Source organism: Solanum stenotomum, chromosome 10 (assembly GCF_019186545.1).
Source record: "Solanum stenotomum isolate F172 chromosome 10, ASM1918654v1, whole genome shotgun sequence".
In the NCBI taxonomy this organism is placed as follows: domain Eukaryota; kingdom Viridiplantae; phylum Streptophyta; class Magnoliopsida; order Solanales; family Solanaceae; genus Solanum; species Solanum stenotomum.
The window spans coordinates 1,167,114-1,234,702 of NC_064291.1; the positions used below are offsets into that span (position 1 = coordinate 1,167,114).

Here is a 67,589-nt window from a genome sequence, read left to right on the forward strand (position 1 = left end):
AATGTGCACTTTCAAAGCTCAAACTGATGAACAGGGTAAAACCATTCTCAAAAGGAGCAGATTCAGCAAATAAAAATGATATTTTCGGGAATGCAGTCAAGGGTGAATTAAGGATCAGAGCCAAAAAAAAAATCAAACTCTAATGAAGAATCTTTATGAGTAGTGACCCCCAAGTAGAAGTTAGAGAATAAATAAGGAATTGATCCTTTATTGAAGGAGATAGAACTTTATTCTCCGTCTAGGTAGAGTTTATCTGCATATAGGTAGTCTAACTAATTCCACTTGGCTATTATGTGGGCTTGCTTTCCAGTCTATCTTCAAAAGTAGAGAAGATTTAGCGGTCAGTAAGAAATTCCTCAATCAAAATAAATGAAACCTTTTTATGGAAGTCTTTGTTGGACTCTTAACACTCGAAGGTTTACTTGTCAGCTGAGGTCAAATTTACATGTATGCTTATGTATTATGCTTTTAAAATTTGATGAGACTTTCTTGGTATTTATGGTTAAATCTTTTTTTCACTATTTCGATCAAATCAATAAATATATATTGTTAACTATTTTATGGAGGCTAAAAGTGTTGGCTTTTGATAAATTTAAGGGATCAAAATTGTTTAATACATACTTAAGGGACTATTTTTAATCTACCCTCAAGGATTATTTTTGTCATTATCATCTAAATTGAGAATTTTTTGTAATTCTTTTGAAGGTTCAAAAATAGTAAATACTTAAAAATAGTAGTATTTAGAGATTTAAGATTTCCTAAAAGAACTCTATCCCTCTCATTTCATTTTTGACCTATGAATATATAACAAGAGAGGTTTAATCATTTAACAAATCAAAAAGAAGAAAAGAAATCATCTTTGTTAATCCTTCCTTGAAAAAATCCATTTTCAAGTTTCTTTCTAAAACCCTTACATAGAAAAACATTGTTAAAACTTTGGTTTTAATCATCAAGAAAATCGGCTTTGAAGGTACATTTTCTCTTTCAACGATATATACTTTCTTAATTTGTTATTTCTTTTCCTTTTTTTACCAAAAAGATAATCTGATAAACAAATTATTTGATTGATATATCTGAATAAGATTGACCGATATTATATTTGAATCTTTAGTAGAAAAAGATCTTAATTACCTTCTTCCAATATGACGAATTGATTACCAAAAGCAAAAATAAACCCCTCCATAAACCCCATTTATGAATAAACATTTGCAATTATATATTATTAATGTTGTCCATTGGGAATCAAAGATTTTAAAAAAAATTTCGTAGGCAATATTCATTTTATATAACAAAACCAATGCATAGCAAATTTTACATTACCAGAAAAATTCAATAGTTTTTATGCCAATATAAAATTTGAATGTTCATTCATGATTGTTTAATTTCTTCTAAATCTTTTTCAACATTTTGAAATTTCAGGAGGAAAACAGAAAAAGAAAAGGAAATATATAAATAATGGAAGAAGCTAAAATTGTTGCAACTTTCACCTCAACAACAATATTGTTCATGTTGATGATCAATATAATTCTCTTAAACGTTGCGGTAGGATTACCAGACGAAAAAATTGTTGTTATAACCAATAATCATACAAATTATCTTAGCATCCGTTGCTTCTCCTTCGTAGAAGATGGCAATGTTAAGCACCTAAGTACCAAGGGCAGTTTCAACATCACTGTCAAAATCAAAAATTTCTTCTCCTCTTCAACAATGTACAATTGCTCCACAAACATGGGTACATTTGTTGCATTTAAATACGACTATGGGTGTGTTAGCCGTTCAACGCCTTGTGAATGGAGATTTGATGAGAACTATACCTATCGATATAGTCCCAAGGAGCGACAGTGGATTGCTCATGAATACAATCCGAATTATGAGTCTCTTACTAGAGGAGGTGTCATCAAAGGGTATTATGTTAACTAACAAGGACATGTAAAATATTCAATGTGACATTTTAGACAAATAGATGAATTTGTGGAGATCCCTTTTTTTGGGGTGGGGTGGGGTGGGGAGGTGGGGGGTGGGGGGAGGGACACTCAAAAGCTTTATAGATAGCTTCATCCCTCATTTCTTTCTTGTCGACTACATGCATATCATGCATATTATTCGATTCGGGGGAAAAACTTAAATATGCTATTGATCAATTCTGAGGAAAGATATTTATTTATGTCATTTGTTAAAGTTTGGCTCATCTATAAATGTCATTTTCGTTTGAGGAAAAACTCATCCATGCTATTATTTGTTAACTGAAAATCTTTTCAATTTAGCAAACCATTTTTGCACGTGTTCAATTATGATTCGGCCATGTTATTAATTGAATTATATTTTTAATAGAGAAATGGCTCAAATATGACATCGAACTTTGAGAAAGGCTTATCTATATCATTAGTTAAAAGTTTAGCTCATCTATTCCTACTATGAATCTTTACTGATACGTAGCGAGAAAACATTTATTTTTAATAGTGTCACCTTCACCTTCCACATTTTCGACGCATTCATGATACACTTTTCCCCTTGTTTTCTTCGGCTTTCTCCCCGTAAAAAAAAACATAATACTTAAATATGTATGTTAACTTGGTTTCAGTTCACATTTATGTCCTTCAACTTTGGGTGTGCACAAGTAGATACTTAAATATGTATAAAATTAAACAAATAGACACACATGTCATGCGTGACATCCTACAAGACAATTTGTGTCATACGTGGTATCCTACATGTACAATGTCACTTATGACATGTGTGTCTATTTGTTCAACTTTATACAAGTTTAAGTGTCTACTTGTGCATGCCCAAAGTAGGAGAGCATAATTGTGAAATGAGATCAAGTTAAAAGACATATTTATGTATTATGCCAAAAAAAGTAGAGAAGTCTAAAAATAGAGAATGAACATCATTCCCTCTATCCCAATTTATATGACTTATTTTCTTTTTTAGTCAGTCTCACGAAAAGGAACATTTGTGGCGTTTAAATCCGACTAGGAGTGTGTTAGCCATTCGGTGCCTTGTGAATGGAAGTTTGATGAGAACTTCACGTATAGCTATAATCCCATGGACAGAGTGGGTTCTTCATGAATATAATCCAAATTATGAGTCTCTTACTAGAGGATGAATTATCAAAGGGTATTATGTCAACTAAACATAACAATATATACATATATACGTATATGACAGTACTGAAGATTCAGATAGTTGATTCTAACTTGATTGATATCATAATTCTCCGTTAGAAAAAGCTAACTAATGTTTAGTATGACATGTAATTTAGATAATTAGTAGAATACTCAGTGTTGAGATTTTAGGTAAATAGGTGAAAGCTTAGGAAGGCCCTTCTAGGGACATTCAAAAGCTTCGTGGACAACTTCGTTTCCTCCTCATTTTTTTCCTGGCAACTACTCAAATGGGTGACTTGGTAGGCGAGCTATGATCTGTATGATAATAGTTATATTGTATCTAAAAGTGTACTCATCAAATGAGCGACTTGGTAAGCGAGCTATGTTCTGTGATTCAGCATTTACTAGAACTAAAACAAGGTGCCCAATACCTGAAAATTGTTGGTATATAATGTTCCCAGCAATCTTTGGTCCAATGCTTCGAGAAGGTGCTTCATCCTCTTCATACAACATCCCGATTATTCGAAGAGTTGCAAGCTGATTCCACCTTCAAACTTGCAGCAAACTCTATGGGGAAACTCACCTATTTACCAGCTTCAGTGTTAAATGGATCAATCACGAGTTAGTAATTACTGACCGGAGGAATTGGAAGTGCTTCCATGCCTGTCAAGACTTACTGGCTGGATCACAGTGTATTTGTCATGTTTGTTCTGGCTGTGCATCAGAAACATATTCTTCTAACTTAGAGAGCAATATAATCTCATCAAGCACTTTATGTATTGCCTGAGATTCGGGGTGTGAGTCGTCAGCAGCCACAAATTCGTAGAAGTTACCGTCAACCTCTATCAAACTATGTCCTGGATTCTTCTTTACACCTTTAGCTCTCATCAAACTTCTAACCATTCTAACATCAGCCCATTTCCTCTCATTAGCACACAAGCTTGCAAGAAGCACATAAATACCGCTATCTTGAGGATCTAGTTCTATAAGTTTCTCAGCAGCGACCTTGGCCAGCTCAACATCTCCATGCATCCGACAACCGTTAAGCAGAGCACCCCAAACAGCTTTATCAGGTTCCACCGGCATTTGCTTTGTGAACTCAAAAGCTTCTTTCAGATGCCCTGATCTGCCAAGTAAATCTGCCATGCAAGCATAGTGTTCCACCCCGGGAATCAAGCCATTTAATTCCATGCACCTAAAGTACTCCCAGCCTTGATTGACCAATCCACCATGAGCGCATGCTGATAGAACACCCACAAATGTGATGCTATCAGGCTTGAGTCCCGAGCATTTCATTTGTTCAAAAAGAGTGACAGCCTTCTCGGCGAGACCATGAGAAGCACATCCTACTATTACTGAATTCCAGGAGACCAAATCTCTTTCTTGCATTTCGTGGAAGAGCTCTCCAGCTGCATCCATGTTTCCACATTTTCCGTACATGTCTATTAATGTGTTTGCCAGGATCACACTGAATTTAATCCCTTTTTGCTTAATATAGTAATCATGAATTCGTCGACCAAAATCCAAAGAACCAGATTGAGAACAAGCAGAGAGCACAGAGACCAAAGTGCTTTCCATGGGAACCAAACCTCGTTTCTCCATTTCAAGGAAGAGTTCAAGGGCCTCCCAAGGTCTATTATTTTGCGAGTAGCAAGCAATCATCGCATTCCAAGAAACTACATTTTGTTCAGGCATCACACTAAAACACTTCTTTGCCAAGTCTACCTCCCCATTTCTTGCATAGCCATGGATCATACTTGTCCATGAAAACACATCCTTGATCTCCATCTTATCAAATATCTCTTTAGCCATAGGCAGACAACCACACTTCACATACATATCCAATAAGGCATTCATCAAATTAAGACTGCATTCCACACCTCTGTTCTCCGCAAGTTCATGAACTGATTTCCCCAGACTCAAATCCCCCTTCAACGAACATGCAGAAAACACAGTTATCAACGTAACGTTGTTAAACTCAACACCACTTGAACACATCAAATCAAACAACCTCAATGCCTCATCAACCATATGCATTTTCACATACCCATCAATCAAGCTAGTCCAAGTAACTACATCCCTAACAGGACTTTCATCAAACACCTTCTGTGCATCAACAATTTTCCCACTTCCACCATAAAAATGAACCAAGCCATTCCTCACAATCAAATCACTCAAAAACCCAACTTTCCAAATCCTACAATGCACCCCCATCCCCTCCAAAACCCCACACCCTTTCAACACAAAAACATAACTTCTCTTATCCATTTCAACCTTTTCCCTTACCATTCTCCTAAACAAACAAAAACTCATTTCCAAGAACTGATTTTTAACAAAACCCCTTATCATAGTATTCCAAATATACACATTAGGTTCATTAATTTCTGAAAACAAAGCATTTGCATAGTTTATATCACCATTAACATCCAAAGCACAAAAGGATATAAGTCTACTGATAGGGAAAATGTGTGAAATCATGCCAGTGTGTATCATATTGGCTTGAATTTGCTTTATGTGTGAAATTGAATTGCAAGATTCTATGAGGATAAGAGTTGGGTGGGTGATTACAAGATTTGGGTTGTGCTTGGAATTCCATTTTGGTTGTGAGGAAAAGAATAGCTTGTGAAAATGAGGGAAAGATTGGAACTTGAAGAAATATGGAAACTGAGGGAATTTCATAACAAAAAGCAAAAGAGGGAATTTGGTTTACTCATTTGTAATAAAAATTTATTGAATATATATATGCATACATACATACTCGGGTTTCAATTTGTTTGTCTCGCTTTTCTTTTTGATCTGCTTTAGAAAAATGTTTATCTGCTTTTTTTGTAATTGTTTTACTTCGGAAAGTCGTATACTTTAAAAGTAGATGGAGTGATCAAGCGGCCATTTTTGCGCCAACATACATCCAGTGGCATAGAGTGACGCATCAGTATGAACATGGAACTCCTTATTCCAATTCGAAAATCAAAGGATTGAGGCTGACAACAAACATTCATCTGCCATCGAAGGCTTTCCACAAATTGAGATTTGGCCATAAAAGGATCAAATTGTCTCCGAAGAACAGGAGAATACAAAAAAGTAATAAGAGAGGCGCACAAACCAATTAATTGTATCGGTTGTATTCTTGAATTTGAAATGAAAGAAGTAATGCATAGTTGTTCCTCGGTCTCAATCCAGTCAGTCAAGCAAGAAGGCAAATCAATGTAACTCTTAAAGCTGCTTGTTGCTTTAGTCAGAGAAGTGCCCAGCAACAGCTAGAGAAAATGCGTTTGAATATGCAATATCCAATCATAATTTTAAACCAACAATTGAATGTGCGATATAAGATCATGAGTTCAAATCTCAAATTTGTCTTTTAGTAACTCTTTGTTTGCAATCGGATACGTGATATGCAGTCGTGATTTTAAGATTTTAAATCAATGTCTGAATGTGCGATTTAAAATCATGATTTATAGAATCAAATTTTCAAAAAGAGTGATTAGGATTTTAATTTTTTTTTATATAAAACTTGACTTATAAGTTTATATTTCTTTTAAATAAATCTTGTTTGGCATGAAGAGATCATTCGTATAGTGTGAAATGATTATATTAAAATAACTAGCTACTGCTATTGTTGACTAGTAGAACTTTATAAAATTGTATATATTTAAAAGTTTGTAATAACAAATATTTATAAATAAAAGCAACATGGAGATATGCGGTTTATCAATGCAGTACCTTAGGGTATTTCGATATCTTATTAATGAACTATGATTTGTTAATTTGATAAGATTGTGTAAGAATTTAAGGACATAAATGCTAACTTGAAATATATAAATTGCAAGCAAAACTGTATCTTTATATCAATTTGATTTTAAATCATGATTTCATATAGCAGATTCAAATGAGTCTTTTGATCCAACTTTTTACATGTCATGTTTAAAATCACAAAATTAAAAGACAAGACAGTTTACATATCTTTAATTTAAAAACGTTGCATACAACAATCTTTTATACTTTCTTAAACTCTCTATCAAGTTAAAATCATACGAACTAATTGAACTTGACTTCCATAAAAGAAAAAAATCTAAAGGTAAACTAGAGTTACTTTATTTGTCACATTTTGACTTGACACATAAATATGGAAAACTAAAATTAACATGACTTTTTTTTTTACCATATATACTATCCTATTAATTAATGTTTGATTAGGGAATAACAATTAATGTAAGATAAATATGGAAAAAAAAGTTATTTTTTTTATATGTTAAAAGTACAAATAAAACAATTTTAAAATAATTAACAATAAAAATAATTTTTTTAAAAAGTACTCTATCTTTTTGGTCCCACTTTTTTAAAAAAAATAAAATTTGGAGCCACAAAATTGATTTTTGAAAATTCTTAAAAGCAAAAGTAGACTAGATTTGGTTATCCAGTTTCAGTCAGAGCAAAGACAAAAAATTAAATTTTGAACTAAATTTTACCACAATCCATACTTACATTACACGTGAGATTAACTGTCCTTTCCCACTTTTCCACTTGCACGATTTCCCAGGCAAAAACTTTTTTTTTCCTTTTAATTTTTATATATATATATATATATATATTAAATTTAAGTAAATTTAACTGCTTTTGTTAAATAATGATATAGGAGTAATACATAAATATTTACAAATAAATATTTAAATTTATATAAAGTTAAATAAGTAAGCATGAAAAAACAATTTATAACTCATATTGTAAAATAATCATAGCATATGTTATGACAATTATATCAAAGTGTATTACTAATATCACACATTCAGGCAAATTCGAGTAATAACAACAATTTTCATATGATATTTTAAAAATGTCATTTTATTCAAAGTCACAAGAAATATATGCATAACAAACACATATAACATAATGCAATTTGAATGATAGGTTTATAAATATGCCAAAAGAGTTGCAATTTTGTATTACTCCTAACTAAATTAGAGTATAAATCATCAAAAATCGAATCAAATAAAAGTTTATAGTATTAAACCTAATTTTAAAACTTTCATATTTGAAGTATTTACTTTTTAATTAGTTATATCAAAGTATGAAACCTAACTACAAAAATACCAAATCAAATATTGTTTTTTTTTTCTTTCTATTTTTCGATATTTGATATCTGCTTTCAATTATTTAATCAAATATAGAAATCAAATTATGAAAATACCAAGTATAGTGTACTTTCATTTTTCTACCTTAAAAGGCTGACATATTTACAAATATAACCTTGTAATAACTAAAATTCCATACTATTTTGACCAATCCTCTTGCCCTGTTTTCTTCTGTAAAACACCTACTATTCTTGGCAATTTCCAAATAAAAATGGCGAAAAAGCAAAACAATTCTTCAAGATTTTCTACAAATCTAACTCCATCACCCAAAAAAACCAAACCCATTTCATCTCCATCACCAAATCCAGAAGCATTAGCTCTGTCTTTTCCTTTTCCTCAAAATGAAGAACCAGTTCCATTGATAGTGTTTTATCCATCAGTTAGGAGAAGATCTTCTAGATTCACTACCAACAAATTCAGTACTAGGGCTACTACTGCTACTGAGTTCATGAGGAAAAATCGGAACAGCATTTCACCTGAAAAAACAGTTTTTCTTCTTCCATCACCACCTACATTGGCTGGAAAAACACCTCCGGCGGAAGGTACGAGGAGGTCGCCGAGATTGGTATCACTGTCAGCAAGGACAACGACGGCGGAGGATAAGGGCAAAAAAGTAAATTCAAGGAAATCAGAGGGTATAATAAAACAAGTGGAACTATCGAGGAAACGGAAATCGGCAAGTTCAAAAATGGATGAAAAAAGCCGAAAATCTCCGAGGTTCGATTCCGATTCATCAAATGGAGTTCAATTAGAGCTATTAGCATTGCCGGAGAAGAGCGCGTGTGGTACACTCGCCGCCGGCGGAAGAACCGGCACGAAGCGGGAACTGCTGGCTTTGATGATGACGCCGGCGGCGAACGGCAGCGCGTCGAAGAAACGCGGCGCCAGGGGGAGTGATTCAGTAAATGCAGGGAACAATTCACGAGGATCTCGGAGGAAAGATCCAGTTTTTGCTGAATCGCCGGGAACATCGGAAAAAATAACGGCTGAGAGTAATTCAGTGGGAGAGAAGACTTTAAGATCGAGAAAAATACAAGGGAGTGTTAATTATAATGAGAGTAAAGGATCGGAAATGAAACGGATAAAAAATTCAGCAGAGAAAAGTGTGAGGAAGCAGAAGAGTAATGCATGTTTCATCGGAGAGCCGATAGATACAGAGGAAGCTCAAGAGAAATGGCAATGGCGATACGAATTGAAGGTTGGTACTTTGATTTCTTTTTTCTTATTTCATTTAGTAAAACGGGAAATCTTAGTAGTTCAGTTGATGAGATTTCGATTTCGATTTCTCACCTTGTAATCCCCTTCCCCTGCCCCCAATCTAAATAAAAAAGGTATCTTGGAAAATGTGGGTGCAATTTGAGGTAATCCTTCGAGCAGCCAACCAGCACGAATATCGGATATATCTGCTCCGGATGGCTGAATTGAGTGTTGCTTCAGGCTGTTATATCTATAAGCAACTATTGAGCATTCCCATTGAGGGGAGGAAGTGAGGAACGGAATGGAACGGGAAGGGGAGGGGAGGCCTGTTTGGTGGATGACTTGCACCAGTATCATAGACGGAGCTAAGATTTTGAGTTTACAAGTTCTAGATTTTAGAATATACATATTGAGTGGATGTTTAACATAAATGTGCATTCTGACGACCCTAAAAGTAACTATAGCTGCGAATCCATCCCTGTATGTATATGCCCATGTCTTACCCTCTCTACTAGAGTGGGGATTATTAACCCACAATCCTATCCGGGTCACTTATAACTCTAGCATCTACCTCCGACCAAACCCACTGGGGTCTAACGGAGTATGCTCCTATGAAGTTATGATAAAGTGGAGTAAATGTTCATCTACCTCAAACGGCAATTACTTTAGACACTTGAAAGTTTATCCAATTTAGATCATGCTCGCCCATTCACACAAACTAAATGGTTTAAATGCGTATATAAAATACAAATCATGCCCTTTTAATGATAAACAAGTAATCTAAGAGTTTAAGCCTTTACTTGTCTTATAACCGGTGCACAAACCTCTCTTGAAATGCCAACTTCTCTTCAAACGACCTCCAGTTGCCTCAATCTATTCAATAATATAAATAACAGGTTCAAATTAGTCTAGGGAAACTAATCCCGTAATTTATGACACCTCGGGTCAATGTCAACTCTTGATCAACTCAAATTGGCCCCTCGGATCAACTGTCCAAAATCCGAAATTGATTACATGGACACGCTGTCCATAAGCCATAGAGTCCAAATCTATAATCAAGTTTCAATCTTGATGTCAAATGATGAGTCAAATCTCAATTTCCCTAAATTTCAAACTTAGGGCTAAATGTCAATATTCTACACCTCAAATCGTAAATCTAAAGGTGAAAGCATAACTCATTTATTTGTCACAATCCATCTAAATAATCATTTTTCTATATAGCAATATATTATTAACATTCTTGTTCCAAAGTAAAACATCCTAACAATATACGAATAAAAATTGAAACAATGGCTTCTAATATCCTAATCTAAACTCTTAAAAAGACTAATAAGCTCATGATTGCCATTGTCATTGCTTCGATCGTATGTACCCTAATCATTACCACCATTATCGAGTCATTAAATCCTTATCGCTTCTTACTACAAAAAACATTTTCAAAGGACCAATAAAGCAGTTACATGGCTGGAAAATGGACGTGACCATCGTTACTGATGTGTTGATTCTCTTTAAGCTCACATCTATTCCATTTGGACTCTTCATTGTTATTGATTCCGATACAGCTCTTGTCTAAGTAAATTTTTACTTGAAGCTTAAATTGACGAGAGCTTCACTGTTGGCTCATCTAAAGTTCCAGCCTTTCCCTTCGAGCAAAAGGTTTATTTCCTAAGAGCCAAGAGCTCTTTTACTTTAAAATATCTCATATCCTCATAAGTAGGCTACGAATAAATGGGTTTACCACACTTCTTCACTCTTATAAATTACTTGATCACCCAACTAACATGTAAAAGTGTAAAGTAGGCGAATTAACCACTTTAATGCTTCACTAACTTATACATTATATGATATAAGTAGTATTTTCAAGAATAATTAAATATACATACATACTATGAGAATATATTCCGTAATTATCCGTTTCGACATGAAACCTGTTAAAAGTAGTAAAGCTATAATTAATGAAGTAACTCTTCTTCTGAAAAAAGAAATGTCGGATTGTTACAGGTAGACATCCTTCTATTTGTATACATAACACCCTAGATATCTATCGTGATTCTTTAAAGGAAAATGTGCATAGAAGATTCACTGAAAATTATAATATTATATATAATGAATAAGAAGTTGGCGTTGCAATGTATAAGATTATACAGAACGGAAAAGTAGTTGACTTTAGGATATCATAAGCCAAAAAATCTGAATAATCACTTGAACCTTTTATCATCTCCTATAAGCTAACTATTATTTGTTGGCCATTTTAATTGATTACATTGTGCTCTTATAAGTGGTGATTCTGGATTATTTTAAATATTTGAGCAACATTTAGTTCTTTGTCTGGCACACGTCATTAAAGTTTCTCATTCTGAATTTAAATGTATATTGGCAATTGCAGAATCGAAAAATGCAGCGTCAAGGGTGGAAATTAAAGTGAGTGATACTATCTGAACTTGTCATTTTTGGTCTAACCTTTTATAAACTCGTTGCACGTCTTCACTCCTTAATTTTATGCTTGCCTTTTATTGTAGTTCTGGTGAAGAAGATGAAATCATATTAAATGTGGAATGCCATTATGCTCAAGCTAAGGTTGCTGGTTTCATTTTCAATATCGGAGATTGTGCATTTGTAAAGGTAAGTTATTAGCTCTCTATATAGCTTCTTCTTCCTTTTATAAGAAATTAGTCTCAACAATTGTATTATGTCTGTTCATGTATGAGACTATTCTTGTTTTGTGGCTAAGCAAGTGAAAACATTTTCGATGAGTGATAGTGAAACTTGTACCGAGAGCTTTTGCTTACTTGAAAATTATGTGGAACTGTGTCACTATCTCATCTAAAAGTAAAACTCTTAAAGGAGAATTGAATTTTGTTTGTTCTTTAGATGTATGAGCAATCGTGGTATTAAACTTACTATGTTTGTATTAAACTTACGTCATATGATGATACTATGTGAAGGAGTGATAAAATGTAAGCGTAGGGACACTGCTAGGATGATTAAGTATCAGTTTTGATTTATGGCCAGTAGATTTTGTAATAGATTCTACTAAGAAGATGCGTGGGAGGAAGAAAGATCACACATGGTGTTTATTGACCTAGAGAAAGCATGTGATAACAGTACCAAGAAAAATCTTTTGGTGGGTGTTGAAGAGAAAGGAATTCATGTTAAATTATTATAAATATCATAAAAGACGAAGGAGCCATCATTGGTAGTAAGTGACGCAACAGAGTTTCTCATAATTTTGGGTTTAGGCTAGGGATAAACATTGAGCCCATACTTGTTCACCCTTGTTATGGATGAGCTATAACCTACACAAATACGAGATGAGGTCCCATGGAGTATGCATTTGCCGACAATATTATGCTAATTGACGAAATTAACTATGTTGTCAACCAAAAGCTTGAACACTGGAGAAACTCTCTTGAGAGCAAGGTTTTTGGATGAGCAGAATAACACAACATATGTAGTATCTACGCTTGTTATTCTAAGAGAATAAAGTAATAGATTGAGATATTACAGAGATAATCAAAATAGGCTGCTCGAAATAGAGAAGTGCTACCAGGTATTATGTGATAGGAGGATGCCTACCAATGTGAAAAGGTAAGTTCTATAGAATAGTTATAAGCCCAATATTATATGAGAGTGAATGTTGGGCTGCCAAGTCTATCCCTCGCTCTCGTTCAGTAGAGGTTCTCAGCGAACTAAAATCTAATGGATGGGGTTCCATAGTCATGAAAAACCAGGTTTAAACCATGTTACGGAACCAAGACAACCTAATAAAAATAGGGTTACAAATAATATAATAAGAAAGAGGCATGGCTTCCAACGTCTATAAATAGAAGCAACTTTCTCTATTTGGCAAAGCAAAGAGAGATATGGGTTCAACTATACTGAAAGTCTTTCTCAAATTAATCAAGTAATTTTCAATATTGAAAATGCAAAGCGCAAATGACAGCCATCTCTGTATGCCTTCTTGGAACATGTGCTTGCTGTTTTTCCAGAGGTGGTGGAGCAACGAGTTCAACCGCTCTTAAACCAAATTAAAATAAACCAAATTAAAACTTTGGAAGTAGAGGGAAGGACCCTTTCCTGAGAATGGGAGGATATTGTTATTAGTATAGTCTCCCGCAGCTGCGGCAGAAATTATTAAGAGTCAGTCTACTCTTTGGAGTTTAAGAAGGTTTAAATAAGTGTCTGTAGACGCTTTGTAATGTGTATTCATTTTTTGGTGTTCTTTTTCTTTGTTAGTGGAGATTTACCTCGATACCTACTAAAGATAGACTCGTATATATGCTAACTATCTTTGTTTTATTTATTACATTTGCATGTATGACAAAACCCTAGTTGAAAATGTTGACTACTTATGCTAATATAATAATAAAGACTTATTTGTATAAATGTGTTTTTCTTTCTATAGTGGAGATAGTTGCACATAATGATAGACATTATTAAAGGACTCTACCTTTGCTTCCTTATCCTTACTATCTAGAAATGAACCATCATGAGTTAAGTAAAAGCACCTTGCCTATCTTACTCCCCCTATGCAAAATAGCAGTTCGTCCGGCCATCTTCTAGCTTCGAACAACCAAGAGGATTCCTTGTATAAAGATAAAGGATGAAAGTTTCGAGAGTGATCCTGCACACTCCAACCATTCCGGTCTATGGCCAATTGGCCATCGAGAGCTTTTTCCCACGTTGACTTGCTTTGGATATGCAACTTTAAGATATTCATATAGGCATAGGTAAAGGTATAGTCAAAGGCATCACACTGGATTGTACACAAGTTTCAGACTGTAGCTACTGAAATTTACAGGGCAGAGCTAAATGGAAAATGCTACTGATCTTTTTGTCTATTTTAATGTAATAGTTAGTAAAAATGCGCTGCAGTAGGCTTAGGTGCATAAGCAAAACATACATGACTTGGGGTCTATACTATTTTCGAGTATTTCCTCATTTGAAGTTAATGCTCTGGAAGTTCTTGCTGCCACACATAATGTGATTTTGTCGCTGACTAATTCAGCTTACCTGATCCTCTATTTGTATAATACAAAAGGATTCATGCAACATAGTTAGAATGAGAAGTTAGATATCAGCAGATATAAGTTGGTATTATTATGCTCCGTAATGTTAAATTTTATCAAACGACCTGATGTGTGAACTCAAATCGTTTCTTCAATGTGGATCTCCAACACGTCTCTCAGGGCAATTAGGGTCAGGTTTTAAAGTTTTCTTCTAAGAAAAAAAATATTTTCATAACTGATGCAAAATGTTGAAATTTCATTGCCAGCTATGTGACCTTTATGAATCACTCATCTGGCTATGTCTTGAAAAATGTTGGGCAATTCCTTTAGGGTGAAGGCAAGAAAAAACATATTGGCAGGATCTTGGAGTTTTTCAAGACGACAGAGGGGGAAGATTATTTTAGGGTACAATGGTTCTTCCGAGCTGAAGATACGGTTTGTACTATTGCTAGAGTATTTTATTTTCAATTTGTATTGTATACTTTGAAGCTCCTTTTTTTCTAGTTTATTCATATGGATATTCTATCTACAAAATATTTTCAGGTGTTGCAAGGTGCTGCTTCTTTCCATGACCCAAAGCGCATATTCTATTCTACTTTAGAGAATGATAATTTACTAGACTGCATAGTTTCCAAAGTCAACGTGGTAGAATTACCAACCAGGGTATGCTCCATCTTGATATTTTTTTCAAATGTTGTTAAAATTGCTTGTGATTACTTTCGTTTGTTCCATTGTTCACTATATTGACTACTGTGCTCTTACTGTTTCTTGTGCAATTTTGTTACTGCTGCAGCTTGATTTGAATAAAAAGGATGTTCCACCTGCTCACTTTTATTACGACATGGAATACTGTGTTGATTATTCCACATTCCGTACGTTGCATAATGGTAAGTTATATTGTTACAGATAATCTTGAAATGGTCCTGTGTGTTCAAACAACGTAGCTTCTGGAGAAAACACCTGATGACGTATAACTTTTGTAGTAAGTCTTTATTAAAATAGGTGGCATACGATGCTCAAAACTTCTATTTGCAGTGGTTTAGGAACATGACTGTTCTATCCATTATTTTGCTTTTAAACCTTAATTTTCATAAGAAAATTTCTATTCACATGGATCTATTTATACTTTAACTTTATTTGTTAAGGATGAGATGTGAGCTGCATAAGTGAGTAAGAACAAATTCTATGAGAAAGTGAGAATCTTATCTTAGATTCACAAGGAACATATTCAGTCACAATAAGTCAGATTGACATGTTGTGTGTATTTGGTCTTATTTTTAGACGACATAAAATTATCGGCTATAGTTGATCCATAGAATGGATGGCATTAGTTGATGCCACGTGATGGCTAGTGAAATTGGGTAGGTTCTGTACAATTGAAGGAGATACTGACGTTGCTACTCTAGTGCAAAAAGAGCATTTCAAAGTGTCCATGATTGTCAAGTTTTTCTTGCTTATGATATTTGAGTTGTATCTTGAATGTGAAGTTACCTTTTGAATCTTATCATGTTAACAATTTCCAAAAAAAAAAAAGTTACCTTTTGTAGCTTACTTGTACGTGACATAAAAAATTTCAAACATCCTATTTTCCACTTGTTATCATTAATGAACTTCTTGTAGCAGTTTGTTGCATGAAGCTTGTAATGATACCTAATTTGATTCTACATTTTCTCTACCGATATTTGTTAATACTTCACTTTTATCTTTTTTGGCCTATTCAGTCAAAAGCTCTGTTTCCCCTTCGCTAGTTGATGCGTCATATAAGCCTATCACTACATATCCTCTGGAGGTATCGCCAAGTTGTGAACCTATGAAAGTGGAGTTGTCACTATTGGATCTATATGCTGGTTGTGGCGGCATGTCAATGGGATTGTGCCTTGGTACCAAACTCTCTGGTGTTAATCTTGTGACGGTAATTTATAAAAATCCTATTCATGCTAGTTATCTTTTTAAGTAATGTGTTTAAAATTTCATTTGTTTCTTCTTCTTCTTCTAGAAATGGGCAGTTGATTTTAATAGTGCTGCCTGTGATAGCCTGAAACTGAATCATCCTCAGACACATGTAAGCTTTTATTTTTGTGGCAGGCATGATATATTTTATCGGTATGTAATATTCAATCATAGTTAACATTTTTCTTAGGTTAGGAATGAAGGTGTTGAGAATTTTCTAGAGCTACTGAAAAGATGGGAGAAGCTAATTAAGTCGTACGGCTGTAGTGATATCAAAACAAGCTCTAATGGTGAGCTAGACGACAGAGATGAAGGTGAAAACAATGATGATTCCCAGTCTGGTTCCAATGCATCTTCTGGAGAATATGAGGTATTAAGATTAGTTGACATATGTTACGGGGATCCCAACAACGAAGGAAAATCTGGACTTCATTTTAAGGTATAAGCTTTGCTTTCATATTATGTTGGTTGTCCTAATTTAATGCACTTATAGTTACACCCTAGAGTTAAAAACCACGAGTTACTTAAATAAAAATGGACCCAAATTGATGAATAAATATTACATTTTGACATAAATTGAACTCTTTAAGTTTTGCGCATCAACATTCAGTATTGACCTAACAAACTGGAAACAAGTGGTGTAATAAATGCACTGCATTCTTTTATGTATTATGTTCACCCATGTATTTGTATTTTCAAAAAAAAATCACACCTATTAATAGGTGTATCTAGTAAGAATGTGTATTAGTGGTAGAAAATTAATTTTCTACTTTCCTTCTATCCTTACAGATTTCAATATGGTACCAGAGCCTATTGGATCCCTCTAGTATTTTAAAGTCGCTACTCCTTACAGGTGGCCCTACCGGTTAATGTTTCATTTTTCTTTTTCTGGTTTCACTTTCCTGGCCATTATCCTACCTAAACATTCATTCTAGCCAAACATTTAGTCTAGCCAAATTTTTCTATGTTCAAAATTATATTCCATACCAGAGTAAATCCAACATGGTTCGTCCTCCACATTTTGATTGACTTCATTAGCACACTATATAACTTGTGATGGTTACTAATTATCTCTTGTGCACGCATGTTCCGTGAAAAATGGAAAGGTTTTCAATGAATTCTTTTGTAGGATACAATTTAAAGGGAGAAAAGTTGGATCTAGTGAATTGGGAGGTGGTCATCACCCCAATAAAATGTGGGTGCTCAGAGTGAAAGATTTGAGAGTCAATAAAGCATTCTTAGGAGAGTAGCTTTGGAGGTTTGGCAGTGAGGTAAATATAGAATATGTGGAGGACACAGTGGTCGGAAACAAGTACGGTATACAGGTTGGTGATGGAGATCCGGAAGTATCACATTACCTTATAGATTTTGACCTAGGAGAAATATGTTAAAAGGAATATGAAGAAGGTAGTGGCAATGTCATGTTAGAAGTTAGGGACGGAAATAGAATCGATCTCTGGAAGGACAAGTGATGTAGAAATTACACATTAAATGCTACTCTCTCGGTTATCTACAACATATCGTGCTAGAAGAACATAACAATCCATCATATCCAAGGGGCCAATCTATTTAATCTCACCTAAAATTTACGTTCTTTCCTTCTCAAACAAAAAAAATCTGAAAGAAAGAACTTCACTCTTCTTATGTTAACTCGCCATAGGAAACTTCGAAAATGTTGAGAAGCTGATGTGAACTCAAATTCTGTCACACTACAAGGTGTAAACTTCTAATTTGTTTTGGAGGACTTTAAAAAAATGGCACATGGACTCTTTTAAGTCCTAGGAATGTGAGTCAGGGTTTGACCCAATCAGTGTGGATCACGTTCTGATGAACTTATCTAGAGAATCTTGAAATGTGTACCGAGGATTGAAGAGGCAAGTTGATCAAAAAGGTTAGAAAGCTGCCCCCATTTTTGCCAAAGCTTTGAATTTTACATAAAAATATTGGAAAAGTTAGCTAGGACGAAGATATAGAGGAGAGTATGGGATACCAAAGTACCAAAAAGAGTTGTCTTTTTACCTGGTGCATGGTGAAGGTTCCCATCTTAAGTTCTTAACGACAGACAAACTGAGGAAGAGAGCTGCAGTAAAGCTGGTGTTGCTTGTGCAAGGGCTAGAGCTCAGATGCAGATCATATACTTCGCATTGCAGGTACACATCTCAGCATTGGAATCTAGCTATCTCCTCGTTTTAGTTGGACACTGAGACGAATTAACTAGGAGAAGAGGGCAGTTGAAAATAATACTATCTGCTTTTTCTTTGGGCGAATATGGAGCGAAAAGAACAACAAACTTTTCCATAGTGAAGAAAAGGAGATAAGATGTATTAAGAAGTCCTTTTTTTCATTTAATTTATTTTTGGTGTAAAAAGAGGACACCAATATCTTTGGGATGACGTAGTTGTTACACGTGGTTGAGCCACTTATTCACTAACACAAATTTGGCACCACCTTGGTGTATCAGCAATGAACTGAACTGATTTATCCAAACAACCAAATAGTGGAAGTATGTTAATGTGATGAGGTGATTCCGTCAGAAGTTATGAGATTTAACTTTGGAGGAGTGAGGTTTAATTCTTGATTTTCTGTATTGTTTATGCTTTGAGGGTTTCATTCTACAAACTTGATTCTTGATCTTAACTTTGATATTGAGCATGATGTTTCTTCTTGCGAGTGCTCTTATAGGTGCGATGGAAAGGTTATAGTCCTAGTGAAGATACTTGGGAGCCAATTGTGAACTTGGAGTAAGTACTTGCTAAATGCTGTTCCTTCCATCGTTTAATAGTATCTTTCAGTTTTGGTTGCTCAAAAAGTTTGATTAGCTAAAATTAGAAGCACTGTTTCTCTTCCTGAATATCAAGGTTCTTAACAGTACTCTCCTTTATCATATTTGGTTTTCGACGAATTAATGCAAGCAGGAAGTGCAATTCTGAGTTTTTCTGAGACTGAGAAAATTCAGAAGATCTTAACATTTTGTTATGCATTTTCATCACATCCTTAATTATATGTGCAATAATTATTTTGTCTCAGAAATTGCGGAGACAGCATAAAAGATTTTGTTCGAAGGGGGCAACAGTTGAAAATTCTGCCTCTACCAGTAAGCTATTTCTTCCCATTGCATTTGCAATGATTATCACTAAATGACATTGGAGTCATCATCCCTGTTTGATTTCCGGTCCTGACTAATTATGTTTGTAGGGTGACGTTGATATGATATGTGGGGGTCCTCCTTGCCAGGGCATCAGTGGATATAATCGCCACAGAAATACTGATGACCCATTGTCTGATGAGAAAAATCGTCAAATTATTATATTTATGGATGTTGTGGAATTCCTACGGCCTAAATATGTGTTGATGGAAAATGTTGCCGACATATTGAGGTTCGATAAAGCATCTCTTGGAAGATATGCTTTAAGTCGTTTGGTACATATGAGATACCAAGCAAGACTTGGAACTATGGCAGCTGGTTGCTATGGTCTCCCACAATTCCGATTGCGAGTTTTCTTTTGGGGTGCACTTCCGAGTGAGGTGAGTATGCCTGTTATCATCAGAGTTGCTGAATAGGAATGGTTTTTCTTTTCTATACCGGTCCATACTTGGTGATTATAGCTTTGTGACATTCAATTAATCTCAATCATTCCCTCTCTTGTTCAGAGGTTGCCCCCATTTCCACTTCCTTCGCATGACGTGATTGTTAAATATTGGCCCTCACCTGAATTTGAGGTACCTTTTACATTTACACTGCCCTTATTTTTTTACCCGAGAACTTGTGGCATTCTTTCTATTTTCTCTTAGTTATAGGCTTTTTATACTGCTGGTCTGCATTTATTACAGTTGTTTTCCTTCTTGCAGCGTAATACTGTTGCTTATGATGAAGGACAACCACGTGACCTTGAGGAAGCTCTTGTTCTTCGTGATGCTATATCTGATATGCCAGCTGTATGGTTGTTGTTTCCATTAGAAGTCCTTTTTAATTTTGGTATATGTTGTGTGTTTATTAGGAAGTTTATCTTCTTAATGGAATAATTGGTGTACTTTCTTATAGGTCACATGGCATGAAACTCGTGAAGAAAGGCCATATGAGATCCCCCCCGAAACAGAGTTCCAGAAATACATGAGATTATCTAAACATGGTAATTTCTCTCTGCACACTAGCTCTAATGGCTTTTTTTGTTAGACTACAGCTAAACACATGAGAAGTGTGCAATTTAAGTTTATGCTAGACTCTATGAACTGAATGTGTATTTTTACATGTGGAAATGATTCCTTCAGAGATAATGAGTTGTTCATCAACTGGAGTTAAGGAAACAAAAGTACCTGTTTTGTCTGATCATCGGCCTTGCCAACTAAACGAGGATGATTACTTGCGAGTTTGTCTAGTCCCACGTAGAAAGGTTTGACGATTGTAACATTACTGAAAATTGATTTTTTTTTCAGATGTTTGCCCCTTGTAATGTATTTCCACTGCAGGGAGCAAATTTCAGGGACCTCCCTGGTGTAATTGTAGGAGGGGATAATGTGGCTCGTCGTGATACTAAAGATCCAAAGGTTCTACCAAACGGAAAGCCCATGGTAGGCAATTTATTTCTGCTGTTCTGTTAAAAAGTACTTGTCTATGACACCTAGACAAATATTATATCATTCTTGCTAATCGGAATCATTCTTCTGTAATATAGGTTCCTGACTGTGCCTTCAACTTTGAGCATGGAAAGTCTAAGAGGTTATGCATGTTTTCTTATAAGCTTGTCATATTCTCTTCGTCTTTCTCCGTTTAATTGATAATATCCAATAGACAATTAAATCCTTTTTTAAATTTTAGGCCATTTGCAAGGTTGTGGTGGGATGAAACAGTAGCAACATTAGTGACGTTTCCTAATCATCGTGCTCAGGTACTTTGTTGTGTTATTCTTACCATCGAATATGCAATATAGAACTGTAGCATTTTCTGAGCTTTTAAATATTTTTCAGGCTATCTTACACCCAGAGCAAGATCGAGTTCTGACCATACGAGAGTATGCAAGATTGCAAGGTTTTCCAGATTTCTATAGGTTTACTGGTACTCTCAAGGAAAGGTATCTTGTTTTCTGATGAAAATAGTTCTAGTAGCTTGTTGATTTCGATTACTAATCAAAGATCTTAAAGACCAGGAAAAGAAAAACATACGTAAATGCAGCCTTCATTTCTATGTAGAGAGGAATATGGAAAAAAAAAACATCTTTGTGATCTCTCATTATAGGGAAAAGGGGCGGGGCATATATACCCCTCAACTTTGTGATTTAGAGCGGATTATACCCCCGCTAAAGAAGTGGTACATATATACCCTCGCAGTAAATGCACCAACCTTGAATTGTCTTCCTCTTACATGTACATTTTGGAAGTTGTAAAGAACTAGCGATTAATTCCTCCTAACACGCGATGATTTGATGCTATTTACATGATCAATGAGTCAAAACTACTCAAAATATGCTTTGTATCTTCTGCCACTTCATAAGTTGGTTTTCATTATGTTGTTCACTTTGTGCAGATATTGCCAAGTTGGAAATGCTGTAGCAGTTCCTGTTGGTCGCGCGCTTGGGTACGCGCTTGGACTTGCCTATCAGAGGCTAGCTGGAAATGAGCCTCTTATTAAATTGCCATCAAATTTCTCATTCTTAACTCCTCCAATTGATGACATTGTTGTCTTGCAAACATAAGCTCATATTCATCATTTTTTTCCTCCATTGGCGATTTCGGAGCTACTGCTGATCCTTAGCAGATTACTCCATTTTTCTAGTATGAACTTTTATTGAACAGAACAGATACTAGATTGGGGCGCGACGAAGTTGATTAATTTATTGATCAATGAACTAGCATTCCTTTGATGTGAACTTGTTTCCTTATATTTATAAATTCTCCTTTCTGAACAGCTTATTTTTGGTGTTTGCAGTGTTTGTTGTTTGGCGTTATACGTAGATATGCACTCAAACTTTGCCTCAACGGGCAAATAAACACTCTTAACTTTGAGACTGCATGTCTAGACGAAAACATTACTACTAGCATAAGTTTTCAAAGTTGCTCCCCCCAACCCCGACTGCCCCAAATTTTCAGTCCAATGGTAAGAGTGCAACTTCTTATGATGTGTGGGTTAGGCGAAAGTTCAAACCTTGCTGCAAACAAAAACTAGGTATTTAAGCCGAGAAGAGCCATTGACCCTTAGAAATTCCTTGTTTACCCAATTTTGGGACCACCATTTAAGCCATACCCGTAGTGCACAAAAATTTGCAAGTTTACCCACTTCAGAACAACTTAAAACAAGCGATATCTACAGTTTAAAAAGCGAAGACTCTTTTAAGTATGGCAAAACAAAGGGCCCACTGATAAAGGTTGGGTAGGGAGGCAATATTTGTTATCAGGTCAGATAAAGGTTAACTAGTTACGTTCAAATAGGGTGCCTCGTGAAATTTTTACCAACTAAACACCTCTGTTTGGTAAAAACTGCACACCATAACTCCATAACTCAACTGATTAATACACATAAGGAAGACAAAAGAATCATAGAAATACAAAATCATCAAGTCTTTACAATCACTATACAAAACTTTACTCCTTTTTAACTTTTCTCAGAGCTTAGACTAAAGAATGAACAAAAAAATACATGCAAGTATAATTATACATATATTAAAAAAAAACCACCTTCTGCAAAATTGACAACAGTCATAATACGACCTAATCCGTTGTCGATGGCTCAGGTTCAAGCTTTGGTACAACAGCAGATGATAGTTCTATATGACAGACGCGTGCAGCGCCTATTAGTGGCTCTGGTAACTCATCAGGGGTGTTTCCCTAAAACAAAATTTCCAAAATGAATCATTCATTGTGACATATCCAAACAATGTACTATATTGTCGACTAAAAGATGACTACATGTAACTGTTCATTGTAATCTTATGGATGAAGGTCTATCCATGTACCTGTACAACGAAAGCCATGTCAACGACTAGTGATGTGATTACGCCAATGACAAGCCCCATAACTCCATTTGCAACAGTAGAAGAACCAACATCAACATCAATCTACAGAATGCAAGCAATACAAAATCAAATACATATACATGTATGGCAGAAATTTCACTTTTTATGATGTTGAACTAAGACGCGACATGGACAATGATGATTCATATAGCTGACTCCAACTTGCTCGGAATTGAGGTATAGGACTTTTTATATGTATTGTGTCTGTATTTGCTATTCTTGGAAGGAAAAAGGATATGAGTTTTCACCTCTAAATACTTGGGGCCGCGGATATAGTTGCAATCGACTGCCTTTCCCAGTAAACACGGGGAACTTCCAACACTCTGACGCACAATCCACGAACCCTGCATGATACATGAAAAATGGTAAAGATTTTACACAAATGAAAACAGGTAGAGAGTTATCGAAGGAAGACAGATGACTACATAGCAGATGGTTACTCAAAGAAGTCGAGGGGATTCAATATCTACTATATATACATAGAAAATACTAATTCTGATTTTGTATGTACAATGTAATTTTCCAGCGAAGGGGGTTTGGATGATGATGTGATGTTCATTTTCTGTAGTCTAATTAACATTCTGCAAAACAGAAAGCATTCTTCGAGATAGTTTAAAGAAGGCATAATACGTCTCAACTGACAATTAAGCGCTCCAACTTTGAGGATGCACCTCTAGACACCTCAACACATCTCCACTGTGTCAGTTGAACAGTACAACTTACAAAATGATCATCTAGACACATCCAAAATTTTATGTGCCACGTCAACATTGGGTGTCCACGAGTTTAAGTGTCTAGATCTGTATTCTCAAAGTTGGTATGTTTAGTTGCTAGTTGAGGCCAAGTTTAGGTGTCTATCCATGTATTATGCCGTTTAAAGACACAAAAAAGGATACCTTTGGCACTGATGGGATTAGCTTCATTCTACTATTCCGAAACTCGTCATCTCCATCAACAAACCGTTGCAAGAGAGAACCAGGTATCAACTTTTTCATGACGAAATAGAAAATCATGCTGTAGTGTGTTGATCCAGGTACCTACAGAAAGACAAAAATGTTGTCCACTTATTTCTTCCTGTATGACTTGAAAACTTTTGAATCCGAAAATTCAAGGGTGAAGGGTCAAAAACACACCTAAACTATCAGGTACGTGAGTTTCCTACTTGAACTATCGCCAAATGTTTATTGAAACACACCTCAACTATAAGTTGTTCTCTTTTCATATCATTATCGTTCAGGTAGGATAAAGAACAACTGATAGTTAATTGTGTTTTGAAAAACATTTGTTAGTTAGGTAGGAAAAGTGAACACGTGATAGTTAAGATAGGAAACTCGAAAAATCGAGAAACTTCACTAGTGTTTTTGACCCTTCACTCAAAATTCAAAGCATGGGAGGAATAAACTTACTTGCAAATTTATAACCAAAGTAAAGAGTCCTTTTTCTGAAGCAACCTAAAAAAAAGGTGTAAAAAGATAAGTGAATAGATAACACTACTAAATAAGACAAGCTAGAAACTAGTACGCCTCTATCCCGTTTTATGTGCCACACTTACTTTTTCAGTCTGTCTTAAAAAGAACGACACTTTTCTATATTTAAACTTTTCAGTTTACTTGTAATGAGATAATTTATAGCCACATGGATGTTTATGGTTTATTTTAGACCAAACGTTTTTAAAGTCTTTCTTTGATTCTCAAATTTTGTGTTCAGTCAAAGAGTGTCACATAAAACGACATGGAGGGAGTAATATCCTAAATGGTTTGACATTCCCTTTAAACTTACCTGTGCTGCACAACCAGGACGCCTAGCGACATGGTCCATTCGTTTAGTATCCTTGAACCAGTCGACTGCTACAAGATCCATGAGAGATTTACCAGCTGAAACCTTCATATACAATTTACAAAGTGATATCAGACCACATGACATAGACCATCCACCTAAGATCAATGTCACTCGGACTCTCCAAAAATGTCTCCGCACTCATGTCACACCATCCACCTAAAATGCACTACTTTTGGAGGATTCTACATGCACCTGATGACATTTTTGTAGAGTCCGAGAAACATAGCTCTAAAACCAAGGACATATTGAAGATACAAAGTGATAAGGACCTTTGTTTTGTCACTGCAAAAGTTCTTGCCACGAACTCTGAAGTTATTTCCATCAGATATTGTCCAGCAGTCACGGCCATTATCACTGTCATCATGTCGTAGATTACCCGAAAAAGTTGACATATCAATATGCTCCATAGGTTCTTCTTCAAGAGCTTCACAAGTATCGAAAACATTTTCAATAAAGAAATCGCGAAACACCAATAACAAATAAAACTATGGTCCAACACCTACCAGTTTTAATTGTATCGTTTTCAAGACCGGGTGATGATACCTACAAGGAGAAGTCCAAGCTCATACTCAGAAGGAGATGATGAAAAAATAATACGAAAAAGTATGTTTATAGTTCATACCTCTTGATCAGTGCACTGAAAATCTTCATCCTCATCAGAGTACTCGTCCAACATCGATACTGCATTTCTATTTGCAGCACGTATTTGGTCTAAAGACGGAGTACGATGATGAGACTGTTTCTGGCTCTTCTTGGAGGAGATAGATGGCGGATTCATATTAACCATAACTGGAATTCTCGGAGCAGCTGCCCTCTCATCAGTTTGAGAAAAGTATTCACGAAGTCCTAACATAGAATTTTGTAAACATAAGTTCCACATTGAGAATCAATGGATACAACAAGCTCGACGAGTGTTTATGAGGAATGTAACTTTCGTGTAACATAAGAAAAAGCATACCAGCAACACTATTTAACATCTGAAAGAGACAATGTTGCTGAAATGACGCGATGAAGCCTACACCCCACCCTTTCAAATCTATCTGCATAAGTTGCTGTACTTGAGTTCTTGGCCTCCCATTACGCGGTTTGAGGGGTGAAATATTGAATCCACCACCTGTACACGTAAAAGATCGATTAGTTTGTGCAAATGTAAATGAATTCAGTAAAAGCTATAAAGGAAGACAGAAGTTACTCTCGATATGAGCTCGAACATATCCAGGTAGAGGATTACAATTCTTATGCTCCCTAGAACGAAATAACACTACTGCAACCATAGTATGGAAAAAACAAACAAATAGAGTTTTAATTAGATAAAGAGAAACAATTGTTTCGACAAGAATAAACAGGAATCTGTGGTTATACTTACCGTAACTTCCATCATCATTTCTACGCCAGTATCGTACATAACAAAGATCACGAGGCCAAATAAAACTGCACAGCGTACACCAAAGATTTGTCACTAAAATTATAAAGGATGTTCAACTGACCACCCTTCACTTTATGTGGATATATACGCCTCTGGAAAATCACATTGTATATTTAAGTTCAAAATTCTTTCGTATGTATGTATATACTAGATGTTGAATTACTCCTTAGCTAAGTTGCGCGGACTCTTCACCTTTGTTGTCACACCTGTGTCGTATTTTCCAAGAATATACTATTTTTGGAGAATATGACACGCACATGTTGACATTTTTTGAAGAGTCCGAGCAACATAGCCCCTTGCTGAAAATCCTGCCTTTGCTACTGTGACTCAACCAGTCAAATGATAACTACAAAATAGTTCATTAGATATACAATTAAGCATTTACAGCAAAGATTGTTTTGACAAGGAAAAAATATTACCTCGGAAACCAGTCGAGTTGAAGTCTGTGATAGAGTATTGCTGTGTGTCCATCTACCTCCTCAACCAAACTACCATACTGGAAGCTACAATCCCACCTGTTACGCCAAAAAAGAAATTTTCTTGTGCAATCAAGGCATTGTGATGGAACAGTAAAGCCTATTGTCAGACGCAGAGCTAGAGGGGAGTAAGGGTCACAGAAAGATCAAACTGTATATACAAGGTCAAGTGGATGAAACTTACTCAAAACGTGTTGCGTCCATGCTCATTACAAGCTCAAATATTTCTTCACAAGTAGCCTCCACTACGCCAACCGCCTTCATAGCTCTACTACATCCCTTTGGCTGCAGGAACAACGAGAAAATCCATCACTCAAAATACCCTGAAGCAACCTAATTACGCTAAGCTTGTAACAAAAACGCTATGTTGCTCAGTCTCTTCAAAATTACTGCAGGGTAAGTGTAGGATCTTAAAAATGCTATGTATTTTTGAAGGATCCGGCATGGGTGCAGCAACACTTTTGGGGAGTACAAGCAACATAGCAGAAAAGAGCATAAGAATGAGCTCATACTAGTAAATCAACATTGAGTAGCTCCTCGAAAATGCGAAGCCCTGCAGCCACCCGTTAAGTGGAGAAATGTAGTCAATACTAGTCCAGGAAAATGTCCCCAATTGCTATCACTGAGGAAACTAAGAAGAAAAATTGAGAATTAGATTGACCATTTTGGCAGTAAAGTAAGCGCCTATACTTCGGGTTTGCTAAATCTGACTCTGATTCCTTTGTCCAGTCAACCACAGACTCCGGAGGAGCTATCGCTGAAGAAGAAATAAGGAAACTTAAAAAACATGTATACAAATCAAATAAGCACAATGGAAATTAGCAAACCATTTGCGATTGTTGTTCCTCGCAGCACGTTTTGTTGAGATTCATCTTCATCCTCAGCAGCACTGAACCTACAAAATAGGGTGACTTGCACTATGAAGTTTAGACTATAGAGGTAATAGCTACAACTTATGGTCAGGGGCGGAGTTAGAAGCCCACGAATAGGTAACTAAGTAGCTTTTGTTCAGACAATGTATTTGTGGCATTTGAAGTCATCATTTTAAAATCCAGTGGAGATGATAACTACACTATACTATCTTTGACTAGAAAAACGTTTAATCTATAGTGTGTTTTGTGCTCGTCACTAGTCTAAGAATTGCTAGTCAAGAGTTCAAAAATCATGCAAGTATCAAAAAGGGAATTACGGATACAGAGCTGAACAGAGAACAAGTGCTTACGGGCTTTCCTGATCTGAAGCCGTCCTCCCAGTACTCTCCGTCCCAGATTTGAATTCGTTGAATTTGGTACGACTACCACCTACTGACTCTTGATGCTGCATAGAAGTCAACATGTTACTATTACCATCAGCATCTACGTACGATGAAGGAAGAAGAGAATACCAAGAAATAAGGAAACAAAAACCTGATCAATCACGGATTCGATTTTTTCTTTCCAAATTAGTGCTTCCTGAATGTTGAAAGCAGCCATCTGGAAGAACATTATGATTAACATGAATAATTTCTGTCTCACAAAACAAGAAACTCAGAGCAGGCAGCAAAGCACAGTCGCAAGTGGCAGAGCGATGATTGATTTAAAAAATATAAAGAAGTAAACACATGAAGAAGAGGTTAAGTCGATACAACATCCACTATATATAACAATGTATATAACCAGAATTATTCTCACTTGATACTAAATTCACCAAACACTAAATGTTTGCCAAAATAATATATCCAAATGTATGTTAATCTCCCAAAATGACAACTAGTTCTTGGTCCAGCCAATGAAATTCACATTTATATTGCCAAATCTTAAAAAAAAACTTGAACTTGTTGAAAATTTTGTAGTTACATTCCAGAAACTACGCGGAAGTGTCTCTCGCGTCATATATCTATCTTCTTCTTTTTTTTCATTTTTCTTTGAACGTGATAAATTATATCGATTTGATGGGCAAGCCTCCAGACAAATTTGTTTTACCTGTCCTTTTATATACAAAAGTCTCAAAACTAACATGGCTATGGCCTCAGCTGACAAGTAAGCACTCTAACTTTGAGAGTGTACATCTAGACACCTCAACTCGTCTCCATTGTATCAGATGAACACTCTAACTTACAAAAATGATTATTTAGACACCTCCAAAACTTATGTTTCACTTCAGTGTTTGGGTGTTCACGAGACACAGTAAGGACAAGTTGGAGTGTTTAGTTGTGAATTAAGACCAAGTTAAGGTGTCTAGATATGCACTGTGAATCAAATCTTTGGGGCAAGAGAACAGATAAGAAGGAATAAAGAAGATCGTGTACCGTGATTTGATCATGCTTCTCTTTCATGTTATAGACCGATAGAACGTAAACCATCTGCAGATTGTGAAAGTGTACATAACATCAATTACTCAACAGAAAAAACATGTTATATGAATGTTCATCAAGCTTATAGATTTACACAAGATATCAAATATCAACAATAAGAACAACTCACCTGTCCATGATGAGTCTTCAAGCCTCGATCCTCCACTCGAAAATTACCATCGATTTCAAGAGTCTTGATTGGAGCCTAGCAATTATTGTAACATCATAAGTTAAAAGCCTTTAAAATTACTAACATAGTATCATTTTTTCATCAGTCGTGCACTCAAGGGCACGCGGAGCTAGTGTTTGGTTGAACTTAGTAGTTTTAGTCCAAATTTTGTATTTGTCTGATGAAATTCATTGAATATGTACGAAATTAATCATTTAGAACCAACTAACTTTACAAAACTAGAATCCTGAACACATTAGCTTCAAATTCTGGTATTCTTCGAAATCTAGAACATTTTAAGCACGGCTTAACTATCAAATTCACATTCGTACATATAAATTAGACAAACAAATAAAAAAAACTGAAATGCATTGTAAATTGAACTCACCACATTTCCCTGAGGCTTCGTCTTGAAATAGGCCAACAACTTAGTCTCCAGAACGAAATAACGCATATGAAGGAATGATTTTCCTATCTTCCTCCTCCCATACCTCACCATCCATCCCTCGTGCACCACCTTCGACATGTTTTTTGACCTTTTTCCTTCTTACGTCTCTAATAATATGCTCTTTTGATCCTCACAATTCACGAACTTTACTACACCATTACGAACATACAATTATTAATTTTATCAAGTGAAGTGTAATTTCATTGATAAGAAAACGCATGTATATAAGAGGTATACAAAAAAGCAGAGAATCTCTTGAAAGATATACAAAAGACACCCAATCTTATATACAGATAGTAACGTCATGAAACGAATACAAAAAACATTAAAACATGAGGCTATATATGCTTCATATGTAAAAAATTAAGCTCTATCGCTTAAAAAAAAAAAACTCTTCTATTTATCTTCATATAGGGAAAAAAGGTCTTATATACTTCTCAACTTTGTCATTTAGAGCTGATATATCGTTATGAAAGTGGCTCATATGTATCCCTAGTATAACAGTAGGTGTATACTATATCTAATTCAAACACACAAGTTTTTTAATATGAAGTAAATTGTAATTTTAGGAAATTGTGGTATACAAAAAAAGCAGAGAATCTATTGGAAGTCATAATTTTAGGCTATTAATTCTTTATATGTAAGAAAATTAAGCTTGTTCGCTTCAAAATCTCTCATATTTCTCTCCCTCCATACTATCTAATAACGAACATACATTATTTTTCAAAAAATCACAAAAAAAAAAAAGCTCAGAGTAAAATACTTACTCGAATAATTAACATTACACAACGATATCCATTATACTTTTAGTATTTCAAACGCCAAAAAAAAGAAAACTCAATCTTCCATACATTTCCTTAGCTTGTTTATGTATTAAAACACGAGGCTATTAATTCTTCATATGTTGAAAAAAAATTAAGCACGCGTTTGCTTCAAAATCTCTCATATTTCTCTCCTTCTATACATTATCATTTCAAGCAATTGTCCAAAAAAAACTCAAAGTGAAATCAAATACTTACTCGAATAACATTACTATGCAACCATATTCATTATATTTTCATGAGTAATTGAAACTCGAATACGAGCTCCCAAGAACATAACCAACGTAACCACATGCATGCATGTGTGAAATATAATAAATATGTATGTATAGGTATAGAGAAGGAAGAGGTGTGAAGTAGAAACATTTGTGCCATTAAATTACCGGGAAAATGGTTGGTGAATAATATGAGTAACACTATGGCCACTAGATTCAATAACAAGTTTGTTTTTTTTAAAATAAAATAAAATAAAAAAATCAATGTTAAAATTCTTTGTTTTTCTTCTTTAACAAAGTGAGAACTAATTTTATTATTTTATTCTTTACCTTTTTTTGCTCGCTGATGTGACTCTTAAGTTATATGTGTCAGTTTACCAAGAACAGAGTCAATAGTTATATGAATTCGATAGAACAAACTGATTTTGGGTCAAACTTTATATTTGAATTAAGGTATTATTTAATATATACGGGTAATTTATCAAGCGAATCCACAAAGCAAAAAAACAATAATCCAAAATATTACCTATAAATTAAAAGAAATTAAAATAAGGATAAATATGATATGTGTCCTTTAATTTCTTGTGAATTTTTAGAGGAGGGTATGAATAATTTGGAAAAGCTACGCAATGAATAATTTAGAATTTTCAGAGTTTATGCTATAGTTTATCTATCTCGTATGCTTTATGATATTTATTTGAGGAAAAATTCTTTTGGCCAGAATGATATTTTACCTATGTTATTTTAGCTTTTTGAATATTTTTACCCTTTAAACTTTCATACCATTTAATTAAAAAATGAAAAAATATCAGTTTATTTTAAAATAAAAAAAATATTATAAATTTTTTAAATTTCTGGCCAAATTTTCTGGCCATTAGCATTACCCTTTATTTGAATATTAAGATTAAATTGGTTGGTTATGAACTTCTAATATGGCATTTCAATTTTTTCTTGTTATTGGTCAAAAATTAAAATTACTGCACTCGATCGGGATAGGGTGCGGTTGTGGTGGAGTGATAAGTACTCATTCATCCTTAACCAAATATCTCAGCCCTTAGGTTCGAGTACCCCTAACTACGGAGTCATCTTTGCTAGAGAGTGTTTTACCCCCGACGTGGGACATTCTGGTGCGAATCTAAATTTAATCAGACTCTAATATAGATACCAAACTCGAATAATATTTCATAAGTGATTGTTCAAGTTCATTGTTTCCTCTCCACCCTTCACGCGTCTTGACCATCGTCCTACTCTCCACCACCCTCGAACCCCCACTCTCACAACATTTTACTAGGTTACATTCCGTTTACTTACAAACACTAGAAAATAAGTAATTAGAAACTTACTTATGAAAAAAAATAATTCCGAGTTAAAAAAATTTAGAGAAAGAAAATAAAATAAAATAGCATCTCTTTCCCACCAATAGATCCGAATCACAAAACTGACCCGAATTAGAACCCGGTCCAATGACCCGACTCCGAAATGTATATATATAGCCGTTACAGTTTTAACACTTTTAGAAAGAAAAAAAAATCCCCGTTGACGCTGAAGAAATTCAATACGCCATTGACGCTCTTTATCAAGAAATTCTCATATTGATCTACTAAAGACGCCGCCGCCATTATTGTCACTGTTAATTGGTTTCTCTCTGTTGTTGTTTCGCAATTTTACCGTTTTGTATTTGATAGAGTAATTCTCTTTTTCTGTATCTATGGATGCAGGGAGCAGATACAATAAGTTTCGACCTCCTCTCGTTAATCAGATGTCTCACAAGAAAAGAACTCGAGAGAATGTACGTTTTTTTTTTCCATTTACTGTTTTTCTTCATTCTGTGTAGTCATTTCTTGGACTGGGTTTAAGTGGATTCTTATAGTCGAGCCAAATTGAGGTGTGATTAATTGATAAAATTATGAATTGCGATGAATTAGCGTCTCTTTTTTTGATTTTGTATGAGGGTTTTGGTGGGTTTTGCGTTTTGTTTAGATTTTGAAAAATGGGGGTTTTCATAGTTGAGACGAATTGAGGTGTAAATGATGATTGATTGATTGATAGGTAGATTCTGGGCTCTTGAATTTGAAGTAGATTAGTGTTTCCTTTTGAATTTTTGTTTGTGTGGGTTTTGATTTTTCGCTTAAATTTTGCAAATTGGGGTTTTCCACTATGCAATCTTAATTATGAATATAATGTCGTTTGATCTGTTATGTGTGCTAAATGGTATGGTGGATGTGGTTAACTGATGACTTCTACTTTCGGGTATCGAATTTTGATGATGGCTTTACTTCTTTATTAAGAGAAAGAGGTTGCACTGGGTATGTTGTTGTTATTAAGAGAAAGAGGTTAGTTGAATAAGCTGTTGAAAATTTATTCGTGATATGTCAATCAAACTTAGGAAATTGAAACAGGGAAGATAGGTAAAAGGCTGCGATTTTACTTTTTTGAGCTTTCATTAATCAAACTAGAGAAAATTTTGGACTAGGTGTTTTAACATGTATGGATGTCAGCTCTTTGCGTCACGTCATCATGTTCTAATGATTGTTTTCGTTGTTTTAGAGTGTCAGTGTTGAGTTATGTTTTGATATTCATTATATGAGATTTGTTGCAAGGTTGGATTTTAAATGATATGTTTATGAAAATGCAGCTGGACAGGTTTATACCCAATCGCTCTGCGATGGATTTTGACTATGCACATTACATGCTCAGTGGTGGGAAGGTTAAAAAGGAACACTATGGAGTAAATTCTCCATCTAAAGAAGCTTACTCGAAGCAGTTAGCAGAAATTTTCAACATGAATAGAACGAGGATCCTTGCTTTTAAGAATAAGCCTCCACATTCGACTGAGAGAGTTTCTGAATCTCTATCATCTATACAACAGTCAAAAACCATTAAAAAGAGGAGATACATTCCCCAAGTGAGTTTTTCTTTCTTCCCCTTTTTACTATCTTTTTGTTTTTGCGTTTGTCCATGCTAACCATACTTGCTGTATTAGTGTAAATAGATGTTTGATCTTGGCGTTTGTTCCTAACTTAGAGAACTCCTTGCTTGTTAACAGTCTTCGGAGAGGACCCTGGATGCTCCTGACATCCTAGATGATTTTTATCTCAATTTGTTAGACTGGGGAAGCAATAACATACTTGCCATTGCCTTAGGAAATTCTGTCTATCTGTGGGATGCTTCTGATGAGTCTGCTACTGAGCTTCTCACGGTTGATGATGATTTTGGGCCGGTGACTGCTGTCAGCTGGTCACCAGATGGAAGACACCTTGCAGTGGGCTTGAATAATTCGCACGTTCAGCTGTGGAACACCTTGCAGGGGTCTTGCCGATTGGTGAGTAGTTTCTTTCGTCTTCCTTCTTCTAGTCTAATTATTATACAACAATTTACGTGGAAATCAAAATATGCAGAGAGCTGATATTTTACTTTCTTTATCAGAAGTCTAACATCTTGCCTTCATACACAGCTGAGGACTTTACGAGGACACAGCTTAAGGGTTGGCTCACTTGATTGGAATGAAAACATACTGACAACTGGGGGCATGGACAGTATGATCATCAACAATGATGTGCGTGTAAGATCCCACATAGTTGGAACATACAGGGGACACAATCAGGAGATATGTGGATTGAAGTGGTCTGCTTCAGGCCAGCAATTGGCTAGTGGAGGGAATGACAATTTGGTCCATATATGGAGCATATCGATGGGGTCTGCTAATTCTACACACCAATGGGTTCACCGTATGACAGATCACACAGCTGCTGTAAAAGCTCTTTCCTGGTGTCCTTTCCAGAGTAATCTGGTCGCCTCAGGTGGTGGCATTGGAGATCAATGCGTAAAGTTTTGGAACACCAATACGGGGTCGTGCTTGAACTCTGTCAATACAGGTTCACAAGTCTGTTCCTTGCTTTGGAACAGACATGATCGCGAGCTTTTGAGTTCTCACGGCTTTACTGACAACCAGCTCACTGTTTGGAAATATCCTTCTATGACGAAAATTTCAGAACTTTTGGGTCACACATCAAGAGTTCTTTATATGGCTCAGGTATGATTGGTTAACCAAAACTGTCACGTTTTGTTCGTTTATGCTCGTATTTTCACGGTGCTTTTACAGTTTACTGACTTTTCTTCTTGACTTATTTCAGAGCCCAGATGGCTATACCGTCGCAACTGCAGCAGCTGATGAGACACTAAGATTATGGAATGTTTTTGGGAATCCTAAAGAGACAATGCCTGTGCTAAAGAGAAAGCTAGAGCCATTTTTTGACTTGGCTCAGATTAGATAAACCTCATATCATCATATCATATATTATGTATTATTTGTATAATTTTCATTTCAATTTGTGATTGTAAGAATCCTTACTAATTCATTTATTTGTATTCTTTATTATTTCATGCATATTCATCTTCTTTATATTGAAAAATATGTAAATTGTCATCAAGATGAAAATTCTCCGAATATGAAATTGTAAGTAAATTTTTATTTAATAGTTCCATCTTTTGAGTTTTCAAATATAACTTCATAATTGGTTATTATATTTTTGTATTCTTCATTTCTTCCACCTTTAGGATATAAATATAATTAACGCTTTGAATAGAAGAAAATGATGAAAGAAACTTTAGAATATTTTTTATTTTAAGATTTGTAATGGAAAGGCAATAAGAATTCTTCTTGATATTGGTTGAGTGTCTTTATCTTTTTTGAATTGCTTTTTGAGGATATATTTTAGTTAACTTATTGTGTTAAGTTGTTTCTGTTTGAAAAGTACCACAACTCTTTCACCCACTATATAAATTTTATACAAGAGTAGGGGATAAACAAGCAACACACTTTTCGAGAACTAGTTATATTAAAAGTGGAAAGAATTTTAGGCAAAAATTAGATTACGATTTTACCCCTACATTAAATATAAATGTTACTATAAATTATTTAATAAATTAAATATTAAATAGTACATCATCATATTAGTATATGAATCAACCACCATAAAGTCTCTTGAATGTATATTCTTTGTATTAATTTTATATTGTTGATATTCGATTTTAATGGAGGCAAAAACATGTTAGGTAACTTTTCTTCATGTCTTAATTTTTTATAAACATTATACTTTGTAGAATTAGTCAAAGTATGTTGAACAGTACTCTTGCAATTTCGTGAAGAAGTTTGCAAACATCTTACGAGTAACTTTGTAAGCAGATTTCTTCAAGTGACTTACAAGTAGTTTTCTACAAGCAGGTTTGCAAGTAGGTTTCAACAAACAACTTTGTAAGTTAACTCCTTATAAGAAGATTTGCAAATAACTTGTAAGTAACTTTGTAAACTGCTTCGGTTCTTTTAACAAATAAGAAGCCAACTCAATTCATTTTGTAACCAAAATAAAAATAAAATTTTCTCTCTTCCTCCTCTTTGATATAAGTCTTATTATTTCATAACAAAATTAACTTTATCACTACCCTTTGAAAAACAAAATACAATCATATGAACATTTTTAATTTTAATTTTTTTTTTGAAAGATAATAAAAAGGAGAAGATATGTTTGCATTGCATCAATTGGACCACAACAAAAACAAAGACATGGCCCCCCATACCCCAAGGTCCCCTCAAACCTCAACCCCTACATCCTCATTCCCATGTCCCAATGCTTCCCTTAACCTCAGCACTCATAAAACACTCTTCATTAACTTAAACCCACCATTCTTCCATTGCTAATACACAATGTTAACCTTCAAATCTCCATTTGATTAGAGTCATTAGTCACTACTTAATCAAAAAACCCATTAACAAGTACTAGTACACTCTTCTTTCTTTCTTCACTTTTTTTTTTCTCTCTGTTCTTCTTGCAGGTTTATCCAAAACCCTAGATCTGTCCCCCTTTTGGGTAACCCAAACAACCTCTACTCCCCTTAACCCCCCCATCCCCCCACCCCCACACTCAAGAAACACAAAAAAAATGCTTTTCTTGATTATTTTTTGTCTTTCTGTTTGAGCATTTACAATATGTTTGTATATTAACTGATGTTTGTTCTCATTTTTGGGTGCAGCTTTTGGAAGAAAAGGGAAAAGGGTGTGTAAATTAAGCAAAAAGGTGAAGTCTTTTTTGGTTCTTGGAGGAGATGAGTGGGACCTCAACGACATCAGTGGTGGGGGTGGGGTTGGTGGGAGGTGGAGGGGAGGTGGGGTATAATGATTATGGATTCCGGCCACCGTTTACAGCGGTGCAGTGGCAGGAATTGGAGCATCAAGCTATGATTTATAAGTATTTAGTAGCCGGGCTACCTGTGCCACCGGACCTAGTAGTACCTATTCGCCGGAGTTTTGATGCTATCTCAGCCAGGTTCTTCAATCATCCTAGCTGTAAGTTTCTTCTTTCTTTTTCTCTTTATTTTTTTTTTCAGTTTAAAGTTTGTTTTTGGTTTGTTTGTTTGTTTGTTTGTTTGTTAATTGGTTGATTTGTTGTAGTTATAGAGCATTTTATGGTGTTTTGTGAATGGAAAGGTTAATGTAATTTGATGGTGAAATTCGAGCATGCAGATCTAGGAACATTGTTTCTCATGGCTTTTTTCTAGTATTCTCTCCTTTTCAATTTGTTAATCTGGTTTTGACTTGCCATGAAGTTTAAGAAACTAAAATAGACTGTTGAATCTTGTGGTATTGCATTAAAGATATATATAATGTACCGAAATGATTTTTAATGTTGTGGTCTTAAATGGAAAGTTGAAACTAAAGAGTTGCCAAGAGGGGAAAGATACGTTTTTTATTGAATGGACTAAAATGGAAAGACAAACAAAAGGGAACAGAGGGAGTATTACCTTTAAAGATTAAGAAAAAATAATGAACTGCCATCCCTTTGTTTTTGATTCTAAAATCTTGGATGGAAGAATACTATCCATTCACTTTTAGAAGTATTCTATAAGAGCTAGAAGCATGCATCCTTTTAGCGCGACTGTCTAGAGGTAAGAGTGCAAATGCATGATGTGTGACTTAGGTGCTCATCACGGGATCGAACCTTACGTACAAAAGCTTAGGATTTAAGTGGAGAAGGATAAGGATAGAGGAGGCTATCCACCTAGTTTCGAACTGTCCGACACTACCCTCAGGGATTTCTTGGTTACATGAAATCATTGTTCTTTTTTCTTATGGTTTGTTAATTTTAGTTTATTATAGTTGAGCTCTTTATAGTGTTTGCATGAGAGTGGGGAAGTTTACCATTATTTGATGGTTAAATTGGAGCATGCAGATCGATGAACATTGTATTTCATTCCTTTTCTCTATTAATCCTTGCTTTAAAAAGAAAAAGGAACTTTAGATTTGTTAAGGCAATATAATAAAGAACTGCATCCCTATATTTTGATTCTAAGATCTTGGTTGGAAGTATATTATGGATTCGCTTTTAAAAGTATTTTTATCAGTGCTAGAAACATTCATGATTCATCTTATTAGCCCTGTTGTGTAGTGGTAAGGGCGCAACAATTGATGACTTGTGGCTTAGGTGCTCATCACTGGATCGAACCTTGCTGTACAAATGCTTGGTATTTAAGTTGAGAAGGATAGAGGGCCGGACTCACTATCCATCTAGTTTCAACCGTGCGTCCCTCGTGGATTTCTCTGTTATAGGAAAAAACAATTTTATTCTCTTTGTTTCTAAAAATATTTGTTAGATTGGTCCAAAGGGCGGGTCACAGACGGATTTCTCGGTTATCAAAAAAAATATATATATTTGGTAGATGAATCTATTTTGGTATTGCACAAGCGGGTTCAATGACTGATGACAGGCCAACAGCAAAGAGAGAGCCAAGATATGTTTAATTTGACAGAGTTATTTACAAATTTATATTTTAGTGCAACTAGTCAAATGTGTATAAACACGACGCACAAATAACTTAACGAATTTAACTATTTACTGTAAAATTTTAAATCTTTACACATTTTCAAGTTTCATAATTTGCTTCAAAGTTCTCAATTTTTTATGTTTTGTTATTTTAATTATTAAAATACATCAATCTTTAATGATTTATATAAATAAACAAGATTATACAACACAGGATTACAAAATGATCCATGCTCACTTCCTAAAAAGATGCTGTGCGAAAGTAACATTGTCTCATTTAAAGGGGGAAAAGAGAACACCCCGGGTTTTGTGATTCGAACCCGACCTTATGTAAAAGGCTACTAGCCTTCATCAATGTCCTAAATCCAATAGTTTCTGTCATGTGGATTTGATATTTGATTTGAAATTGTACTATTCTATAAAAATGTCATTTACATATATAAATAGTTTATTTTTTTGGCCAAGCGCTTACTTTTAACATATATCCACTCTCGTGACATCTGGTGGGCTAAAGCCTTGTGTTTCATTATGGCAGTAAATCCATGGTTGGCATGTTTTTGCTTCGCTCTTTTTTTTTTACACATAATTTCATAGTTTTACATCTGTATTAAATTTCAATGACCCCTCATGTAGTACTCTGTTAAGGTTGTGCTTAAATGTCAATGTCTGTTGCAGAAATTCCAGTCTCATAGAATTTTGATGGCAGTGTAGCTATTGAAATTCCATGATACTGGATGCAATATCAATAAATTCTGGCCATACTTGATCCTAAAAAAGAAAAAATGCATTTTGCATGATAAAGGTCTTTCTTTTTAGTTGGTGAATGATGGGTTAGTAATGTAAATGCGGTAATGTATTTTACATGTGCAGTGGGCTATTGTTCCTATTATGGGAAGAAGTTTGACCCCGAGCCAGGAAGATGTAGAAGGACAGATGGAAAGAAGTGGAGGTGCTCCAAAGATGCACATCCTGACTCCAAATATTGTGAACGACACATGCATCGAGGCCGCAACCGTTCAAGAAAGCCTGTGGAATCTCAAACTACTTCCCAGTCCTTGTCGACAAGTATATCACACACTGCTACTGGGAGCAGCAATAGAAGTGGAAGTTTCCAAAACAATAGCAGTGGAAGCTTCCAAAATATGCCATTATATTCCGTTGATAATTCAGATGGAATAAGTTATGGAAGCACCACCACGAAACTGCAGATGGAGCCTGCCTCCTATGGGATAAATAATAAGGAGTATAGGTACATCCTCTTTGTCCTCTATGGTTCATGTTCTCCTTAAATAGATTTTTTTCTCATACTGTCCGTGCAACTTGGAGCCTCGGAACAACGGTAAAGTTGTCTCTGTGTGACCTATAGGTCACGGGTTCAAACAGTGGTGCTTGAGTTAGGATAGGCAGCCTACACTACATCCCATTGGGGTGCAGCACTTTTCCTGGACCTTGCGTAAACGTGGGTTGTGGGATATTTCGTGCATTGGCCTGCCCTTTACTGGTAGTGCACCTTGATTATGTGACTCTATAAAAGAGTTCTCAAGCAGTTTGCATGTCATTTTTGTTACTTTCATCTAAATTCTTGTGCAGCTTTGCATAAAATCTTGGTGTTTTGCCACAACTGTTTAATACTGTTTTCAAGTGACAAGTCTTCTGCTCCTATATTGTGTTTTCTATTGCTGATGAAAGATAGAATTGCTGGCTCCAATCTTTTACATTTGGACGGATGCTAAATATGACTCGGGTGATTGTCAATCCTTCTTTTTCCCCAGTTGTTTCAAACTGAAAACTGTCAAGTAGGGGAGATATTCTTCTCTCCTATATTCAGTTGCCATCTTCCCTTTGTAAAACTATTTTAGGTCCAAATTATCTTACATAGAACAGTGAAAAGACTAGTGATCATGAGTATAGGGGATATCACTAATCATGATATTATCTCCAATCTTATCTCATCATCCACTTCATCAATTTGAGCTCAAAAACTATAGCATAGTTAGAATCCTTTAGTATTTGTTAGATTCTTATAAGTACGACAAGAATTTTATGCAAGAGGGCAAAATATGACCAAGTTTCCCCTGCTATCCCCTACTTAATACACACATGATATTGTCAATCTTTATCAAAAAGAAAAAATTGGTGGTTGTCAATAAATTTAAGCCCTTTTCTTAAGACGATGCTCGCTCTTCACATTAACCGTTAGGGTATTGGGTACTGTTCGAAGTTCCATGTATGTTTTCTTGTTACGGTTCAGTGAATATGTCTGATATGGTGTATTGTTGGTCTTGCATTTGGTGTAAATGGCATAAAATCCAGTTTCATGAAATGCTACACAGGTACGGAATGGCTCCTGATGCGGATGACCACAATTTCTTGCCAGTAGCTTCCGCAAGTGTGAGAGGACTAGGAGGTACGGGTTCTAACACAGACAACATGTGGCGTCTGATGCCATCACAAGTTCCGTCAAAACCCAATCTGAAAAATGACTCCCAGCTGTTGGGTAGTTCACCTAATCCGTTTGACCCTGTGATCGAATCAAAACAGCAACCCCAACATTGCTTCTTCAGCAGTGACATAGATTCACCTGGTACAGTAAAGCAGGAGCCACAGCATCCAATGCGTTCATTCTTTGACGAGTGGCCTACAGCCAAAGAATCATGGTCCAATCTTGACGAGGGATCTGGCAAAAATAATTTCTCCACCACTCAGCTGTCCATATCCATTCCAAATGCTCCTTCTGGATTCTCTTCAAGGAGTGCTTCTTCCCCTAAATGGTGAAATTTCAGCATCTTTATCAAACTCTCTGTCCCGTTATTGTTGCAAGTAAGTGTTCGTAGCAAACTTAACGTTACACTTTGTTTTTTCGTCCGTGCAGATGCTTAAGGAAGCTGTGGCTGCTTCAACTCTTAGCAGTCTCTGGTGCTATGCAGAGGAATGGTTGTCCTGGTGCTAAACTCCCGACATAGCAGTAAAAGCAAGACGTGTAGGTGGATCGACTCAGTTGTAACCTCTACTTGTATGAGCTTACATGTACTTTTTATATTACTGGTACATTCAGTCCTTGCATTGTGTTTGTAGTTGTATTTCAATTTCAATACTCTTCTTAAGCAAAAAATATATTGCTTACAAGACAAATGTTGTGCACAAGTTTGCCATAAAAAAATAATGTATTTATTCAAGTAAGTTGCTGGATGAGATGATCAATTTTGTGTGCTCCTGCTGTGGGAGTCGAACCAATTTTATGTTGGAAATCATCTCCTTGAGTTTGTGGTTAAATGCTATGTTGTTTGGACTCTCTAATGATGTTTTCATGCCCGTGTTGGATTCTCCAAAAAAAAAATAAAAATATCCCCATATGTACCCATCAACATTTTTAAACTGGTTGAATTCATACATATATCTAAGCTTTGGTGAAAAGAGTTACTCAGTACTTGTACACGCAAGAGGTAGCAGGTACACTATAAAATTAATCAAAATGCATATAAACTGATCAAGACACTACAGTTGTAAAATAGGAATAATAGTTCGAACTTTTTGTTGGGATGACGAAAGTAGTTTTGCTTTATTTTAACTAAAGGTGGATATAGAATGTCGATATACAAAGGTGGATGTAGCAAGTCGATACCATATTTATTCAAACTCAATATTATTGATCATTTATCACTTAATTATGATAAATTAATATTGTCTGTAATAATAATTTTTACATCTTTAAATAAAAAGAAAAAAAAGAAGATATTTCATATATGTATAATGTATGGATAGTAACAAATAAAGAATCAATCACTCACCATGTGGTACATAGTACAAAATAATTGCTAACTTGTCCTATGCTTTTTTATCTGTACGCACGGCTCGCAATATTTCTAAGTCGACTTTTTTTTTTTGAGTTTAACTAATAATATACGGATATTATAAAAGAAAATTGGTTTCCACATACATTTTTATTTTTGAGAATTATGAATATTTCATTTAGATGGCTTAATTGGAGACAACATGTTGGTCATACAACATTGATTAATATTCTCATTCTTTTTGACTGATGAGAAGACTTGGAAAGTCGTCTTAAAAATTATCAAAATTAATAATTACCTTTGAGAAAAGAGTGGGACTGTATATTTTTTTGCAAATGAAGTGCTATATTTTGTTCAATATTTTTTATTTTGAAAATTTTCCTTTGAACAAATCAATTGGATTATGTATAATCTCTAGCTAATATCAATATGTTATATAATTTTGATTATACACCAATATCTATATTATTTTGTATCAATAGTATCTAAAATAGCTTATGTGTATCTCAATTATTTAGTAGATATTTGTTGTTATTTCTCACCCACAAATTCAAATAACTATGCACACCAAAATATAGACAGATGAAATAAAATCACCTACTAACATTTATTTATTTTTGTCTAATCTCCCATTATTGTTTTTCCAAGTCATTGACCACCCTTAATTACTAGTAGTACTTTATTTATGGAGTACATATTTAAGTTACTCAATTATTCTGTTTTGGCTAATCTGGAATATTATATTACTCCATGTAGATGGAGATATTACATAGGGGAAAAAAGGTTACCACATTAGTAGTGCCATATTGGCAGAAATGGTGTTGACAGGGGGACCCAAAAAAAGCATTATATATTAAAATAATGGAAAAATTATATAAATACACATCCTATATTTTATCATAATCTCTAAAATTCGTACCATTTAAAAAAAAACTATAAAAAATTCTTCTTGAATACATCCTTAATTATCCCCTCTTTGATACATTCATATCCCTCTCGGATACATCCCTCTCCTCTTGGATACATCTTTATCCCCTCTCGGATACATTCTTCTCATTAAGTGAACTATCATTCGCAATTCATGAGCTATATATTCACGGGTTTCTTGATGTATCCGAGATCCTATAAATTTAAAGGATTTTTGTGATTTGAGAAAGAATAGGAATATGATATAATTAGCTCTTAACACTATAGAATTTTATATAATTTTTACGAAAATTATTGAAAATGAGTTTTGACATAACAAGTAAAGTTAATGTCATGTAATCAGGAGATCACTCGTTTAAGCTACAAAAACAACCTCTTGGAATAATATAAGATAAAGTTACGTACAATATATCATTGTGATACATTTGATCCTTCCTCAAATTCTACACATAACAACAATTTAATATATATATATATCAAACTCATCTTTTTTCTATAAAGGAAAGAAAGAGATAGATGGATGCATTTCATTTTCAATAATTGTACCAACTTTGTCATATATCTTTTTGTCAATCATGTTGATAATAAGTTCTTTTTCAAAGTCTTTATTTAGGAATCCAAGTAGAATTTGCCTTCTACTTTTAAAATATGATATGAGTAGAATTATTTCAGTTTTATTTGGGGTCAAGTAGGCTAGAACCCATCAACATGGGTTGTGGTGCATTGGTGGGAATGCCTCATCTTTAACCAAAGGTCTCGAGTTCGAGTCCTGTGTATGGAAAAAATTCAGTTGGGAGCGCCACCTCCGAATGGACCCTGCAGAGCACGATTCAAATTTAATCGAAGCTCCAATGTGGGCTCTGGACATCGGGTGGAAAACCAAACCAAAAAAAAAAAAGTAGGCTGGAACCCATGATACTTTTTATAATGGTAGGGTTTTATTGGTTACTCAACTATTTAATGGAAGAATCATTATTTATGTTTTATTCTTCTCAAAGAGTCACTCAAACAAAAAATAATTTTGACTTTGTTCACTTATTTCCAATAGTTTTATGACTGTTTAAGCAATGAACAAAGTAATTGTATCAAAAATTTAACTTGTATACAATGAAAATGCTAGAATAAAAATTGTAGTATCAATATATTTTAATTGATATATAGCGGATAACCTATCTTATTTTTTAAGATTTTTATAAAAGTTGTACTATATTTTTCATATAGTTTTCTTTTATAATGATGTCAATCATCTTGATAAGCTATCAAAGTCATATGGAAATTAGTAGAATATTGTCTTCTTAATTTCAAAAAGAGACCATATAAAACTATCAATTACTTATCTAAATTATGTTGAAGTTTTATGATATCCTTGGAATTACCCCCTCCACTAATTATCTGATTAAAAAAAAAAGTAAAAATCTAGCATATGCGAAGACAGTCTTTTTTTTTTTTTTAATTTATTCTTTCAGATTCGTTTTATTTATAAAATTTGAAACTCTATGACAATAGCTATTGTTTAGTTATTGAACTGAAAAGCAGCTATTTAATTTGTGAATTTTACCCATTCAGAACTCGATAGATAATGAACTTGTCTCTCTATTCTTCTTCACTTAAATATCATACTTTTGGTTGCAGTAGGGTTTGAAATTGCCATGCGTACCTAATTCACACATCATCACACGCTGCGGTCTCAGCACTTTACCAAAGCCTTAGGGTTCTTATGTTACAAATTACAATTTATCAGTAGTGAAAAGATGGTAATTAGGTTTCTTTCATCCCAATTCTTTGTCATGATTTACTCTTTATCAAACAACTTTCCTATTTGGGGTTTCTTAGTCCTTGTTTGAGAGCAAGAAGGGTCCATTTCCAAAAAAATAATGGATGTCTATTGACTCATGAAGCTAGATAAAATGAGAGTTATGTGGGTTGGATTTTTCAAAAATATGAAGGAGCTAGTGAATGTTCGCACTACTTAAAAAACGTCAAAAATTACTTTCAGAAATTAGCCTAAGAAAAGGTCAGTTTTCAAAAAAGTAGTTATCTTTTATTATTTTTTACATTTTTAGCGCAAAAAACCAGGGAAATGGAAACCCATCTCTCGGGTCACTTTTAATTTCTTTTGAGGGTTCGAACCTCGGATACACATTTTATAATTGTGTAATATTAAAAAAGGTCAGCTCTTATATAACCTCTAATTTGAGTAACATTATTTTTGGAGAGTTCAAGCAATAGTTGCTATGTGGAACCATTATTTATACATGTGGATATGTGTTATATGCGCCATTAGTACATATTTATTCATTATTTGTGGACATACTTTACTGTTGGTATTTTTTTTTTTCTAGTTATATACAATTTATACCTGAAATGAAATATATTATACATGAGAACCTTTACTATTGGTTTTGATAGTTAGCTTTATACATCATTACCAAATAGTTGTCTTGTTCATGAACAACAATTTTTGAGAAAAGACAAAAAAATGGCTGAATCTGCAGTGAAAATCTTGATATTGAGCATGGAGTTTGTGCTTGACAATCCAGGATATGAGATTGGAGGAGTTCGTCAGGAGATCTCAAAGGTGAAACTTGAGCTAGAGAGCATAGGTTCATTTATAAAAGATGCTGAGAAGTGTAAAAACCAGAATGAAGGTGTGTGTGTTTGGGTGGTACAAGTGAGGGACGTAGCGTTTGAAGCTGAAGATATCATTGATGAGTTCTTGTATCATGTGGATAGCATGAAAAAGAGCGGTTTTAGAGGGCGTCTAGCTGGAGTGTTTTACCTTCCAAAGATACTGTGGTTGAGGTATAAAACTGCCCTGGAGTTGAAAAGAATCAGATCTGAGATTAAAGACATTGCAAAACGAAGCAAGAGGTATGATCTAAGTCACATGGAAGCATCCTCGAACGCTGGATCAAATTCACAAAATTGTTGTAGTAGTGTGCAAAATATTGGAGAATCTTCACTCTTCATTCAGAACGACGAAGTTATAGGGATCGATAAAGTTAAAGACTCGTTGCTGTCAAGTTTGGAGGGAGAGGAGGCTCACCGTGTTGTCATTTCTATTGCGGGCATGGGTGGTTCAGGTAAGACAACTTTAGTCGCGAAAGCGTATACTAGCCTGACTGTGAGGAAGAATTTTGATTGTTGTGCTTGGGTTTCCGTCTCACAAAACAACACGATTGAGGACCTGCTCAAAAAGCTGATCTCAGAGTTTTTCGATGAAAAGGAAGATCTGATCCCAAAAAACTTGAAGTCAATGGACTACAGGCAGTTGGTGGAGACTCTTGTGAAGTTCTTGCACAAAAAGAGGTATATTGTTGTATTTGATGATGTATGGAACAATAATTTCTGGAGACAAATAAGCGTTGCTCTTCCTGATGATAAAAACCGGAGCAGGGTCATCATAACAACGCGAAATGAAGATATTGCAGCTTACCCTTATGGTCCTGGTGGCACACATTTTCGTTCTAAACCTTTAGCTGATGACTACGCGTGGATGCTATTTTGCAACAAGGCGTTTTCGAGTCAGCCTAATTGCAAGTGTCCTCCTGAACTGGAGGAAATAGGCAGGGCATTGGCGAAAAAATGTGAAGGTCTACCATTAGCAATTGTTGCTCTTGGAGGACTAATGGGGTCTAAAGATAGGTCGGAAATGAAATGGAGGGAAGTTTACGACAGCTTAAGTTGGCATATCAGCAACAATAAGTTACTGGATGAGGTTAAAACTGTTATGTTGTTGAGTTTCAATGATTTGCCTTACTATCTTAAGAACTGTTTTCTGTATTGTTGTCGTTTTCCGATGGGAAAATGGATAGGAGCAGGCAGACTCATTAGAATGTGGATGGCTGAAGGTTTTCTGGAAGAAAAGAACAGCCTGAATTCGGAAGAAGTCGGGAAAATTTATCTCAAGGAACTGATTTCTAGGAACTTACTCCAGGTTGTAAAGCATCAGAGTTTTATAAGGCCAAAGACTTGCAAGTTGCATGATCTGATGTGGGAGCTAGCTCGTTCGATCTCAGAGAAGGAGAATTTCTTGTCTATATGTGGTGAAGAAGTACTGGAGAAAGATGAGATAAGAGCACGTAGATTGTCCTTGTACAATGTTGATGGAGCGGTTAAGATGAAAGGTGATTTGACACACGTTCGATCTTTCTCTATGTTCAATGACAAAGGATCCAAGTTTTTGTTGGATGATCTTTTATCCAGGTTTAGACTACTGAGGGTGTTGGAGTTGAACGATGCCAAAGTTGATTCGTTACCTAATGAACTAGGTAACTTGTTCAATTTAAGGTACTTAAGTCTGGGTGGTACAGGAATAAAAGAGCTTCCAACGTCTGTGAATCGACTGAGAAACCTACAGACGTTAGATATTAGGCGAACAGAAGTGAATGTACTCCCAAATGGAATCACCGAGCTGCATAATCTGCGACATCTTCTGGCCTATGGCAAAGAGATATCAGCAGAACATTTTGCTTATGTTAGAGGGGTGCAAGTTCCGGGCAAGCTGTGGAAGATGAAGAACTTACAAGTTCTTAATTGCATACAGGCAAATGCAGATATAGCACGTAAGATAGTGAAAATGACTAAGCTTAGAAGGATTGAGCTCACAAATGTCAAAGAAGAACATATGAAGAATTTATGTTCGTCCATCGACAAACTTAAATTCCTTCACCATCTACTTGTGATGACAGTGGATGCAAATGCAATTCTTAAATTAGACGATCTCTCGAAGACTCCATCCATTTTCCGGAAGGTTATTTTAGTTGGAAGAATGTGCAAAGTTCCTCGTTGGTTTTCTTCAATGCTCAATGTTATGCATTTGCATTTGCATTGGAGCCACTTCCCAGAAGATCAGGATCCTATCCCCTGCATCAGTCAGCTTCCGTGTTTGGAGCATCTTGTGCTGGTTAATGCCTACGCCAGCCAGAAACAGCTGCACTTTGAATCAGGATTCCAAAAGCTCGAGGACCTACACATTTCGTGTTTGCCTGAGTTGGATGAAATGGTATTCCTGGAAGGAGTTATGCCAAAACTTGGGCGCCTGCATATACACGATTGTCCTAAACTGAAGGTGGTTCCTCAAGGACTTGACTATCTTACCAATTTGGAACAGATGAATCTGAAAGCAGCTTCATTAGAACTCGTTGAGAATATCCGTGGCAAAGGAAGTAGCAATCGTTCAAAGGTTGGACGGATCCCATCCATCAAACATTACTATGAGGTAGATGGTCACCATTCATGTGAAAGTCTATCCTAACACATTGTATCCAACAGGTACTTCATTTTCTTCTTCAGTTCTTATAGCATTCTGAGAAATTGATTGTGAAGAGTTAGGTGCTCCATTGTGTTTTCCCATTGAGGCCGAACCTAAACTTGTGCTCGAAAATAGCTGTACACACACTGACAAGGGATGTATGGATTCTCGAGAAAAGAGGAGGTATGGAGAGCTACCTTAGTCTCGTGCACGTGCATCACACAAGTCTATGTTGCATCAACCTATGCTAATGACTTGATAACAACGATTAGTCGTGAGCATGTGCATAACACACTACACATTTTCTCATGTTCTTCGCGTAATTTGAAGTTCACAATCACCAAAACAATCAAAGGCATATAATCAAGTTGTAACATCCAAGCCTCATAACTTAAACTCTCTTTCACCAAACTACTTTAAGCTTGCTCTATGTACTTATTGAAAATTCAAGCTTCTCCTATCACCTAATCACAATGATAACTTTCTGGCACAAACTCTACTAATGCACTATATTGCTCGGACCTCCCAAAAATGTTATTGTACTCGTGTTGGATACATGCACTGTTTTTGAAGGATCAGACGTACCTGATAGCATTTTTTGAAGAATCCAAGCAGTAGAGCTAATGCATACTTGATGATTTAGTATGTGTAGCCTTATTACTTCTGACATGTTAGCTCTGACACTTTGATTCAAAAGACAGATTGGCGCGGAACCTTGCAATAAACCTCCTACATCTCTTATGGTGAACGCGTCGTGCTTCTACTGGTTTTGGAAGTGCCCTTCTAGCTATTTCTCTACCAATAATTCTTCAAATTGGTTAGTTTTCCTATAGTGTGATTTAGGTGAAGTGCAATGGTGCTTGTTTGGATCGGCCATATGAATCATCACTGTACATGTTTTATTATTTGCATTTATATTATGTAAAATACAAGTGTGAGTTGTAATATGAACAATTTGTTGATGAAAACGTGATGAATCATTTGTTGCTGCAACCCTGCAACTGTGCGGCCATTTTTCAACAAGCCTATCAGGGGCGGATCTAATGTATCGGTAGTGAGTTCATCTAAACCAGTACTTACGATGCAAAACATAAATTTATGTGTAAAAATTCAATAAAATTACAATAAATAAATATGAACCAGTGACTTTAACAATATATAATGAGATCATTGCTAAATCTTAAAGAATGAATTCATAAAATTTAAATCTTGAATCCGTCTCTGGCCTCTACAATAAGCTCTAGCGTGGCGTGTAGGCGAAAATCTCAAAGTATTTTGTTTCATAGAGAACTTTACAATAAAATGTAGTTAAATCATTAATTGTTGAAGCTTAAACCAAATTCTCAAAGTTCAAGTCTTTTTTCTTTTAGATGTTCCTGTCAATTACAAGTTTATCAAACAGGACTAATGTTGCCTAATGGTGATTTATGTGTTAACAAAGGTTTCATCTATATGAACAAGCATTCAAGGTGCAAAATCATAAGAAATTACTCATTTTCTATTATTTTCACGTACCTTAACTAGATTTCAGGTTTGAGTACTTAGGAATGGAAAAAAATCTTATTATGAGTGTTGCCCAAATGGAACTCACGAGAATTTGAATTAGGTTGGGCCCTAATACAAATATGAACACCGAATGTGAAAAATCCAATACCCCTGATTCTTGAAGGCATATAAGTCCAAACGCTATGCTAAATGTGCAACTGAGACTACGCTAAGTGAGGCAAATGTTCATTTCATGATATTGGTTTATCGGTTCGATTAGCGGTTTAATCGTTAAGATTTGACACCAAAAAAATCATGGAAAATCACTTTAAAACAAGGTGATAAACCAAATGAATCATGCACATGAGTTGTCAGACTTGATCAGAAGCAAACACGGTCAAATTGTAGAATAACCGAAAGTTTGAGACAACTTAAAATGAAAGTATGAAACTAAACTCTAAGTCAAGGACTTTATATACCAAATGGTATAAATATATTATATAATTATTTAATTTACTATCGAATTATCGGTTAAACCATTAAAAAAAAAAAGCTTCCAACCATTACGAATCGATAATCAGATAATAAAAAATAATAATCAATATCGTTACCCAATACCGATAAATCAATAACTTTTTCCGTTCGAGTTATCGATTATTCAAATTTGAAATATCAAAGGAAAAAAAAAAATAAATCACCGACTCATACTAAACGCGTCGTTTCGGGTCGTAAAATCTATTTATTCGCGATAGGATTTCTTAACTTCTCCTCTTTTTTTCATTATTTGCAATTCGAAATTGGGAGCTCCGACTCAAAATCACCGGACATAGTTTCCCGATCTTCACCGGAGGAAGAACTGATAAAATCGCCGGAAAGGTAAGTTTCAGATCCCAAAACTTCACTTTGTATTTGAAAAGCAATTAGAGAAATAGCTGGAAAACGCGATTTTATGGTTTCGTTCTTCTATTTAAATTTTATAATTGATTATGCAATCATCGATAGCTTGTTTTAACGGGAATATAGAATGAAATTGATAATTGATGATAAGTATAGCCGAACCGAAGTAGTTTGAGATTGAGGTGAAATTGTGTAATCTGTACCTTTATTAACCCTACTGGTTTGAGATTTGAGGAGAAATTGTTATTGACGTTGTTATTGATGATTGTGGTGTAATATGCACTTTTACTAACAGATCATATCTGGAAAAACTAGAGAAAAAGCATAAAAGAGGTACTATTTTTTGGTTTATTTTTGTTTAAGTTGATTGTACAATCATCCATAGCTTGTTTTAAGATAAGTTACTGTGTATTCAGGATACATATAGCCGAACCAAACTAGTCTGAGATAGAGGTGAAATTGTTATTGATGATTGTGGTGTGTTGTGCACTTCTACTAACAGTTTATGGCTGAAAAAAACCTAGTGAAACAGCACGATTTTATGCCCTAATTCTGTCTTCTTTTAAGAAAAAAAGATTTTTTTATTGATGCTGCAATCACTGTTAGCTTGTTTTAAGACGAATTACTAAGTATTGAGGATTTCATTAAGCTAAACCCAACAGTTTGAGATTGAGGTGAAATTGTGCTTGTTGTTGATGATGATGATTGTGGTGTAATCTGCACTTTTACTAACAGTTTATATCTGAAAACCCCTAGAGATATTGCAGAAAAAACACGATTTTATGATTCATTCTTTTCTAAATTCATTTGAATTGATTGTACAATCACCTATAGCTTGTTTTAAGGAAAAATATTGAGTATTGGAATAAATGGGCAGATGGAATGGAATTGATATTTGATGATTCATATAGCCAAAAACGAAGTAGGTTGAGATTGTGGTGAATTTGTATAGACATCTTTATTAACCGTAGGAACTATTTGAGCTTGCTTACACCAATTATCTCATTGAAGGGGCTTTAAAGTTTTGTACCTTTTTTTGTCTTTTCGGGAACTTGTACCATCTGTTTGTTGGTTTTTTTTTTTTTAATATTAGTCCTTACATCAATTATTGTTGAGCCCCCCACGACTCGGAGCCTATTTGGATTGGCTTGTTTTAAGTCGAAATAGCTTTTAAGCACTTTAGAGTATTCGGGTGAAAGAAAAAAGTGCTTTTAAGAACTTGTTTTTAAGTCAAAAAGACAAAAATAAGCCATAAGTTAGAATTCCTAACTTATGACTTTTGGCTTATAAGTCAACAACTATAAGCCCATCCAAATAGGCTCTTGGTTCCCTTACATGGCTTAGGCAATCCTCACCTCTTGAGCTAGCTTTTTGGGTTGAGTTAGGTCCAAGGTCCATTTCTTTGTCAATTATCTCGTTGTAAGGGGACTTCATATTTTTTGTATTTTTGGTCTTTTGGGAGGCTTTCACTATTTGTCTGTTGGTTTTTCATATTGCTCTACCTTAGAAATCAACTACTTTGGCTAGTTATGTCTTTGTGGATTTGAATTGTTGTTGTTGGCCTAATTTTGAAACTTATTTGATCTGATTTTCTAGTTCAAATTGGGAATTGTTTAAAAGCTAGGGCTTCAATTTTTTTGTGCTTAACTAATGATTTTTGGTGTACACATCCTACTACTGTTCTGATTTTAAGATCCGCATTTTGATCTTTGAAAATCTAGGGTTGGGAGTGTTGATGATGTTTACGTTGTGATTTTCAGTGTAAATGGACTGTTATGATTTTTAGATCTGAATTTGGAACTTTGAAAGGCTGCTAAGGTTTGGAAATCTGGTGCTTACATGTTAGATTTTTAGTGAATACAGCTTATTCACTTCTGATTTTAGCACCGAATTTGGAGCTTTTTTAATAAACTGCCAGGGTTTGGAAATTTGATGCTTACATGTTGATTATGTGTATACAGCTATTCCACTTCTGGTTTTGGCTCTGAATTTGTTAGTGGAAACTATTCTATTTGAATGGTAATACTTAAATTATTTTTTTTTGGTGTATACAGCTTGCAGGTGAGAAACAGTCAACATGCCAGCCACAGCAGGTAGGGTTCGCATGCCTGCGAACAATAGGGTTCACAGTAGTGCAGCCCTACAGACGCACGGCATCTGGCAAAGTGCCATCGGTTATGACCCATATGCTCCTAGCAAGGATGAAGACAAGAAATCATCTACCCAGAAGGCGTCGTCGGCTGCAGACCCCGAAAATGCTTATGCGAGCTTTCAGGGTTTGCTTGCACTTGCTCGAATCACTGGATCAAATGCTGATGAGACCCGTGGAGCATGCAAGAGGTGTGGGCGGGTTGGCCACCTCACTTTCCAATGTAGGAATTTCGTGAGTGTTAAGGATGATAACAAAGATAAGGATGCAGAGGCAATTGAAGCTGCCGTGTTGTCTGGATTGGAGAAGATTAAGGGGCATGGTTCTAAGATGAAAGGGAAAGCAGAAAATGAGGATAGCAGTGAAGAAGAGGAGGAGAGTGAGAGTTCTGATTCCGATTACGATTCTGAAATGGAGAGGGCAATTGCTGAGAAGTATGGTAAGAAGGTGAGTAGAAAGTTAAAGTCATCATCTAAGAAGCACAAGAAGAAAGATTCTGATGATGATGACGATGACGAGTCAGACTCTGGAAAAAGGAAAAAGAGGGGTAGATCAAAGAGGAGGAGGAGTGGGAAGAAGAGGGGACACAGTGATTCGGAGGATGATGATGAAGATAAGGAGCGCAGGAAGAGGAGGAGGGAAAAGAGGAGGAAACGGGATGACTCATCAGATGAGGAGGAGGATCGGAGGAGGAGGAGAAAAAGTAGGAAGGAGAAGAGGAGGAGGAGAAGTCATAGACATGCAGACAGTTCTGCTGAATCAAGTGATGAATCGCCTCCAAGGCACAAGCGTAGGAGCAGGAGAGCAGCAGCCTCAGCATCTGATTCTGATGCCAGCAACTCTGATGATGCACGAGTAGGCAGGGACAAAAAACGTTCTGAGAAGAGGAGCAGGAAACGTCATGATGATGAAGAGTAGTAATGTACCCCTGAATGGAGATTTATCATCTACTATCTGGATTGCAGGTCCATTTCTTTCTATGGAACTTGCTTATCTAGGAACTTTGTGTGTATTTGTCATTGTCTATTTTCATCTTTTGCCTCAACAAATACTCGTCTGCTTGTAATTTTCCCTTCATGGTCTTGAGTATTGTTCAACTGATGTTGCAGTACTGCATCAGTTATTCAGGATATTGCTATCCTTGTTGAACTTGCATCATGTTATTCTTTTAAAGGTTTTGTGGAGTTATTAACTACAATCCGCAACTTGTGCAACTTCATAGGGTGGTATTAGTTGAAGTGATATATGAGCCCTATATTTACCATATTGATTAACATCATATGTTTAAATTTTTCAAGAAATATGTTACGGTAGCCTTCAATATTTGATTGTGCTAGACCCTTCGTTATTTTTTTTTCACATTTCCAGGAATTGTATTCCGAATGTGGCGCACTCCGATTTCTGGATATACTCAATATTGTTAATCGCCTGAAAACCATATGTCAAAAGAAAGGTAAGATCATAGGGTCAAGCTGGCAAAAGTTACTGGAACACAACAGCAGTAGAACAGTTTCCTTAACAAACTAAAAAACCAGAAACTGCTTGATTTGCAAATCTGGTAGTTGCAAAGGAAGAGTAGCATCAGCACTTCTAGGTACCCAACACAAGTCTTCTTCCCTTCCCTTCTTGTAGCACTTCTCCAGTTCTGAATCTGTGTGCTGGCCGGAGGTGATACAAACTCCAAGAAGAACACTGATATCTAGTGAATGAGATGTATTAGATTTATCAAACCCAACAGCCTAGTGGTCTATGAATTGGGTACAAACTTTAGAGACTCGGGTTTAAATTCCAACAACAATAAAAATACTAGGTGATTTCTTGTCATTTGTTTGAACCTTGGTGAGCAGGATTACTCGGTAACTGTGCTAGTTGGAGGCCGGAGGTACTTGGTGGAAATAGATGAGGTGTGGGCTTTGAGCCATCTATTAGGGAGGGGATCCAAATGAATCCTCTTCGTTGGAAAATTATATTGTTGATTTTTTTTGTGCCTGTATAGATTGTTGAATCTTCCTGACATCAGAGGAAACTAGTGTATCAGTAAAGGGTGTTCCAAAATTACTTTAAATAGTAGGTTGAGATCCCGAGTTTGTAAATCATAACAAGTAGGCAGAGCCATATATAAGGATGAGGATTCAATTGAATCCTTTTTATTGGAAGGTTATACCGCGGAAGTAGGATAAAAACAAAGTTTAAAAGTTTTGAAGCCCCAAAATATCACATGTGACATTGCTGGATTTTTGGGAATTTCTTTGTCAAAATTTCTGGTTCCGCCACTGTAGAATCTAGTTCAAGAGCTTCAAGCACTTGGTCATATGAGTTAATAAGTGATTCTTCCAAGCACTTAACGTGACTTGTAATCTCCTTTGTCATCCTTTGTCAAAACCCAAAGTAGTACAAACTCTTCTTTTAATAGGAATAAGTAATTCAACAAAAGTTGGAAGTATATTACTTTCCTTTGTCTGGTATAGAATCAGAGATCTTTTCTAAGCATTTGGTTAAAGCGGGGTCTTGAAAGAGTAGAATGTACAACCTTACATTTATGTTTGCAGTGTAAAGAGGTTGTTTCCAATGCTACACCCTTTAACGGTTTAACCAGTTTGGAACTTAAATATGAAATTATTCATAAACCTTATATTTGTATTAGGAAATTCATAAAACATGTATAAATACCTAATTCAAACCCCCATTATATACAACTGTGGGTCATTTATCTACCTTTTTACATGCAGAAAGTAAACGAAAATTAGAGAAGATTTATACTAATGTTACCAATTACTATATCTATTGGTTCAGTAGCATGTTCAGAACTTCACATCCTCATTCCACCTCAATAGGTTAAAGCTCTACTACTTAGTACCACTAAAATGGTGTAGCTTAGTCGTTAATGAAGTGGATGAAAATGCTCATCTGTGTTGGTGGAAGGTAGCACGTGCAACTGGCCTCGATACCACAGCCATAGCATTTTTCTTCATAAAAAGTTGACTAGGCCTAGGCCTAGGCCTTGCACCAATTTGAAGAGAATTGGTAAAAAGCCCAGTTAACCTAGAGAACATTAGACACCAAAAAGCCTATTGGTCCAAACAAAGTGAAAGAAAGAGTGTTAAAGTTGGAACAATCTTAACAAGCAAGATCTTAAAAACTAGTTAGTTGCTAAAAGAACAAAGTAACAAAAGAGAGAAAGAATTAATGGCACCTGGTCTCTTCTTTTAACATTTTTTTTCTTTCATAAAAAAACAGAAAGAAAACCAGAAAAAGAAGCTAAGAATATAATCAAAGTGTAAATGAAAGAAACCTTGGAAATGGGGAAAGGACCTGGGAATTGTGAGAGATCAATTAAAAGGGATATCTTATTATATACTTTTACAGTTTGATGATCAATGCATTGGCTTTTCAAATATAAATCACTTTTTCAAACTTTGCTTATATTGTTTTTGATTTTTTGTTGCACATTCCTAACGTTAGAAGATAGTCTAATCTGTCTATTCTCCACTTGTGTTAAACTTTATGTACTTTTTTACAATTTAGGAAAAAGGCTTCTTCTATATCACTTGTTGATTCTCCCTTCTTCTTTTTTACTTGTTCATTTTGAGGAAAACTAAGAAGTTGCCCCTACCCGGGGGCGGATTTATGGGGTGGTGAGCTGAACACGCTTTGTCGAAAATTACATTGTATATATAGGTCAAATATTACTTTATATTCGTATATATAGATAGCATTTTGAACCCCCTTTGACACAATGCAGAGTAGTAGTTTGGCAAAAACAAGATGCTTAGGTTTGATTCCTTGTGGTTCAGACTTGGTTGTATTATTATGTAGCCTTTCAATATCATAGTTTATTTATGATTCGAAGTTTGAATACCCTTTGTGAAATTTTTTTACCATGCTCGATTACTCTCAAATATTTAGTGGGATACATGTTATTTCTCGAAGCACAAAGTATATGATAAATTTGTTCGACAAGGCTTAAATAGATGAGAAGATATCTCTTGGTGCTCTTTTTTGCCCTCTACTATGATTTGAACATTTTTACATCGATGAAATACCTATGGTTTGATACAATAATAAATCATTTCTTGTTTTCTCTATAGACAATAGGCTCGTTTTGTACGATGGATAATACATCATTAATTTTGAGATTAATTTTAGAATGAATTTATCTCAGGTTTTGTGGGAATAAATTTGCAAGATTTAATTTTTGGAATCATCATATCCCAACTCCTTATCTTGGATTTGATTTATCAATCGAAGCAACAGAAAATGTACCATGATATTTTTTAATTATTTTTTGATTCAAAGTATTGTTCCATCTTGAGAAAATAAATGTTGTTTTGATTCTTTCGTAATTTTCATCGCACCACAGAGATTTATAACAAAATAGCAAAATCATGGAAAACTTGTTCCTAAAGCAGAAAAAATTTGATCAAAATGTTGATCCAAAAGCTCTATTTTATAATATTCATGTACTAGCAAAATGGATAAAGCTTTAACAACAAAAAATGTACCATAATCACTAATTAAGAAATTCGCTAGGAGTTAGAATTCAAAAAATAAAGAAGACGGTCACTCTACTATTATATACTATATTTAGACTTCTTCTATCGGTCCTTTTAGAGATAGGTCAACTGATTAATTGGTATACTTGTCAAGCGACACAGACACAGGTACATAAGGAATCACATCATCACCTCCTTCTTAAGAGAAGATAATTGGTAACCTTTCGTGTGATTTATAATATGACGCTTACCTTCTTTATTTTAATTTTTATAATATTTATCAACTTATTTATCATTTATACAAAAAGAAGTTATGATATGACTAATGTGTATGTGTCTTTATATTTTGTACAGTAAATTCATAGTATATGTTGTTGTACTATCAATAAGATTAATTATAACAAGTCATATATTCATATTTCGAAAATAGAAAGACAGACAAATTTTATGATTGAACTACAAAAGATATGGAATGAACTAAAAATGGGAACTCTAAATGATTGATTGAAACATTCTTTGATTAGAAATGTTCACATCATTACTTAATGATTGTGTTAATTACAACTACTTGATTTGTGTTCAACAATTAGCCAAAACTCAATGTTTGAAACTTTGAATTAAAGGCATTTATTGGCACTTGCTGCAAAAGCATATAATATATGGCTAAGATTATTGGGCCCCATTTACTAATATATTGTTTTGTCTTTGCCACACATTATTGGTCACACACTTTGCCAAAAATCTACCTAAGACAAAAAAGTTTTATTTGTATTAAAGTCTAACTAAATTCAAATTCACATCTCTTGTAGGATCTATTTTGGAGGTTTTCAATCCCGTTAGCTTGAACTTCAAGATCTCTAATCAACGATGGAGGAACTTTAACTATCCCGCTATAATTCATGTTGATCAAAGAGATTATTATTTTTTTAGCTTTCTACTCAATACTCGATATTTATATTGAAATTCGATTAAATTTGGATTAGCATATTGCTTTTGGAAGTAGCGTTTCCAACGAGATATTTTTCATTCCTAAAAGCTTAAACTCAAGACTTTTTATTGAAAGAGAAAGGGATTTCAACAATTCCATCATAACTCATGTTGGTCAAAGAACCATTTGATAAAGATAATGTGAATTTGAAAAATTAGTATAAAGTTTTTTTTCATCTCTTTCTCATTCAAATAATTGTTGGATTTGAACTAAAATGGGTAATTTTAGCCAGACAAAGAGTTAAGGATTTCTGAAAGAAATATACTTTGTGAACTTTTGACTATGCTTTTCTTCATGCCTAAGAAGATCTTGTATGAACCCTCTCTTTAGAGACAATAAAGCTTAAAGTATAATCAAATTTGTTGCCACATGGCAGATGTAATTTATTCGTATTTGATATTTATATGAAAGTAAATAATTATAAAACATATATTTTACATAAATATTACTTAATTATAATTAAATGATATATGTATTACGCATAAAAACTTTTATTTCATTATCATAATTAAGTGATATGTCCATTTTAATTCGTGACTATATGATTTATTTATGTATTGTGACTTTTATGATAAGTTTTCATTTGACTATCGATTTTGGAAAGGTTTTTTTTTAAAGAAAAATGGTTTAAGTGAATTGTTTCTTTCACTCGCAAAAATTTATTACTGTAATATTTTCAAATAAATATATATCCAAACATAATTTTAAATTCTAAACTATTTTTCGCACAACTTCATAAACTCTTTTTTTCTTCTTCGAGTCTTACAAAATCTGTGAATAAATTACTAGCTTAAATATTTGATTTGACGTTAATATTGGCATGAATAAATGATTGTTCGGTTATGCGTATTTTTACTTTTTTTTATTTCAGAAATTTTCAAAATTTTAACTTGAAATTAAATTCGAAAATATTTCCAAATTTGAAAGATATATAAACTTTTAATCTTTAGGTATTATTTTAATATTTTAATTTTTATTTTTTTTTCAAATTTCATAATTTTCATAATCAAACTGGCATTAAATATGTATTGTGAATGCACTGGCATATATGGGAAAATTAACACATGGAGATTAAAACTTCTGATAAGATCTTTTGGACCCCAATATCTTGAATTCTGAAAAGAGCCTGAAAATCATCATTAATAAAAAGAAGGAAAAATTAGCAAACTAGTAAAAAAAACCTAACTTAATTAGTAAAAATCTCCATACTTTATAAATATTAGTAAAAATATCAAAATATCATTATTTTAGAAAAGATTGTGTATCCTAATTTACTTCCTATTTTATTTCACCTTAATTACACATTTTTCAATTAATTCTCTCTCAAATGTTTAAAAAAAAATGAATATTTTCTCTCTCATATTTTCATCTTCCAATTCTTCTCCATTTCAAAATTTGTCTCTCTCTGTTCCTTCTTGTTGGTTTGTTTTTTTCTTTTAGAAATTGGAAAATATATTTGATAAAGATATTCACACAATCCCTTTGATTAAGATATGCATATAAGATTTGTTTTATGATTTTTTTTTTAAATCGTTCAAAATTGTTGTTTGTAGTTGAATTCACGTTTAGGGCTTGATAAACTCCAAATCACTCTTCAGTGGCAGAATTTAAGAGAATTACTAGAGGTATCCAACTTAATCAACAATTTTCTAGAGATTTTCCATCATTTAATCTACGTATTACTCAAGAAATAGCGGATAATGTAGGATCCACTGCTAAAATGATGGAAGAAACGATCGAAATATTGTTGTGGATATTTTGTTAGTTTTGATAAAATACCACATATTTGGAATCACCCTTTTCTAGGTATGTACATTGGTATGTATTCAGTAAATTAAGGATATTTTTATACTTTAGATAGTGATGCTATTTCAGATTGTATTAATGAATTCTTATTGGATGATTTTGTATTCATCATGGTATATTTGTTGTACTTGTGTTGTGTGATTTTATAAGTTACTGTACTTGTAGGTTTTTGTATTCACTATGCTATGTATATCATTTTTCAGTTATGGACATTGTAAGAGTGTTGTTTGTATCCAATTAAGTAAAGATACATATTAACTTATACATTTGTATTCCTTTAAAACAAATAGTGTTGATATTTCAGATTGTATTCACTCCTTATTATTTGATTGTTTTGTATTCATTATGGCATATTTGTTTGTGATTGTGTTATGAGCTTTACAAGTTACTGTATTTACATGTGTTTGTGTTCATTATGCTATGTGTATCATTTTCTAGTTATGGACATTGCAAGAGTGTTGTTTGTATCCAGTCAAGTTAAGATACATATTAACTTTATACATTTGTATTCATTTTAAATCAGTATAGCATATTTGGTGTATTCATTATATCATAATAATTATTGTATCTGTCTGGTGTGGATTATAAGTTACGTTATGGTATAAATTTGTATTTATATGACGTGGTTTCTAAGATATAATGTAGTTCAATAAACAGAAAACAAATACCAAATAAATAAACGAAAATACAGTACATTTGTCGTAAAAAATTGTACCCGCTCCAAATTTTTTTTCGTAGGAATACGATTTGATTCGAAAAATTAAAAGCAAAGAGCCAATGAAAAAAACATGTCTTCAAACAATCCATTATTATTTTCGTATTCAACAAGCAAAAAAATTCAACGAATCCACCAAAACTAATTATTCATACGTTGTTCATAATACATATAATTTACAATGAAAATAGATACAATTTACAATTATGTATAAAATTTATATCAAAACTATAATCAATTAGAAACTGATTAAGGATGAAGCAATTAACTAATACATGGTCCAATTTGTATTCCACCAAATTTATCGAACTTCTAGCAGAAAATCCATCTCCAAAGTTGTTTGTCAACAATTTTTTTTTGTCCTATTTCGTTCAAATCTATCTTACCAAACTGGAAAAAAAAATTTAATTAAAATAAATTGATCAGAGATTGAATATTTTCAATTGAATCTTGAATATCGATAATGAGAAAATTGATCAACAATGGGGTTGCTGATGAAGTATTCAGTTTAGATTTTTGTAACTGATGAGACTTTTAAGGGATTGCTCCTTTTTAAAATTATCTTTTCCCCTAAATTTCTCCTTTCTGCTATTTAACAATTGTATTCTTTCAATTAAAACAAATAATAAAAACTTAAATAAGATACATAATAAACTATTTTTTGACATTTTTACTAAATATTGAAAGTGTTGACAATGGATCCTATTAAATGTTAAAATATTGACATTTTGAAAAAATTCCCTAAAAAGAAAATGCACAAATAACACTTGTAAAGTAATTAAGACGGAAATAAAATTTTGAGTTTCAAAATTTATGATAAATTTACTAAATTCTATTGAACTCGTATCCAATGTTGTATTTTTTGCCCTTGAGTTCAGGATATGTACTTTGAAAAATTGTTAATCGAATTATCTCTCATTTATTCATAAATTTTGTTTTAGAAATTTGAAATAATATATGAAGATTATTGTAAATGAGTGTTTGTTTATCGAAATCGACATTATTATTGAAATTTCAAACTTGAAATATGAAATATTTAAAGTTCAAGAAATAGGTCTTAGGAAATATTTAGAGTTTCCTATCATAAAATCTCAATTATATGTCACAATTCAAACTGTCGTGATTAGCACCCACACTAATCCTCCGGTGGGAGAACCATTACTACAACTCTAACTAAACAACTCAACCAAAATACTATGCATTTAAAGATACGGAAGCAGGTTTAAATGCAGAAATGAAATAAAGAGTTTCCATAAACTCCGGAATTTAACAACGACTATCAAAACATTGGAAAAACAACCCCTAGAACCTGAAAGTCAATGTACCAAAACTCTAAAGTTCAACGAATCTAAGAAAAAAAAAGGGTAAAGCCCTCAACCAAACATAAAAGTATCTAACAATAGTCTAAGTCCGAACAAAATGGACTAAACAGAATGAAGGACTCCATGGCAGCCTGAAAGAACTGGCTCACCCTTGAAATCCGATCTCGATCACTATTCTCCTAGCTGAGGTAAATCAATAGTTGTTTGAAGATGTCATGTACTCAACAAAGAAAGAGCAAGTGTAATATCAATACACAACCACAATATACTGGTAGGATCACACGGCTATTTCAATAAACGCAACATATATAAGCAATCACCACAAAGTAAACTTGACATGCACAGAAAGTAACACAGTTATCATTTCAAGAGCAATGCACAAATTCCACATTCTCAATAACAAGTAAATATGGCAATTCAATGGTCCTCTCGTGGAACACATACCCAAACTGTTAGTGTAGCGGAACGTGGAATTTGATCCCAATTAGTGTGCCGGACGTGACACCCGATCCCATATATGCACCAAAACGTGGCACCTGATCCAAGTTAGTGTGCCAGAACGTGACACCAGATCCATTCAACACAACCACAATCACACTCATATGTACATTCTCATAATCATACAATCCAGTGTTGAATCATGACACACATTTGTTCATTCATACTCATTTCATTAGGTTTGATCAACAATGTTACATTCATATACATTCATGCATTGCAATGAAGCAATTACCAACATATATCACATAAACATGAAATCAAACCATCACCTACCTCGAAACCAAGGTTGAATCCCCTAAGGTACTTGAATCTTCCCTTTCTGGATTATTTCCGCTTGTTCTAGGTCTACAAACAATTAATATACGCAAGGATCAATAATCAAATGTCTTATTATCCGGATTATAACGAACCCAGTAATCCTAGACTAAACCCATGATTTTAAGCTGCATCTAAGGATTTTTCCCACCATTAAATTCAGTCCAAAAACCCTCCCCCAATAATAATTAACCAAGAATCTAAGATCTACGGATCGAAAAATGGATTAGGGGAGTATAATCCTTACCTTTAGCACCAAAAGTCGTGAAAAACTGTCAAGAAATCACTTAGGGTCGTCTCTTAGCTCTCAAGAATGAAACTTGCAGAAAATAACATTTTTGGGATTTAATTCCGACTTAAGTCGCGACTGGCCCACTGTAGCGGGACCCAACCCTCCACAGTGGCCCCACCGTGTAGGAATAAATCCCGCCCTGGAGGCTTGCACGGAAACAGAGTGTCGAAATTAGAGTTTCAAACCCCCTTTTCACAACACACCTCCAACTCATGACATTCAAAAACTACCCTGTCATGCAAAGTTCAGTTTCGAGAGTTTCACTAGCCCGAATTCGATTTCATAAAGTCGTACGGGTTCCTTAACATCTTAGCTATCTAGTCATGCAATCGAATCCATTATTAAATCTCTTATTCATTACCAGATTTCCCTAGACTCTCGTGACTCTGATTTCGTCCAAATCTGGACTAAGCAAGGAAATTCTAAGTTACTACAAAAAGTTTTTTTGGCCCAAATTATTTTCCCATTTGCTTTTCTATAACGATGGGAACAAGTCGTTACATTATATTTCTATGTCAAAACACAATTTTAATTTTAGAAATTATTACTTTCTCAATTGAAACCTATTTTGAATATTCATATACAAACACCTAAGTAGGGACCTAAGTAGGGATGTGCAAAAACCAAACCGACCGATAAATCTAACCGAAAAAAGTGTTATTGATTTATTGTTATTGGGTTGACGGTTATTTAATGGTTTTGTAAAAAATATTTATTGGGTTATCGGTTCGATATTGATTTTTTAATATTGGGTTATTGGGTTAACTGATAACCCATTAATAATATAATTTACTATTTTATTTTTTAGTCATACATAAATATCAAACCAAAAATATTAATATAATCTCTATATTATATTATAACTAGAAGGACCCTACACAATTAACACTACTTAATTAACACCGATCTTTGCATTTACCCTTTAGGTTTTAGTATTATTAGTCTTTAGGTTCACAACATCAAAACCTGAAGAACTAAAAATGACGACGACAACGGCAACGACTAGGGTTGTGAATTGTGAGCATTTGCTATAATTTTACTACACTAAGCAGAATTTTTGCACTTAATGAGTAATTAGATTTCTCTCTTGTAGATTTAACGTTAAATTGTTGGATAAGTCATATATTTATTCTGAAAGATTTTCTTATTGGTTAAACCGAAAACCGAACTGTTAAAGACCAAAACCGATAAATCGAAAATCAATAACAAATATCTTATTGGTTTGATTATCGGTTTAGCATATTTAAAAACTAAAAACCGATAAAACGAACCGATAATACTTAACATCAAACCAAACCGAACCGATCGATACACACCCCTACACCTAACAAAGCAATCCTCATAACACTAGTTTGAAATATATTATAATATACAATACACTAAATAAAATTTCACGAATGAGCTTGAAAAAACATAGCAATATAAAAAGAACAAAAAAATAATTAGTAATACATTACTTACACAGGATTTTTTTTTCGTTTTTATTGAATTAGTTTGGATAAAGTTACTCCCTCCACTCACTTTACTTGTCATAATTTGATTTGGCACACCCATTAAAAAAATAATTAATGATATACTCCCTCTGTCCACAATTGTTTGTCAGGGTAAGGTCATACACACCCCTCAAGGAAAATTTAATAGAAGGTGTAATTTGACTAATATAACCTTATTATATCAAGAATACCAAAAGTCTACATAACTTTTCAATTGAACTACACTATCATTAAGGGCAGAATTGGAAAAAGGTGATTAATTGTTTCTTGATTATTTAAATTGACAATTAATTTTGGACATCTATTTTTAGTAGACCTGCCAAATAATTGTGGACGGAGGGAGTATGTATTTTACCAAATTATCACTTATTAAATATTCCCTCCATTCCATATTAATTGAATTTTTGAGGCATTTTCCACTTTTCAAATTAACTTAAGGAAAAAACTTTTTGGCCAGAAAATTTGGCTAGAATGATATTTTATTTATGTTATTTTACCTTTTAAAACATTTTTACCCTTTTAACTTTAATACATTTTAACTAAAAAATGGGGAAAAGATAGGTTTATTTTAACATAAAAAAAATATTATAGTTTTTTTAATTTTCTAGCCAAATTTTCTGGTCATTTAGCACTTCCCTTAACTTAATTGTTCCGTTTTCAAGATTACTTTTGGAGTGTTCTTCCAATTTTACCCTTCATTTGGATTTTCAATGTGATGACTTCAATAAATTCGACAATAATTAATAAGGGTAAAAGTGGAAAATTATATTCAATTTATGTCTTAATCTACTTTTCTTAAAATGTGTGAAACACCTCAAAAATTCAATTAATATGAAATGGAAGGAGTAATATCTTGGAAAATAAGTATTTAACGTTGAGGGTAAAACATGGAAAAAATAATTGTCTTTTCTTGATATGTCAAAAGTAAAGTAAAAATGAAAACCTATTTTAGAAATAAGTGACAAGTAAAAGTGAATCGACAAATGTATCCCTAAAGTTTTAATGGAGAAGTTAATGACTTATGAAGAGGGGCATAAATTTCAAACAAGTTTGGTAGCCAAGAAAAATAAAAATGCCACTAACTTTCACTATAGTATCTTATTCAACATTCTATGCTAGATTAATTAATCTAATACAATCAACCAACCGTGAAGTGATCCCTAGAAAAAAAATATGTTTCCACAATTACATATCTTATAGTAAGAAATGATATAAGTGAAAGATATTGATTTTGATTATAAGTAAATCACCAATCATTTTGGTAATAGTAGAAACAATTTTTTGTTGAAGAAGAAGGAAGCTGACGATTGGAACATATCAAAGGAACATGTCCAACGAAACGGACTGACGTGTCTGCAGCAAGTGTTGATGAAGAAGGAAGCTGATGATTGGAACATGTCAAAGGAACAGGTCCAACGCAGGGGCGGAGCTACGTGGAACCGAGGGGGGTCACCCAAACCCCCTCGCGGAAAAATTACAGTGTATATGTAAGGTCAAATTCTGGTTTTATGGATATATTAATTAAAATGAACCCCCTCAACACTAAAGAGAAGGATATCGGAATGGTCAAAGGGTTCAAGTTCCGCTTGGAAGGGCTGAGTTCGAATCTCATCAGGCGCAAATTGCAATAGTGTTTTTTTATGCTTTAAAAGGGCTGAGAAGTTTTGGCCCAGATTCTCAAACAAATGAAAATGCCTTATTGGTTCAATGTGAAGATTTATCCTTTTTACTTTTCATTATTTTCTTTTTATGCTGTTTTTTTTTTTTTTTCAATTTGTCTTTGTTTAAATTTATTAGCCACATTCTTTGTAAATTTTTCTTTTAGATTCTTCTTATTTGTATTTTTCATTTTGTTTCTACATAGTTCTCTTTATGTGGACTAAGTTGAAGAAACGATAAATTTTTATTAAATTTTAAATTGAGTTAGAAAAAATATTTATATATAATAAAGTAAATTAAATTTAACCGAACGANAGATTCTTCTTATTTGTATTTTTCATTTTGTTTCTACATAGTTCTCTTTATGTGGACTAAGTTGAAGAAACGATAAATTTTTATTAAATTTTAAATTGAGTTAGAAAAAATATTTATATATAATAAAGTAAATTAAATTTAACCGAACGAAGAAATATTAACATTGTGAATAGGTTTTTAAACAAAATCTATTTAATTTAATTTTTTTTTCTTTAATTTCATTGTATTTTTTTTTTCAATATTTA

At 34.3% G+C, this 67,589-nt stretch overlaps 7 protein-coding genes across 10 annotated transcripts; 5 read left to right on the forward strand and 2 right to left on the reverse strand.

Annotated features, from left to right (window-relative positions):
* Window positions 1-3,197: 3,197 nt before the first annotated feature.
* LOC125842263 (pentatricopeptide repeat-containing protein At2g22410, mitochondrial-like) lies at window positions 3,198-5,806 on the reverse strand. The gene has a single exon (XM_049521529.1). It carries the CDS (start codon window positions 5,784-5,786, stop codon window positions 3,807-3,809), a length of 1,980 nt encoding a protein of 659 aa, XP_049377486.1. The 5' UTR covers window positions 5,787-5,806; the 3' UTR covers window positions 3,198-3,806.
* Window positions 5,807-8,415: 2,609 nt separating this feature from the next.
* LOC125842260 (DNA (cytosine-5)-methyltransferase CMT2-like) lies at window positions 8,416-22,256 on the forward strand. 2 transcript variants are annotated; one of them, XM_049521526.1, is made up of 21 exons: window positions 8,416-9,434; window positions 11,820-11,854; window positions 11,953-12,055; window positions 14,773-14,877; window positions 14,986-15,105; window positions 15,236-15,329; window positions 16,164-16,354; window positions 16,439-16,504; window positions 16,583-16,831; window positions 19,075-19,133; window positions 19,420-19,486; window positions 19,588-19,917; window positions 20,044-20,112; window positions 20,242-20,328; window positions 20,435-20,522; window positions 20,662-20,783; window positions 20,860-20,961; window positions 21,066-21,109; window positions 21,209-21,278; window positions 21,358-21,461; window positions 21,914-22,256. In XM_049521526.1, the coding sequence occupies exons 1-21, from the start codon at window positions 8,448-8,450 to the stop codon at window positions 22,080-22,082; spliced, it is 3,261 nt and encodes a 1,086-aa protein (XP_049377483.1). In that variant the 5' UTR covers window positions 8,416-8,447; the 3' UTR covers window positions 22,083-22,256. The 2 variants fall into 2 exon arrangements, 1 of the variants encoding a protein (XP_049377483.1); XR_007443895.1 differs by lacking the exons at window positions 21,066-21,109; window positions 21,209-21,278; window positions 21,358-21,461; window positions 21,914-22,256 and having other exon boundaries at window positions 20,242-20,333.
* Window positions 22,257-23,051: 795 nt separating this feature from the next.
* LOC125842262 (protein ENHANCED DISEASE RESISTANCE 2-like) lies at window positions 23,052-30,232 on the reverse strand. Its single transcript, XM_049521528.1, has 22 exons — window positions 30,030-30,232; window positions 29,603-29,677; window positions 29,428-29,481; window positions 28,547-28,612; window positions 28,363-28,457; window positions 27,968-28,035; window positions 27,802-27,897; window positions 27,653-27,693; window positions 27,325-27,425; window positions 27,084-27,179; window positions 26,605-26,669; window positions 26,431-26,502; window positions 26,197-26,352; window positions 25,861-26,084; window positions 25,742-25,781; window positions 25,508-25,662; window positions 25,179-25,280; window positions 24,806-24,850; window positions 24,296-24,436; window positions 23,648-23,743; window positions 23,340-23,441; window positions 23,052-23,211 (listed from the first exon to the last, which is right to left on the reverse strand). Exons 1-22 carry the CDS (start codon window positions 30,165-30,167, stop codon window positions 23,095-23,097), a joined length of 2,145 nt encoding a protein of 714 aa, XP_049377485.1. The 5' UTR covers window positions 30,168-30,232; the 3' UTR covers window positions 23,052-23,094.
* Window positions 30,233-32,652: 2,420 nt separating this feature from the next.
* On the forward strand, window positions 32,653-35,601 carry LOC125842266 (cell division cycle 20.2, cofactor of APC complex-like). The gene is made up of 5 exons (XM_049521532.1): window positions 32,653-32,914; window positions 33,761-34,030; window positions 34,172-34,447; window positions 34,580-35,158; window positions 35,259-35,601. The coding sequence occupies exons 1-5, from the start codon at window positions 32,834-32,836 to the stop codon at window positions 35,397-35,399; spliced, it is 1,347 nt and encodes a 448-aa protein (XP_049377489.1). The 5' UTR covers window positions 32,653-32,833; the 3' UTR covers window positions 35,400-35,601.
* A 1,120-nt stretch (window positions 35,602-36,721) lies between these two features.
* Window positions 36,722-42,120, forward strand: LOC125842267 (growth-regulating factor 4-like). 3 transcript variants are annotated; one of them, XM_049521534.1, is made up of 5 exons: window positions 36,722-36,898; window positions 37,156-37,468; window positions 39,813-40,191; window positions 41,276-41,713; window positions 41,815-42,120. In XM_049521534.1, coding segments are annotated over exons 2-5 (1,059 nt in total). In that variant the 5' UTR covers window positions 36,722-36,898; window positions 37,156-37,227; the 3' UTR covers window positions 41,816-42,120. The 3 variants fall into 3 exon arrangements, with proteins under 3 accessions (XP_049377491.1, XP_049377490.1, XP_049377493.1); XM_049521533.1 differs by having other exon boundaries at window positions 36,725-36,992; XM_049521536.1 differs by lacking the exon at window positions 36,722-36,898 and adding an exon at window positions 36,935-36,957.
* A 3,925-nt stretch (window positions 42,121-46,045) lies between these two features.
* On the forward strand, window positions 46,046-49,913 carry LOC125842261 (disease resistance protein RPM1-like). The gene is made up of 2 exons (XM_049521527.1): window positions 46,046-48,934; window positions 49,616-49,913. Exon 1 carries the CDS (start codon window positions 46,140-46,142, stop codon window positions 48,915-48,917), a length of 2,778 nt encoding a protein of 925 aa, XP_049377484.1. The 5' UTR covers window positions 46,046-46,139; the 3' UTR covers window positions 48,918-48,934; window positions 49,616-49,913.
* Window positions 49,914-51,118: 1,205 nt separating this feature from the next.
* On the forward strand, window positions 51,119-54,659 carry LOC125842269 (CAX-interacting protein 4). Its single transcript, XM_049521538.1, has 2 exons — window positions 51,119-51,275; window positions 53,351-54,659. The coding sequence occupies exon 2, from the start codon at window positions 53,374-53,376 to the stop codon at window positions 54,361-54,363; it is 990 nt and encodes a 329-aa protein (XP_049377495.1). The 5' UTR covers window positions 51,119-51,275; window positions 53,351-53,373; the 3' UTR covers window positions 54,364-54,659.
* The last annotated feature ends 12,930 nt before the right edge of the window (window positions 54,660-67,589 follow it).

Coding starts and splice junctions, on each gene's coding strand:
- LOC125842263 (XM_049521529.1), bottom strand. CDS start 5,786: ATGAAATTCCCTCAGTTTCCATATTTCTTCAAGTTCCAATCTTTCCCT.
- LOC125842260 (XM_049521526.1), top strand. CDS start 8,448: ATGGCGAAAAAGCAAAACAATTCTTCAAGATTTTCTACAAATCTAACT. Junction 16,832..19,074: donor AATCTGGACTTCATTTTAAG/GTATAAGCTTTG, acceptor GTGCTCTTATAG/GTGCGATGGAAAGGTTATAG. Junction 20,113..20,241: donor GGCCCTCACCTGAATTTGAG/GTACCTTTTACA, acceptor TCCTTCTTGCAG/CGTAATACTGTTGCTTATGA.
- LOC125842262 (XM_049521528.1), bottom strand. CDS start 30,167: ATGTCGAAGGTGGTGCACGAGGGATGGATGGTGAGGTATGGGAGGAGG. Junction 25,782..25,860: donor TTCAGTGCACTGATCAAGAG/GTATGAACTATA, acceptor TTCTCCTTGTAG/GTATCATCACCCGGTCTTGA. Junction 25,281..25,507: donor TTTGCAGTGACAAAACAAAG/GTCCTTATCACT, acceptor TTGTATATGAAG/GTTTCAGCTGGTAAATCTCT.
- LOC125842266 (XM_049521532.1), top strand. CDS start 32,834: ATGGATGCAGGGAGCAGATACAATAAGTTTCGACCTCCTCTCGTTAAT. Junction 32,915..33,760: donor AGAAAAGAACTCGAGAGAAT/GTACGTTTTTTT, acceptor ATGAAAATGCAG/CTGGACAGGTTTATACCCAA. Junction 34,448..34,579: donor TGCAGGGGTCTTGCCGATTG/GTGAGTAGTTTC, acceptor CTTCATACACAG/CTGAGGACTTTACGAGGACA.
- LOC125842267 (XM_049521534.1), top strand. CDS start 37,228: ATGAGTGGGACCTCAACGACATCAGTGGTGGGGGTGGGGTTGGTGGGA. Junction 37,469..39,812: donor GTTCTTCAATCATCCTAGCT/GTAAGTTTCTTC, acceptor TTACATGTGCAG/TGGGCTATTGTTCCTATTAT. Junction 40,192..41,275: donor ATAAATAATAAGGAGTATAG/GTACATCCTCTT, acceptor AATGCTACACAG/GTACGGAATGGCTCCTGATG.
- LOC125842261 (XM_049521527.1), top strand. CDS start 46,140: ATGGCTGAATCTGCAGTGAAAATCTTGATATTGAGCATGGAGTTTGTG.
- LOC125842269 (XM_049521538.1), top strand. CDS start 53,374: ATGCCAGCCACAGCAGGTAGGGTTCGCATGCCTGCGAACAATAGGGTT.